General features: G+C 38.9%; 3 protein-coding genes across 5 annotated transcripts in view; all 3 read right to left on the bottom strand.

Moving 5' to 3' along the window:
* Positions 1 to 3,402: 3,402 nt before the first annotated feature.
* RB195_009136 (uncharacterized protein) lies at positions 3,403 to 37,520 on the bottom strand (the record flags this gene model as incomplete). 2 transcript variants are annotated; one of them, XM_064195983.1, is made up of 11 exons in its annotated part: positions 3,403 to 3,489; positions 4,368 to 4,481; positions 8,204 to 8,269; positions 12,113 to 12,244; positions 13,855 to 13,914; positions 16,637 to 16,781; positions 16,871 to 16,944; positions 17,004 to 17,062; positions 17,416 to 17,503; positions 18,902 to 19,045; positions 37,419 to 37,520. In XM_064195983.1, 11 exons carry the CDS (start codon positions 37,518 to 37,520, stop codon positions 3,403 to 3,405), a joined length of 1,071 nt encoding a protein of 356 aa, XP_064047128.1. The 2 variants fall into 2 exon arrangements, with proteins under 2 accessions (XP_064047128.1, XP_064047129.1); XM_064195984.1 differs by having other exon boundaries at positions 37,419 to 37,508.
* A 3,759-nt stretch (positions 37,521 to 41,279) lies between these two features.
* RB195_009135 (uncharacterized protein) lies at positions 41,280 to 46,175 on the bottom strand (the record flags this gene model as incomplete). Of its 2 annotated transcripts, none has more annotated exons than XM_064195981.1 (3): positions 41,280 to 41,504; positions 44,625 to 44,681; positions 46,089 to 46,175. In XM_064195981.1, 3 exons carry the CDS (start codon positions 46,173 to 46,175, stop codon positions 41,280 to 41,282), a joined length of 369 nt encoding a protein of 122 aa, XP_064047126.1. The 2 variants fall into 2 exon arrangements, with proteins under 2 accessions (XP_064047126.1, XP_064047127.1); XM_064195982.1 differs by having other exon boundaries at positions 46,089 to 46,160.
* A 10,188-nt stretch (positions 46,176 to 56,363) lies between these two features.
* Positions 56,364 to 60,928, bottom strand: part of RB195_009134 (uncharacterized protein) — a gene marked incomplete at both ends in the record, with an annotated part of 11,291 nt that continues 6,726 nt past the window's right edge. The window contains 7 exons of the mRNA XM_064195980.1: positions 56,364 to 56,642; positions 57,065 to 57,190; positions 57,263 to 57,366; positions 59,298 to 59,390; positions 59,447 to 59,585; positions 59,739 to 59,821; positions 60,911 to 60,928. The exon at positions 60,911 to 60,928 is cut by the window's right edge and continues 108 nt beyond it. Coding sequence (XP_064047125.1) covers positions 56,364 to 56,642; positions 57,065 to 57,190; positions 57,263 to 57,366; positions 59,298 to 59,390; positions 59,447 to 59,585; positions 59,739 to 59,821; positions 60,911 to 60,928 — 842 coding nt within the window. The remainder of the gene's footprint in view (positions 56,643 to 57,064; positions 57,191 to 57,262; positions 57,367 to 59,297; positions 59,391 to 59,446; positions 59,586 to 59,738; positions 59,822 to 60,910) is intronic.

Here is a 60,928-nt window from a genome sequence, read left to right as displayed (position 1 = left end):
CTATTACTATTCCCTTATTATTTTATTTCATTTTTTAATCCATTTATTTATATTTATATTCTAATTGACTACATAGAACTAAAATCCGAATTATCCTTAAATCCTTCGTGATTGAATTTGTCACAGTAATTTGATCAGAATCTATCATTTCATACTTGGAATATCGGAGAAAAAAAATATGTTTTCCATCTTTATAAAAAAAATATTTTCTTTATTCTAGTCTATTTTCAACAATAGTCCACAAATTTTACGTGCTTCTGGTGTTCGGCACATACCATCGATGTCATTCAAAAAATTGTCGCAATTATCCTCCGAAAAAATCCTAAAATAGTGGATTTAAATCCACAAGTACCACTGAACTCTTTCACCGCCGTCATCACCTCCGCCGTCCTCGTCATATTTTTAGTGTCAATGCACTTTTACTGTACATCATATGTAATTTTGATGGAAATTTTTAATGGAATTTTCGAGAAGTTCGCTCATTTCAATGTGAAACGTGGAAAAATTCTATTACCAGCGGTGAAACTGCGCCTATTGCGTCCACGCCCTCCATGAGCGTCGAAACCCATGGGTTTTTTTTTCGCTGGAAGAGGAAAAATAGTGTTTTGCTTTTCCCAGTTATAATAAGTCAAGAGGCTCTACTGGATATTGTTTTCATTCTGGAAAAAAATGATTCCGATTCGTCGTTGCGGTCTAGTTCAAGGAAATTAGAAATAGTTACGGACATTTAATTCAGAGAAAGTCTTGAAAGAAATAATTCAGAAGTTAGAAATACACCAAGCATAAATTCTTATCTTCTCAAAAAACAACGGAAATAGCCGAAAAGGCTTCTGGGAAAAAAGAAAGCTGCAATGAATTCTATGTTTTGTCACAATTTTTTTTTTCAATCGAAGAAATTCGCTAGAAAACGTGACTTTTATAAATGAATAAACAATAAAAGCATTAACAAAACAAATTTTGCTAAAAATAGCAATTAATTATGTGAAAATTGGAAACTTTTCCGGAAACCCATCCTATAATTTTCCGGAAATCCATCCAGTTGCTAGAAACAATTCCAAGTATATACACATTCAAAAGTATAATTTAACATTTATTGGCATTCCATGAGCAGAAGGAGGAAATGATAGAGACCCATTACAGGATAATTCCGTTCAGGATCATATACTCAGTATTCAGTGTTTCTTTTAGGATTTTACCAGAATTAGATATTCAGATAACAAGTAAGGACAGAAATTTTAAGATTTTTATGAGTATATTTCTTGAAATCGTTTTTTCTTTCACTTTGCAAGTTTTATACGAAAACTTAACGATAAAGTGGTTATTATGAATTGAGTAAGAAGGAGGTATAGAAACCCTCTGAGTTACTAGTTATGCTCAATTGACCACCAACACAAAAACCTGTTTATTTGTTTACTTGTTTGTTTGTTACTTAAAGTATCCACATGGACGTGTCGTAAGCAGACGGAGGAAAAGAGCGGATTTTCCAGTTTAACAGCTCCGCTTAAACTTTACAAAGCCATTTTTTCTTACAAATCTTAGATTTTTCGCCAGTTTTTTAGTTCCACTAAGGATCCAGACTTTATGGAATATCATTCGTGGAGGTAATAACCTCCTAAAAGCTATTGCGTAAACCTTAAAAGCACCGTAGAACGCCCGCTACTCATTAGTCGCCACCTGTTATGGAACGCTATTCACACAGATTGAGTAACAGTTCAACGACAGCTGTTTCGAAGGTCGACTTCTTCTTTCCATCACTCTACTTCTTTTCCCTCTCCTCTCTCTCTGTCGCTCCTTCTCGTCGTTTGATCCAGAAAACTTCTTCTGCCTTTGTTCTTCGCTGTAGTGTTACTTCATCGGCGTCGGCCCGCCGTCAACCGCAATTCAATGCACACTCGTAAATCATAGCGCCTTCTCTTTCATCCTGCTACTTTTTCCGTGCATGACCCTTCCCGGTTCCTTGTTTCTTTCGGAAAAATACGACCACCACATCGACAGCGAACTCTCTGCTGCTCTCTTTTTGATCATCGGCAAACTTTGTAGGGAACCGCATGAGGGACATTTTTTTTGTGTCGCCCGGTATCTCAGCTGGAATTCACGAAAACCACCGGAGAAAAAGTCACGAGAACCCCTTCCAGATACAGTACCTGTGGGCTCTTATCGATGAGTCCGGTTACAGTATGTGCGGAATACTAGTTGTGTGCGTGTATGTTATGCTTGTGTGTGTACATAGCGGTCACGGTATACAAGGTCGTCGGTGGTCGTCGCCGACGATGTGTGCGTGATGCCTACCAGCCTCACTCAGATTATCGCGCTATTCGCCAAAATCAAGGTTACTGTAACAACAGTCGGCTGTCTGCAAACAATCCGCACGAGCGGCGAGTGCATTTTGAACATTGTGTCACGCATGATTGCGTACTTGTCGATTTAATCGTTGCCGCCGAAGATTGCCTAACCAACGCATCACCGCAAGTCAATCGGTACAGGTGCGAAAAATTCGCACGAATTTCGATGAACTGGATCCAGGATCGTTTTAGGCCGAACATCATGCAGAGGCGGACGGAGGTGAAAATGAGGGAAATAGACGGAGAGGGGTTGCTCATTTCTTTTTTTTCCTTTTTTTCGCCAGAACTCTTCCTCAGTGAGCACCCGAGGTTTTACTATAACGTGAGACATTTTATGACGTGACCAATGTATCCAGGTATTCAAATATTCCGGGTATTCCGTTTTTGAATTATTTTTCTTCTTTGAATTCTTTCTCAGTGAGTTTACGACGTTGTCGTATGACTTGGAACATTTTATCACGAGAGCGATGTATCCAGCAATCCAGGAATCGTCAGGATTTTACAATGATCCGGGGTTCCTTGCACAAAATATGGATTCTTAAGGGTCAACTGACGTATTCAGTGGATTTGCGGCTTTGTAACTGAGGTGACTCACAAACCAGAGCCACGGTGATGCACCGGTGACTCACCGCTGATCTCTGGATTCCCTTCTTTCCATTTTCCTTTTCTCTTAAAGCCATAATTAGAGGGCTACTTTGCGAATCTGCCTGGTTCATTATGACTTTCCTTGCACGGATTCGTTTTTTTTTTCCGGAAGAAGTCCCAGAAAATGGACTAGGTTTTTATTTTAAAGAAAACAAATTGATGAATTTCTTCTGTAAAAGTAACCAGGAATTGTAGATGATCACGTGGACAAGATAATTTTTATTATCTATGAAAAAAAGAAGCTCTATTTTTTCTTATCGGGGCTTCGTGTTCATTTCTACAAAATGAAAGGCAAATGCTCAGAAAGAATCGATAAAAGCGTATAAATGACTACATATATGTAAGTGAATTCCGTTGTTGTTGTTGTTTTTGTTGTTGTTGTTGTTGTTGTTGTTGTTGTTGTTTGCATCCAGGATTAATTGATATAGGTGTGACTTCTGTTCCCCTTCACAATGCTGATCAGTGCATCCCTGTATGCGCCTTTTGCTTCTTCACGGATCACCTGAAACACATGTAGCCATAGGGCTCCAATCCTTGTGTATTTATTAATTCATTTAATAATTCCTACACTGGAATGCGTCAATTACAACCTTTGAGCCTGACCGCGGCAGATATTTTTTGTTTGGTTAAATATGTAATTTTTTTTACCATTTTTTTGACACCTCCTCTAGTTTTGGCTGCACTATTAGTCGACTCTAACGGAAAAATTCCGCTTCGGCGCATCGTGACTCCACATTTAATTTATTTCTAACCTTTTCTTTTTCTTCTATTTTTTAAAATTATATTTATTAAACAACTAATTAAATATAATTATAAAATGACCACTAAAATAAAAAACGGAATAATATAATTACTTTTTGAATTTTAATGGTCATTTGTAAGTTAATGCAAAAAATTATTAGTAATTTAGCACGTTCTTGTTTTGATTTAACTTAATTTTTTTATTCTTATTTAATTTATTGATTAACTTTGATGCGAGCTCTTGACAGGAATATGATCGATGAAGTGCTCGTTCAGAGGAGAACTGACATTTTAGTTTGGAGTTCTACTCGAGGAATTATAGAGTAAATGTATATTTCTTCCTGAAGAATACCCTAAGGTGTATTCAAATCTGTAAACGTGCTCTATCGATAATTGGATGGAATTGCAGCTCTGGAGAAGTCGAAGAGCGAAGTGAAATTTAAAAAAATTCCCCCAAGTAATTTAAAAAATAACTTTTAAACTGTGGAAATGGGATTAGGAGGAATTCATTTTAAGAAATTTCAAAAGAATTTCAAAAGCATTCGAATATGTTCGGTCACAGTGTTTCGTCAATCAAAGCGAGCACAAATCCAGGAATTCGCCGTGGAATTTCTCTTAGGATTTTTTTCTGTTGCTTACCTGTACAAGCGGTTTCCTGAACAACCTTTCGTATTCGACTTGTATAGCGGCCAAATCAATTTCAGCTCGAGACACGAGAACACGGATCAAATCCCTATCACGTGTACCAATTCCCTGAAACAAAAGATCTGAGGATTTCCCAGAGATGAATCCGGGCGAATTTAACGGCGGTGAACGTGCGCGCGGGGAATTTTCCCAGTGTGTGATTTTGGCGCGCTGGTCCGCTCATCATCATGTCCATCTGTTCCTTATCTACTTACTTCATCTGTGCTGATTGCGCAACGCCTCACCTGGATCCGCGCCGAGACAAAACATATGCAAACATGCGGAAATCGAGTAGGATCAGTGGGATACTGAGGTCTCTGTAGGTGACGTCATTAAGCACGGTCATTTCCCCCGAAAAATGACGAAGAATGAGGAAAAATCCGAGGGAAATTGTTTAGTTATTCAGTTTGGCAAGAGGGAAAAACTTTACCTACTCTGGCAGAATTTATAGGAACCTGAGATCTCGAGGTTAGGTGACGCTATTCACACTAGTCATTTCCCTCAAAAAATGAGGGAAATTACAAAGGAAATTACTTTGTTCGGGAGTAAAGGAAAATTTCACCTACTTTGGCAAAATTTATAGGAGTAAGAGGTCTCGAGGTGAGGTGGTGCTATTCACATTATTCATTTCCCTCAGAAAATGAGGAAATTGCTTAGTTCGGCAGTAAGGAGAAATTTTACCTAGTTTGGAAAAATTTTACCAAAACCTCCTGATTTAGTGCTGGATAAATTCCGGATGTAGTCCGTGTGACCTGCTCGCTATTCGAATTACCGCTCTTTTCAGGCAGAATGCCTTACTTTCTTTAATACTCCATTATTTCTTTCCCTGCTTTTTTTTGTTGACACTGATTTCTATTCTTTCTAGTTTTTTTTTCCCCGCAGTGCTCACGGATTTCTCGGATATCCAATCGTAGTACTTCTGGAATATATGTAGGCGCACGATCCCATGGTGAAGTTTCACTATGTAGAGCTAACGCAGTTCCTCTTTAGTTTGTGTGTGTGTTTTTTTTTTCTCGTTGGTGCGTGATCGTGTGGAAATTTCTGGAAGACTTACGGTATCCCCCCCCGTGCTAGTTTTCCACTATGTTTCTTGACCTTAATTGTTCAAACGTACCGTTGGAGCACCATTCGTTTTCAAACCACATACCATATACATTGTGACAGGATAATTAGCGCACCTGGACGGCCAAGACGATGACCAAGGCGACGTCTTCGTCACACAATCACAATAAGACGTTCAAAAATTCGTTCGATTCGTTCTCGATTCGCACTACTTTTACGGAACTTTTCTTTCTCAGAAGGAAAAAAGATTACGGTAGTGGAGAGAAATAAGTTTAAGGAGGAGTTATGTGGAGTTATGAGGGGACTTTTCTTCTTCGAAATAATATGATCGAAACTGCTCTGAGAATCACTTCGTTTTTCTTCTCTCCTATTATAATTAAATAATAAATTAACTAATTAGTAATATTAATTAAATTAAATAATAGTAAATTATAATTAAGTAATGCTATAATACCAATTATTAAACACAATAAAATATAATGCTAAATATCAAATAATATTAAATTATAGCTAAATAATGCTATAATGCTAGTAATAATAGTAAAATAGCAATGACTAAAGTGGTGTTAGCGAACTAAAATAAAGTTATAGTAGTAAAATATGTTGTAATAACCAAAAGGAAGAAATCCTTAGAAAATCCTCACGGATCTCGTTTTCCCCATCAGCATTTTGTCTCAAGAATTCATCACAAATGCATCTCATATATACTGCAACGGATCGTTCTAGAAGAACTGCCCCGAGGGCTTGTGTGCAGATCCTGGTGCCTATGCCCATGAAGCGTTATCACCACTCCGTCCCGTGACCCATGTTCGTGAACCACCACTTATCGCCGGCCGGCACTCAGCCATTTTTTATAGTTTCCCAGAAACGGAAAGTTTTTCTTGAACACAATTTTATTTCATCTCCAACCTTTTTTTTTGTTGATGTTTCATTTTTTTTAGAAGTGATTAATTCAGTTTGATCAGTGGAAATAAATTTAATTACTTGTTAAATTGATAAAGGTATTAATTTCAAAGGTTATTAGTATTAGAGTTATGTTGAGGAAAAATTAAGTATTACGGAAAATTTCAGGTGAAATTTATGTTAAATGCTAGAAAACTGTTTCCTTTCACTTAAAAATATTTTTCTATAGACGAAAAAAGATTTCAAGGTACATACATATGGTAGAAGTAAAATACAGTACGAGTGCTTGGATTTTTCAGAATTACTTAATGGCTTTGAAAAGAGATGAATTTAATGATTTCGAAGAATCCCCTAATACGGTACCAGATTGGTATTTGTTCGAATATCCTAGAAGATCGGCAAGGTCTATATTACAATAAGTTTGCGAGAAAATACGAAAACTTCAAAAATTCTAAACTGGAATGGGGCTCTTCGATAGAAACGAGTTGTTTAAGACAAGATCCTCGCAATTTATTCGAAACATCAGAGAAGAGGTTTTTCGTTCAATTTTTAATAATTCTTTGAAGTGGTCCTCATAGGAAGAGTCGCCTATAAAGATCGAAACGAAATTATTTTCTGAGAACGTGTTCAAAACAGTTATCATTATGAGTTCTTTGACAGGCTGCAAGTTGATTTCATGTTTAAAAAAAAGTTAGATATTTCCATAGTACCTTGATTTTCTCCAATCTTTTTCCTTGCTCATTATTTTTCCTCCATTTTTTTCACATTTTTCACAAGTTTTTTTTTAAGAAGTTTTGCAAGATGTTTTGTAAGAGTGGAAGTTTTTGTAAGATTTCTTGCAAAGAAATAAGAAATTTCATATTCTAGTTTATTGTAAAAATCTATCACTTTAAGTTATATAATTAAATAAGAGAATAATAACAATAAAAGTGAAGAATATTAATAATAAAAGTAGCAGTGATATAAATTCAGATTGAGCCCCCCGACTCAAAGTAGTCCCATATTATTGTCTGAACTTCAACAAGTTTTTTTTCTCTTTTATGGATTTTGCTACTCCAGAATTGTAATATATGCATTCTCAACTCATTTCTTAGCTTTCAGTTGATTTCTAGTCACACGACAAAGGAATTCTCCTCATTACAGTATACACGAGTCATATTTTTCTGCAGAACCGTGGATTATTTAAATTGAACGAGTTTTATCTTTCAAAATAACGTCCAGACTTTTGAAACGATGTCTTAGAATAGCCTTCACGTCTTTTTACTGACCATCCAGATTGCGACGGTTGACAAAATCACAAGTGGACTTAGCGGTTGATTGCTTGTGACTGCTGTCCGCCCACAACATAATCGTCTCAAGGCAACCCACTTGAACGTTCTCAGCTTTATATTGGTTTTATACGTTAGAAAAGAACAGTAGTTCAGTAGATTTTTCAAGTGGGTTTTTCTGTGTGACTAGACGGTTGCTGCTGACCAATTACCCATCTGCGATCGACGTCGTACGACACACAGCAACCCGCTCACTCGCTGAACGACAGCGACAAGGTCGCCGCGGCCTGCTGGCCGAGCGGGCTGGTTCGCTCGCTGACTGACTGGCCGGCCGTTCGATCCCGGCCGCCAGCGCGCGCCCACTGCCTCACTTTTTTCCTCGGCGAGCTGCGTGACAGACTATAATTACGTATTTCGAGGCGTCAGGAAATGCGAGGGTCAGCGGCAGGGATTCGCAATGTGGTGTGGAATAACTGACCGGGCAAAACAGTTGGGAATGGCTCGAAAAAATTTGCAAGGATCAATGAGTGGAAAAAAATTGTAAGGAAAGGCGCCTACCTTAGTGGCGTTATGAATCTGATGTGCGAAATATTTTGGCTTGCTTTGAGCGACCATCACGAGAGCCTGGAATGGAATTGATCAGTTATTTTCTATGGAATAATTTGAGAAATTCAACATTTCATGAATGATAAAAAAGGAAAAAGGAAAAGAACGAAAGGAAAAAAGTTGCAGGACATCCAAAATTCGGGGAAAAAAAGCTGTGGGATATTATTCTGCCCATCATGAATCCAAAGAATAAATTTTTTTCTTTTTATTTATCCTTTCCGAAAATTTCAATAGTGAAACTCTCTTGCATTAGAAAAATATTCCTCAGTATTGACGAAGCTCTCTCGATCAATTGATCGTAGTAAAAAAAAGTGGTTCCATTGTACCATTTTGCCGACGGGAACCAGGATTTGCAGGTTCCTGACTACTGTAGTACTTAGAAAACTTTCATTCGTTTGTTTGTTTGTTCATTTGAAAACACCCATCTATAAGTATGCCATAAAACAAAAACAAAACAGAGCAGAGCTCACTACATAGAATTTCGCAGAAGTTCAGCAAAGGCAGTATTTTTTAGTGGATTTTTTTCTAGATCTTCCATAAAAATCAGCTAACATTGTAGCATCACAGTTGACGAAATTATCTCGACTAAATGACTGTAACAAAAAAAGTGGTTTTATAGCACCATTTTGCCAATGAGATGTTAGATGCGCAGGCGTTTGGGGTACTGTGGTGTTCAAAAACTTTCGTAGACGCTTCACTAACACAATTTATATTAATTACCACTAATTAATTACTACAAGATTAATTTCACTATTTTTTAAAATTCAGCCTCTTAGAGACCTCTTAGAAATCTTCTCAGAAATCCTCTTAAGGCTGACCGCCTAGAAAAATACTTGTATACTAGTATCCGATTTTTTTTTATCGTTTCTTTTCAACCGTTGATGTTTCACCAGGAATATCCAATAGAATCGTGGCGTAATACGTTGACAAAGCTTTGCGTCAAACGTCAACATCCATGCGATATGTATAGGACAATTAGCCGTAATCATCTGTCACATATTTCCTACCAAAATGTAGCGACATCGACATGTCGCCGTACGTGGTGTGTTTTCCGTTTCGATGACGTCTGGGCAGCGCGTAGACGATGTCAGGATAACCTCCTACATCGACACCTTAAGTCCCCATCCATGTACGAATACCTGAGGGCCATACATCTTGGCCGCCTAGCCGGTAATCTGTTTGTGTTTACATCGCGCCGCGTGTCCTTCGCGTCACGTCCTCACCACCATCGAGTTTCTCGTTTTAATCCGTAGCTAAGCCGAAAATTGTATGCATGCATATGTTTTGCAGATTTCTTCTTGCGTCTCCTGTTTCCTACGTCGCGTCACGATGCGAAGATGAGCGAAAAAGAGGAGGCTGTTGAATGAGGGGGAAAAAATGTAACGGTGGGAACAGGTCTTCCCTAAGAAAGTTCCAAGAAACGCTACTATTTGTCCCTAGTTTTCCATTAGTTTCAGCTCACCTCCAAGCTGATCACACAGATCCTTGAACTCAGCTGAGAGCTCACCTGACCGAAGCTCAATGTTCTGGACCTTCTGAACGTCATCGTTAGCAAAATTTCACAAATTTTTAACGGAGGACCGCCAGAAGAACAGAGGATGATGTGAACGATGATAAGGTCCAAACGATGATCGACTTCATCCAAGTATTTTAAACAAGTGACAAGTTTAATTAGTTTAAGTAATGATATTTTAATAATACTTTTTAATAATATTAAAGGAAGCATATATTCTATATAGGAGCTAAAAAAAACAAAAAAGCTGGAAAAAGGGCAACTATAGGTGTTTTTTTTTCAGGAACCCACGAATGGATGACGTCAGAGCAAAGGCACTCTTGGATTAACGTCAGTTGACTAAGATTGAGAAAAAAAACTTTGCGATGGATCTCTAGAATACCATATTTCACGTTCATTGGTTCCTGAATGGAATCCTTGAAAACACAGGGATTTTATCACATCCGAGCGGTCAGAATAAAGAATTAGTAGAATTTGTGTGCATTTGCAGAATCCGATACTTTGAAGATTTTACATTTACCAATTCGTGGATATCACTATAATCCGTGATATCCACGAATTTTCATGCGAAGGTGCTAATCTTTTATCAAGACCCAATATTAAATGCTTTTCTTTCGCGTTTCAATGTTTCCTACATGGTCGTAATTGCGGAAATTATGTACTGTAGAAAAAAGAAGAAGAACAGAAAGAAAAAACGAACTGATGACGAACGTTCGTAGTCTGCATATTATGAGGAATTTTATTATCATTCTTCCGAATTAAAATAATCAGAAAAAAAACTCGAAGTCTAGATTGTGAATCATTTCATCCAAAGAAGTGATTTTCTTATCCACAAAGTGATTTTCTTATCGGGAACATCGTGAAAACTAAGGTTACGCTGCGAAAAACAAGAAAAGTTCCTGAATTGAATGCAAAGCTTTAAAATTTCATCGAGTTGAATCGAAAATTGAAAAAATTGAAGAAAATCTGAAAAGTAATTCTCACAAAAACAATTCCAGGGACGTCTAAGTTGCTATGGAGGGCATTTGCCGTTAGATCCTACCACACATTTGAAGGCAATGGTAAAAGACAAAAATATAACTTTATATTTTACCGAACTGATAGAAAATAAGCTAGGAATAAAAAATGTTAATAAATGTAAATAAATAGAATCAAAAATAAGAACTTAAAAACACATAAAAATGAATATATTGAAACAAATTAAAAAGTGAATCTCTTGAATTGAAGCACTCGTTCCTTTCGAAACACGTTCTACGACTGTACACTTAAATAATTCAAACACTAGCACCTCATTTTCCAGCAATCACTGACAAATGGGTGGATCTACCACGGGGACCATTTCTCGTACGATTTAGAGACCCAAAAAGAGCACATAACAGAATGTTTCCTTGAACATTACTGGACTTTTGATGTCTGGCTAAAAATTCGCCGTAACCGTGTTGCATTCCACTGTCGCGTGTCCGTATTAGGCACGCGACAGTGGAATGGTAAAAACGTGCAAAATCATGCTGGCAATGGTAAAAACGTGCAAAATCATGCTGAAATCACGTACGGTCACGAAAAAACATGACCGGAAATCATGTCACATCATGTAATTTGCACTTAATCACCTACGCAATATTGCACCATAAATCAAATAATTATAACTGGGCTTTGCTACCTTATTTTTGCTCACTTTCTTAGTCTTAGCAAGTTACAGTAATATTGATTAGAGTTCTTCTCATCTGGATTTTTCCTTACATCTTTTTGAAAGCGCAGTTTTCAAGCTCAAGGTAGGTAAATAAGTAAGTAATGAATTGTTACTCTTTTTGTATTGGAAGAAAGACATACGTGATTGGGAGGGGCAGAGTGCACGAAAGTTCCTGAAAAGTCTATCGACATCCCAAACTTATTGGCACGCAAAATCTCGTCCTCAACAATGACGAAAATGCAGTATATCGTCCCTGAGCAAAGTATGTAGCCAATTGTTGGTGGCTACGTTCCAGAGAGCTTCCCGAAATCTCCTGTATCAGGAGGCTCCCGGGGAAACACCGGGATCTATAGTCCTTAGATATCGTGAAGATGTCCGGATATCCCTCAGTTACACATATATATCTAAGAGTTAAGCTAAATCTATAGTCATTGTCGCTGAAATAGAACCACATTTTTAATGGTTACGCCGAGAAAAAAAAACATATTTTAAATCGTAACTGAAAATTTAACAATTCCCATTTCTTGGCCTTACAGCTACAAATAATTAGCCATGTAATAACAAATTGAATGGTACAACTTCCAAGAATCAGCTTTTTTTTTCAAGACGAGCTTGGATCACGTGGACAAAGAGCGAGAGGTAGCGGATCGATACTCACCAATAGCAGATCTCTTGTATTCCCACTGAAATCCTTCTCAATCGCTTTCTCAATAGGATACCCGGCAACGTTCTCGAACTCCGAGATCAAATAGCCGACATGATTTGAATTGGACGTTGCTAATACTTTGTACTGTAACGAAATTATTATTTATTTTATTATTTAATTTTATATTTTTCAATTTATTTCCTTCATTATTCTTCTTCATAATTGTCACAACCGAGAAAAAGTGAATTCCGGAAAATCTACAGAAAACAAAGAATCCTAATTAATCAATCTAATTCAAAGATAAGACTTTTAAAGAATCAATAAAAATTTTAAAATACACGATTTAATAAGTTCTAATCCAGTATTCAAAGCCTCCTTGAAAATGTTCCGTTCATTCAACAACATCCCTCCAAGATGAATATCTCAATGAATCTTTAGGACCGTCAAAAATCCACAGTTTCCCGCGCTGCGTCTCATTGTCTCGCGTGTCCGTGTAAAATGCACGTCGTCGGGGAATTTCTTTATCTCGTCACTTACAACTATATACAGTGATGACACCCGCTCTCTTTGTGTGAAGACGCAAAAATAAAAGAAACTATTAAAAAAAAGTGGCTTGCTGTCATCATAATTCTGTACGCAACGACCTACGCAATATTGCACCATAAATCAAAAGTTTTGATCGGACAGTATGATCAGGACCGAACGTGTTCAATCAGGTCAGCGTGATGCGATTTCGATTAGAGCTTTTTGCAGGGAATAGAGCACATGCACATCAAGCAGAGGGATATCGTGCGTTCCGGCAGATGCGTCGCGTCAGCCCGGTTGAACATGTTAGTGTGGATGTACTCATTTAAAGGCATCACCCCACTAATCTGTGGTGCTGCAGATTTCAGGTGGAGTATTCGTATAAGGGATGGGAGACTATGGAGAGGGGGTGATTCTGTCCACTTCTTTCTAATTGTCGTAAACAACGGCCCGGAAGATGCGGCGCGTGCACAAGGCTGGCGCACTCCAGTCGAACTCCCTGTAGAAAATAGTGCGCCAGAATGCCCGAAGCCGTATCTTCCGGGCCATTTTTTACGCCAACTAGCAAGAAATGAACGGAATCACTCTCCTCCCCATAATCTACTATGCCGTATACGAATACTCCACATGAAATCCGTACCACTTCAGATTCCTTCGTGGAATGATGCCTTTAAGACAGCAATTCTTATGATTCTCGTGGTATTATTACGGTATTCTCTCTTCATAGTTTGTGTCTTAGCTGACAAATTCCAGAAATTCTCTTCATTTCCATTCGTAAGGAGCAAAGAATTCACATAATTTTTCCAATTAAAAAAAATTGATAGCGATGAAGAATGATGGAGAATTAATTCAGAATGACTAAAAGCTCATCACATCGAGATTATCCAGGAAATAAGAAAAGAAAAATATGTCTCAGATAAGAGCATGTTGGAGGGAACAAAGTGTAAATAAAGCAAAGAAAAAAGTCTGCGTTGCGGCATACGCGTCGCGTCAGCCCAGGTGAACACGTGATGTACTTGTTTGAGTTATATGAGTTTGAAACCAGAAAGATTCCCATAAGGTATCATGTATCTTCAGGAATTATTTCTTATCAGAGTAACAACCAGAAATTCCCCCCCTGTTTGCGTTTGTCCGAAGCTCGAAATTGAAATGTAAATTGATTTTCCAATTTAGAAAATCGATAATTAGGAAGAATCACGAAGAAGTAATCCGAAAGTGTAAAAACTCACCGCATCGAGTTTGTCCATTTGTCCTCTCTTATCCGAACACCTTAAAATATTATGCGCCTCCTGAAAATACACATATTCTCCTTATTTGATTTTAAAGCAACAAAAACACAGACAAGGAGATTTGTGGGAAAAAGAAGTAGGAATTGGTAGGAAGAAATTCCCAGAATTGTCCTGTACAAAAATCCAGAGCTATCAAATCATAAAGAGTGACAATCAGAAGAGCGATTTCTGGCAGTTCGACAAGGACATGTGCCAATAATTTTTAGGCAATTAAGTTGTCAGCGGGGTAGGTTCTGGAGGAGCTCTTTCTGATCGACTCAGAGGTTGCACCGATCTTTGAGGCCGAAGGAAAAGCTTGATGTCATCAGATTAACAAAAACATAATGGTCATTGAAGGATATGAAACCTTTTTTTAAGAAATTTATAAGCACTTGTGTATCTGATCTCGGAAAAAAAATCCTAAAATCCTGGTGAAGAAAATAGCTAGTAGATGATCCGAGTTTACTTCTTTGGAAACAGCGAATCGAATCCTGTCGTTATCAAAATGAGGTTTTCATGAGAGTTGACAGTAATATCAAAGGAAGCAGACGATAGAGAACATCTAGATACGATCTAGATATTATTTATACTTTAAAAACGTGGAATTCTATGCATGAATCCTGGAAATTTTATTAAATGACCCATTTCTTTCGAAAAAGATGGATGTTTGCTAACTTTTTATTTGTTCGTAAGTGTTTATGTACTTTTTTAAATCTTTTCTTTATTTTTATTCTCTTTACTTTACCTTTACAAGATCTTCTTGAATTTTTTGAAGTTTAAAAAAGTTTAATATTTAATTATTTTATTATTGTTGTTTAACTAATTAATTATAATTATTCACATTTAGCATCTACGCACTTTTTAAAATCTTTTCTTTATTTTTACTTTCTTTTAATTTACATTTATAAGACCTTTAATTTTTTTTAAAATCCTCCCTTAATCTACTACACAAAGGATCGGCCTGTAAAAGGTTTTCCTCAGGTCGTAAAGGGATGCTCAGGATTTCTACGATTGTTCAAAAGCCGAAAGCTGATCTTCCACCACTACCTAATCTCAAAGATTTGATGTTGGGAAACTAACTAACTTTTTCTGGCTTTAAATACCCAGAAACGTAGAAATTGAGAAGTTGAATAGGTCCCAATACAGCCATTCTAAAAAATTTCTATTCAAACTTATTCTCTTTTTTTCCCAGAGTTACTTCGAAGACAACATTTACAGAGAAAATCCAAGAGAACTCTAAACTCATTGTTCTGTATTGTGACGTGAATTTAAAATTTAGTTCTGTTACATAAGAGGCGTCGAATATGTTCAACCGAGTGCGTGCGATTCAGCCCTGAATTAGGACAGCGAGAATTTAGAGAAGAGGAAATGCGTTGAAGGGAGAGGAGGAGCGTGAGTTACAGCGGATGCGTCGAGGTCACTTGGTTGAACAGATTCGGTGCCAGCTATAAAAATCCTGACTTGAACAGCAGCTAGTACGATCGAAAGGCATAACAGCAAAATCAATGCGGTCAAGTCCGCGTAACTAACCATGTCAGGAAAAAAAACGTTCTTTTGATGGTGAGAATAAAAATAAAAAATAATAGGTGAAAAATAATAAAATGAATAATATAGTATTTGACAATAAAAAAATATAAGAAATAATAATAGGATAATTATTATATTCTTACATATTTATATTTATAGATATTTTTTTTGAAAAAAAAACTGCATCGTTTAAGCCAATATAAAATCATTCTGTGGGAAATGTGTAGTGTAGCGGTTAGAGGTTCCGCTTCCTGCACGATCGATCGGAGGTTCGAATCCGCCCAAGTGCTCACCAAGCCTTTCATCCCTCCGGCGTCAAGAAATTGGTGCCAGAATTGTCTGGGAGGATAAAAACACTGACTTTACACATCGGCTAGCCACCGCAAGTCACTGTGTAGGCCAGTTACACATTCGTAAACCTCAAACGATTCTGAATTGAAGTGAACGTGGGGGCGCGGGTCTTAAGCGGATTGATTAACGCCAGAAACTTTATCCTACCATAGTTGTTGTAGATATAGATCATAGTAGTTCAAACGTCCTCATTTTTCCGCACTTCTGTTTATGTTTTCACTTAGTGTGGCTACAAGATTTTTAGACGGAACCATTGATTTGACCACGTTTCGCTTTTGATATCATCCATGTATCTAGCTTTAAAGAATCCAGTTAATATAAATGGAATCTTATGCTGTGGCTACTACAGGATGTGATTCCATGACTTGAGATTGAATTGTGAATCGAATAAGTCAAGCATCATCATAACATCGTCAAGCTATCGTAAGTGCCTTCAAGCTCAAAACCGCCTGGGATTCTGAACGGTATAAAAACATTAAGCATAGACTCCGACATGCTTTGAAAAATAAACTACGATTGGTGGACTTAAAGAACGTTAGAGCGGATCCCAGGACATGCTAAACGAGAGAGAGACAGCCAACGACTGATGGGCTGATGTGTTCGCTGAACGCTTGGAGCAGCTGAGAGCTGAGCTCAACTGGATACGGCTCAACGGCTTCGTCAACGTCACTCACGAAACTTGCGGTCATCTTTGATGACGATGACTACGAGAAAAAAAAACGATTGTAAAGGATTCTGCCACTATTGGTGACGACGATCAATGAGGCCGATCAATAAGCATTCAAGTGTCCAGTTGTAAGATAGCCATGATCGATAAAAGTGTACCGGTAGGCACGAACATGTAAGAAATTCCAACGAAACTCACCTGTACTGCTTTGTGATACTCGCCAATACTAGACTCATCCCGATTCCCCTGGATGAGAATCATCAGAAGACGTCGAAAATCACCGGACGTATCTGAGGAGACTGCATCTTCCAATGGTCGATCAAAGGTAGTGTAATAAGTGTTCCTAAAAAGAGAAACTTCTGCTACTTCGTCTTCTTCAGCGAAAAAAAAGAAAAGAAAAAAGGAGAAGAAAAAAGGAAGGTGAGCAGTTACCGTATTGCTTGAATTTCTTCATTTGTTCGGGATGCAAGAATTTCGATTAGGACACCTTCGTTAGTTCCCAAACCCTGGAACTCTTCGTATTTCTTATTTCGTATTTTTTACAATTTAATCGAAGAATTCTTACTTTTACTGCTCTGTGTAGATCCATAACGTCCCGTTTTGTTGGCGTTTGCATAAGTGCAACTAAATGGAAAAGAATTTCGCAAAATGTTTCAATTATTTCCCATAATTTTTCATCATTTCTATATTCCTATTAATTTTTCCGAATCAGTATAAGTATAGTTTAATTATCCAACAAATGGAAATGAATAACAAAGAAAATAAGAAAAAAAATGTGAGAAGAAAATATGACAATTTTTTGTAGATTTGAACTGTAGATGGAGGAAATAAGGGGAAATAATTGAGTAAATAGCAAATACAGATGGATACGGTAAGGAAAGGTCGAAAGCGGATTAATTAACGCCAGACACTTTATCGTTTTATTTTTTAAGGAAAGGTCTTTTATGAAATGTCCCTTTTCAAACCGAAAAACTCACTGATCACATCCTCAAGATCTCCAGAAAGTTCCCGTTTGAGCTCAGTTTCGAGATCTCTTCCGTAGCGGACTTTGTATGGGGTGCGTAGCTGGAATAATTCAATGAAATAACTGAACTTGGAATAGATACAATCAGTTTCTTTAAGAAATAAACTTCGTCAATATAATATCTGATTCCTGCGAATGAAAGAAGGAGAAATCTCCGAAGATTCTAATTATAGTTGGAAAGGAGTACCGAAAAAAATTAGGCCATAAGTGATATGAATAAATAATGAATAATAACAATAGTGATATGAATAGTGAATAATATATGACTATTACAAATGAAAAAAGTCGAAATCCCGAAGATTTCACTCACAGTTAAAAAGGAGTATCGAAGAATTTTCGCTGAAGCAGTAAGTTCAAAATTTTTTATCGCCATCAAAAATGTATGTTAACTTGTTCTGATATTTGACTTATTTGACTGTATTTAACACTGGTGCAAATAAATACATTAATAAACATTAAAAAAATGCATTTGAATAGTAAGGTGTAGGTGCTGATAGAAGTAAAGTGTTGAGGCAGATTCTGTTCAGAAAAGTACAGACAAAAAAGTGTCCTCCAAGTTCCGGATGAGAAAGAAAGGTGTTGTCTGAAATAAGAACACACACGATTGTATGTAGATATAGAAAATACTAAATAAATAGATATAGAAAACACTAAATAAATAGATAAATATTGACAATATCAAATAAATAGATGGATGTAGAGAGCATTAAAAAATTGCAATGGTTTGTAACAAAGGTGAATTTGGACTAAGGAATGAGTCCAGTGCATACATTAATTCGGAGGTTTGCGAAGAATTCGGAAATCCTCCAATACTATGTAGCATGATAGAAAAAATAGACCACTGGTCGAAAATTTCTGGAGATGCTGGGAGGAAAAGGACGTGTGATTTTTAGCAGCAACGATTCTGGTCATTTTAGAAGTTTTCATCTCTTCCTTGACATTATAGAATATTTTATCTACTGATGGTTTTTGAGGCAATTTTTGTGAGTTTATTGGGATTCGAACGAGTGGGCTGCTATTTTTCAGAGAATACTCTTTCTCTTGTTCTAGTAATAATATTCTCATAGCACAGAAAAAAATTGCAGAGCACTTTCTCCTCTTCTATTTTTCTTGCAAATTACATTTAAAGAAGCTCAACTAGTTAGGAACTTTATGTGAATGTTGCCTTTGAAGAACTTCTACCAAACTTCTCAAATAAACTAGCCGCGAATTTTTAAAAAGATGAAATAGTCAAAATCAACTCTATCTTAAAAATAATATGTGAGCTCAAAAGCGAGTCTGAACGCTCGTAATCAGCTTTGAACACTTCGTAGTCAGCTTTGAACAGAAGAAGAGAGAAAATTATTACTACAACGCTTCATTCATGTATTCATTCATTCATGTATTCATTCATTCATTCATTCCTATTCATTCACTCCTACCAAAGAGAAACCGTTTACCATTTGACGTTGAGCATTGTTGCATCGAACAAGAATATCGATCACACGTTGTTTGTCCGTTCCATATCCACGCATCGCCCGATCCAATGACTCAGCCGCTCGTTGTTCATCGAACGACGCCGACGGATGGATTGTCGCCTGCATCTGAAAACAGCAGCAGTATCATTTGGTAATTAGTTAACAAAGTATCTGCAGTCAGTAGTCATCAGGAATTGAGTGACGAGGAGAATTTTTGCTAAAAAGAAAAAGAAAGGGAAATTTCTATAAATAGCAGTTGAAAGAAGTTGTGATGAGAACCGTTTCAAATAGTTTTAAACTTAAAACTTTAGAGAATTTAAAAATATTTTTCAGAGTCTGGAATTCCGCTCTACCATCGTCTAAGATATAGTTTGCGTCAAATATGTTCAACCGAGTGACCGCGACGCATGTGCTGCTGCGCACGGTCATCTTCTGCTAGCATACACTGACTCTTTCTTCCGCCGTACGCTAATTGAAGGCACATCGCGTTCTGCGTTCAATCGGTCAAACATTTACAGCGGCTATAGAAAATATAAATAATTTATGCAAATTCAAGATGGAAACGTTAAAAAAAAACTAGCGTTAGAGCAAGGTTTAGTCAACTGTTTCGCTAGTAGCGCAGCAACAAAAAATGTCCAAAGTGGAACTATTAATGGTGTGTAAGTGGTAAGGCTTAGAAAGAGTTTTTTTTTTAAAATGATTTTCGTAGATAGAGAGGATAAAACATTTTTGCAGAGGTAATACCGAGTGCACTCGCTAGCGCTATTTCTACACGAAGATAGCAGAATAGAGTGCTTGTGAATTAAAAATCGCAAATATCAGAGTTTTTTGTGATAAAGAAGAAAGGTGAAAATGTAAAAAAAGTAAGGAAAAAAAAGCAAGTGAAAAAAGAAGATAAATAATAATAAATTGAATAAAGGACAACGAAATTGTAATTAACATAGTACTATTGCTATAAGTAACGAATCAAATTCAGTCCAATTACAAAATAAACTCAGAAAGTTCTATATACATATAAATATGGATAAAAATCAATAAAAAATAAAAAAGAGATCCTTCAAAAATGAGTCGCTTATACTACGCTCTGATACCAAGGAAAAGTGAAGTTCTATCAACTTGGAGTATTTTAAATATTATTAATCATAAAAATATAAATATATTACAAATATTAATAATATAGCATTCAATGAGGAACGGAGAACTCGATTCCCAAAGTGAATGGTTTGCTTTGCTAACCATTACAGCATACAAGCAGAACAGGAACGTTTCTAGGCCGCGCTCCGCTGGTTTTTAATATATTGACAAGCGCACGCTATTAATTTTTAATTTTTCTGCGATTCATGTGAGCAGAGCGTTATTTTTACTGCTCTCTCGCTTTTCGATCGTCTGTGAGCCGTTCGGGGTTCCCAATGGCTTCATTTTTTTTTTAAACAGCTCTTTCTTCCTTTGTTTCTGTAGTGAGTCTAGCAATTGACATTTGTGTTAGGAGGGCAACATTCACGTGACTAACGCACTAACACGTCATTAACAGAAATACATTTTCCATTTTTATTCCTTTTTTTTGAAATCTTTGGTCATTTTTATAGGGAGAATATCTTTTTTTGGGTGTAATATAACGCATGTACGTAATTACGTATTATCTCATAGTTCTACGTCTATCTATGGGTCTTAATGTCCCCAATGCATTAGAGTTTCTTGGAAACTTCTGAAGTTGGATTCTTTGAATTGGGAATTATTGTCCGAAGCTAGTTCTTAGGAACTACAGCAAAAAAAAAACAATTCCTAAAAATTCCTGAACAATCCTGATTTTAGGTTACCCGACGAAGCAACCGTTTACACGCATAGGACTGGTGTAATAAAAGCGCACAAGGTGGATTGGTGGATAAATCACCCGACGAAGCAATTCTTTACGCCCGTGTGAGCGTTGAATACCACTTTAGCGTTCTCACTCCAGTACTCCCATAGTTGTTAAGAGATGGGTTGTTGGATAAAATGAGGCATTATTTCACAGGATAAAAATTTCAGCAAATGCAACCTTTAAACTCATTCACTGGTTCAAATCCAGAAAAGTCGACGTAGATACATTAAAGGCATCACCCCACGAATCTGAGGTGGTGCAGATTTCAGGTGGAGTATTCGTATACAGGATTGGAGACTACGGAGAGAGGGGTGATTCCGTCCATTTCCTCCTAATTGCCGTAAAAAACAGCCCGGAAGATACGGGTTCATTCGTTTTGGCGCACTATTTTCTACAAGAGGTTCGATTGGAGCGCGCCAGTCTTGTGCGGCGCCGCATCTTCCGGGCCGTTTTTTTACGGCAATTAGCAAGAAATGGACGGAATCACCTCCTTCTCCGTAGTCTCCCATCCCGTATACGAATACTCCACCTGAAATCTGCACCACCTCAGATTCGTGGGGTGATGCCTTTAAATCGGATGCCACATCCTAAGGAGAGTTGGTGCAGGACAAGGTTTGCATCATGATTTTCATACTGTATCGTTCAATTTAAGATGCGCGGCAAAACCTGTTTCTGGAAGATAAGCACCTTTTCAAATTGTCATAGGTTCATTTTGATTTTAGATTGCACCATAATTTGGTATTTCGAACCCTTAAAGGCATCACCCCACGAATCTGAGGTGTTGCAGATTTCCGGTGGAGTATTCGCATACGGGATGGGAGACTATGGAGAGGGGGGTGGTTCCGTCTATTTCTTCCTAATTGAAGGAAAAAACGGCCCGGCAGATGCGGCTTCAGGCGTTTTGGCGCACTATTTTCTACAAGGGGTTTGATTGGAGCGCGTCAGCCTTGTGCGGCACCGCATCTTCCCGGCCGTTTTTTACGGCAATTAGGAAGAAATGGACGGAATCACCTACCTCTCCGTAGTCTCCCATCCCGTATACGAATACTCCACCTGAAATCTGCACCACCTCAGATTCGTGGGGTGATGCCTTTAATCAGGGAATTTGCCGAACTTTGATACTTCTTACTACTTATTTGCAAAAAAAAATCCAAACAATTTTCTCGTGTTTTTTCTCCGTGAATTTTATCAGATACAACAACAGTTCTACATTTCAATTCGCTCATTTACCTAACGGTATACAGGTGATTTCTTGAGAATAATTACTAATTAATGTTCTGTAGATGGCGTGCACTGTCAATGTCCATTTGTTAAATAAAAACTGTATATGCCACACAAATTCATCTTGGAATGAATTCAACCAAACAGTCGCGACGCGTCTGCCGCAACGCATGCCTTTCTGCTCGGTGCGCTCTACAGCCTCTCCCAAATCGAGTACGCATCGCTCGATTGGAAAAAGGCACTACAGATTCCATTGTGGGATATTGGAAGTCTAGGTTAACTTTTTTCTTCGAAAAAAAAACTGCATTCTTCAAACAATTATAAAATCATTCTGTAGGAAAGGTGTAGTGTAGCGGGTAGAGGTTCCGCTGCCAATGCACGATCGATCGGAAGTTCGAATCCGCGCTAGTGCTCACCAAGCCTTTCATCCCTCCGGGGTCGATAAATTGGTACCAGACTTGTCCGGGAGGATAAAAGCACTGACTTGGCAACATCGGCTGGTCACCGCAAGTCATTGTACAGGCCACGTTCGTAAACCTCAAACGATTTTGAATTGAAGTGAACGTGACGGCGCTGGTCCCAAGCGGATTGATTAACGCACTTTATCCTTTATCCTTTATCTGTAGGAGAATGATTAAACACAACTATCACTTCATGTAATTATATAATAAGTTGTATCTCTATATTTAAAATCATTCGCTTTTACCTAGTAATAAAATATTATCGTTTTTATAATTCGCTACCTCTGCTAAAATGTGATTGAACTAGTTTTTTAGTTGAAGGCATCATCCCACAAATCTGGGGTGATGCGGGTTTCAGGTGGGTTATGCCTATTTCTTCCTGCCTATTTCTTCCTGACTGCTGTAGAAAACGGCCCGGAAGATGCGGCGTATGCACAAGGCTGGAGCGCTCCACTCGAACTTATTGTAGAAAGTAGTGCGCCGGAACGCTCGAAGTCGTATCTTCCGGGCCGTTTTTTTACGGCAGTTAGGAAGAAATGGACGGAATCACCCTTCTCCCCATAATCTACGACTGCGTATAGGCGTCTATCTGAAACCTATCTGAAACCCGCACCACCCCCACAGCGTTTAAATTGAAAAATGAGAAGGCATTTCTTGGCATACGCAGAAAATCAAGGAACCTGGACCAGTTTCAGGATCCTGATAAAAACCTGAGGTTATCGAAACGTCAGGCCATGAATAAAAATGCAATAGAAAATCGTTTACAAGAAAAGAAAATAAAGCATGGATGCTAGAGGTTCATAATGCCCTGAGGTTTGAAGAAGAGAAGAGTTGAAGGTTGTTGGACAAGTCTTGCCAGACCACGGCTCATTGCGATTGCAACCAACGAAGTTCCCACAGCGAGTCCGCAGTCGCTTACGTAATTACACCACAGGTCAGCTTGTTTGGACCCAACTGAGGTCTGAGTTGAGAAAGTTCGGACGAGAATCAATAGAAATGATCGAAAGGTAGTTCATTTCAATGACAACGAAAATTTGCAACCTTCTCCCGCATAACAAGAGCCGTAAATCATAAATATCCTCATAAAACATCAATGATCACGACTAGTTTTCATGTGCACACGCGTGGACCGAGAAAAACGATGAATAGTTTGGTAGCAAAGTGGCGATCGTTACAGTTTTAACATTCTATCAAGGATTCTGCTATGGAATTTAAATAAGGAAAATGAAACGAGAGAAGAAACGGAAAATCGAGTAAATCGATGGGATTTAAAAAAAAAAACACACACACAGAAGTGTTGGAGCTTGGGGTGCAACGTGTTCTTCAGACGTTCCCGAACGTCCAAAAATCATAAAACAAGGTGAACAATAATAGTAAACAAATTAAAGTTCATCAAATAAGGCTCTAGAACAAAGCAGTAGCCAGGATTTGTCATCCGTAAAGAAATCGGACGCGTTTTTTTCCGCGTAGCAACCGCGAATGAATAGCAATTGCTATTGCTTACGTAATAGCGCCGAATATGTTCCACCAATAGAGTACCATATGCCTCCATTCAGGGCAAAGCAGGGTAGAAAATTGCGTGTTAATCGGGCAAAGATTCGGAGTTGCGGCGGACGCGTTGCGGTCGCGTGGGTGAACACATTCGTCGCCGACTATAAACGCAATTCGTTTGGATAATTCGAATCGAAATTGAGAATTTGAAATTAGATAGGAAAAACTCCAAATCTGTTCAAAGTGGATGTAGAAACATTTAAAAAAACCGTACATATTTTACATATTTCCAACCATTTATAAAAATGATGCGATGAGTGAGTGTAGACTCAAACAAGAATGGTACAATTTTTCGCTTTCTGCTTAGATTAATCCGAATCTTAAGAGCTAATCCCAGTGGAACAGTTTCCCCCGTTCTTGCTTTTCTCATGTCTTTTAACAGACGGAACCGAATGAAAAACAACAACACTATAGAAAGTCCGCAATTGCGAAGCCAAGGAGGACACTGTGTTACGGTAGTGTATGGGAAAAAACTGTCATCTCTTAACAACAACTGCTTTCTTCTGACTGTGAACAGTAAACACAGTAAATCAATTTTTTTCGGAAAAGAGATAGGAGCAAAGATGATCCTGTACCACTTCCTGTTCCATGCGGGAACAGCACTATATATCAATGAATGTATAACGAAGCGAAGCGTTTCCTTACTAAAGTTTTTCCAAGGAAATGTGCACTTATAGACTGTAATATTAACATCCGGAACAGTTCAGCGTGGAAAAAGCGGAATTTACTGACAATTATTTCTAATTGAATACGTTCCACTTGAATCTGTACAGCCATTTCTGGAAAAACGAAACGGTTTCATGAAAATTAAAATGAATACGGAAGAAAAAGGTGGCGCCATAGAGCATGGAAAACGACATTGATCGTCTAATCGACTTTTCTCTAATGTCTAATGTGAAATGCTGGCTTTTAAGCACACATAAGAAGATACGGTAATTCTATTAGTGAGAATATTTAAAGGAAAAAGGAACTAATTGGACAAAAGCTTCTAATCAATCGATATCGAGTTCGGTAGAAATAAGGAACAATGCGAGAGAGAGAGAGAAGAAAAGAAAAGAAGACATGCATTAGGAAAGGAAAAGTGTGGTTTTTCCCTGGAAAAACTGACAGCTTTAAAGTGCTTTCGATGATTCATCGAATGTGTCATTTCTATTTACCCATGTCACTGTAACCTTGGATAGTTTCTTTTCTTCGGAAAAGATGTTACCTCTGGTTCTCGAGAGACGTGAGGAACCCGAAGTTCTTCTGTGTTACAAAGCGATTTCTTTTGTTTATACGGCTAATTATTGTCATTGAGCGTTTCAGCGAACGTAATGCTTAATGACAATAGTTTTCTGATCCCAAAACTTTTTTCTTTTTAGGATTAGAATATCCGTAATGTAAATGTAATGTTGAGAATCTCTCTGGAGAAAATGTAAATATAAAATGAAAATATATAAATTAAAGCAAGCAAGTAGAAAGTATATAAATTATATAAATATATGTATATACAAAAATATTGAATAGATATATAAATTATAAACTGATTCCTTCTTGTACAGCCAAAGATGCCGACACTTATGTGTGACCAGGCGACCGCAACGCGACCCAGACACGCCGGTCGCAGCCACGCCGTCTCCAACCCGAAAATCTGACCCGAACCATCTTTACATGTATAGTTTTTTTGTATTTCATAGTATTTCTCTACTCCAGCGCCAGCAAAAACCTTTACGCGTGCGTAAGTCGCGATTATCGATTGAATGCAGCTAAGAGTAGTCAGAAGTGTCTCCCTGTGTCAAATCGATACAGGGACTAACGGTCCGCACATGGACAGATTGTTGTTCGTTATCCTGCGGTTTTTTTTAAATAATCCAAAGTCATATTTTCTTTTTTTTTAAAGAGTTCGGATAATCCCTCAAGAAAAGACTAGCATCGTCAATATTTCCTAGTGAAATTTTAAAAAAAACCAGGAAAGTCTCTAGATTTTTCCGGCGGTTATTCATTGGTTTATAGAGCGTCATTAAGCGATCTACTACCCTATTAGCCAAGCTACTTTGACCGAGAGAAATAGAAACGTATCGATCTGCCACACTATCCTAATCGACTTTTGTGAGAACACCTAAAAAAAGTAAAAATTAAAATATAGAAAGTCCTATTTAGAAGAAAAAGAAATGAAATAAATATATACTTACAGATGATAGTGAAGATGAATAAAGTGTAAAAAAGAAAAATTTCTATTCCAATCTATTTATAACTATTTCAATCCATTTACAATTCCGTAGAGCATGGGCGTACTGTAACCTCGGGAAATAAAAAATGCAGAAAAAATGTGAGATTTCCTGCCACCTCAAGTCTGAATAAAAAAGCACACAAATGAGGTAAAAAGAAATATACCTTGCTACCACATGACATGATGTCCAATCTTTATTAATTTTATTTTATTTTCATTTTTTTAAACTTTAAAATCGAAAGAATTAAAAAAAATTGAGAGGACAGAAATTTAAAAACAAATGATTTTTATCCTTAATTAAAGCTAACTTCTTCTGGAAGTTTTCGACATAAAAATAGTAACAAAATATAAAAATAAAATAAATAATAAAATAGATAAAATAAATAGATAAATAAAATAAATAAATAATAGTAAATATAAACAATAAATAGAAATAAAATAAAAATGCAGAGGGATTTGAGACGAAAGGATTGTATATGAACGAAAAAATATAACAGATAGGTGTGATATAAATAATTAGATAAATTGAGAATAAAAGAGTATTTTCACTCTAAAACTGCATAATTTAGGAGCGATAAGGAGTATTTTTCAAATTTTTTTTTCAAATTTTTGAATTAGTTACAATTAAAAGTAATAATTTAGGAGTAATAAGTCATTCGATTTGGAAGACGTTGGACTTGGATTTGGAACACAGCGGCGGTTCACATGAGGAAACATATAAATAATAAACAAATAATTAATAAATAAATAACATAAATCAAATTCGTCATGCCGAAGTTTCACGAAGAGAGGACTTGAAGATTGTGAGGACGGAGCGGCCGTCGCAGAAGACGTCATGCATAGGAAAAAAAAAACAAGTGCATCACAATGAATCAATCTTTAACAGCGAAGAGTGTGAATGTAAGAATCGAAAAATCGTTCGAATATATTCGCATCATTCAACGAATGTGTTCGTAAAAGAGCGAAACGCAGGCACAGCCATTGTCACACATACATCGCCCATCAATTCCTCTGTTCTTTTGCAAATATTGTTTTCCTGAACCTGTCATTTCGAACGATACGGGCACACGTTGTTGCAGAAAACTCGTCCATTCCTCGTCTCGTGTCAACGAGGCGATGATTTGTGGGTGTGAAAAAACTGTTTTGTTTGTGAATTTCGCATCGAATTTGCATTCTATGAGTCGTCGTCAAGTTTTGAAATCTCAATAACAATCGAATCAAAAGTTTTTTCTCCCTGCTTTCAGCGATTATTCTCTGAGACCGTCATTACAAGTTCACTCAGAGTTCAAATAAAGTAATGGAGGGTTGGATCACGTCCGAATGTCTAATTCAGAGAAAAAAAGAAAAAGATATGTCATTTCCTGGTGCACGAATGATAAATGCAAAGACAAAAGAAAATATAAAAAATACGGAAAAATTATGAAAATAAAAAATGGGCCAGAATAAACAAATTAATTTAATAAACAAAAGTGCGCTGAATGATGAATAGCTGAATGACTTTCTACTGTTGCCTGCCAAGACTGGAAAGACTGCCGGAAGGACCGGAGTAAAGTATACAGAAAGAACAATAACGTCAAGTAAAAGTAGTAAGACAGTTTCCAGGAATTCTTCTCGGATCACCCGAAACGATTGCGAATGCTTTAATAGGCTCAGTAATAACTTTTAACCACTAAATCTTTTTTGTATAAATTGGGTAAATTTATGTCGAAAAAAAGAAAAACATGAAGTTATTAACTTGACAATTGATACTTAAGATTACTTTGAAGTACTCGAAAGTCAGATTTAAAGAGGAGACAGCTAACTTCCCAAAAGGTCTGTACACCCTAAAAAAATGGAAGTAGAGTTTTTTCTCGTTATCCTGGGACCAAGTTAAGCACCTCGAAGTGCAAGACGTCCAGTGTAGGTGTCTGTCGGAACCACAACGAAGCACTATGTAGAGACCGTAAATTTTCGATTGGATTTACATTAATTGTAATTAATATCAACCAATTATTAGAGGTCCCTGCTCCTAAGGTTGGCATACGGCTATGGATTGAACAGTTTGATGGAAATCGTTGAGATCGTTGACACTTTGTCGTCTTATGCAAGTTTTTTTTTTAATTTAAAAAAGAAATTGTTCATGTTTACTAGTGGTGTGCCTCGAGATTTTTTTTTTGATAAGAACTTTATCAGCCCGACGTTTCGCCTTCAGAAGCCCAAACAGAGATTCATTGGACAATCTCACGTCTGTTTTTCAAGTGCTCAGCAATTGTCGCCACCATACAGCATAAAGAAGAGTCAAAACGACATGAAGCACGTTGGAGTTACGTAAGCGGCTGCGCTCGAAGCGGTTAGGATGGAGTGAGGACCCCTACTACCAGTTCGCGATGGTCCCACCTCGATTCCGTTACGTTACGCTACCATCGCGCCGCTTCGAGCGCAACCGCGTACGCAACTGCACCGTGATTCCTGTCGTTTTGACTCGACTATGTATTGTCGGCGGTGATCCACATACAGCAACACCCATTCGCTGGTATACTGAGTGACAAGTGCCTGCCACCAGCAGCAGCACATGCGGTGGAAGAATACGCTAGTCTACCAATGTTTATGGGTTCCGTTTTCATTAAAGGCATCACCCCACGAATCTGGAGTAGTACGGATTTCCGCTGGAGTGTTCGTGTACGGGATCGTAGATTATTGAGAGAAGGGTGATTCCGTCCATTTCTTCCTAATTGCCGTAGAAAACGGCCCAGAAGATACGGCTTCGAGCGTTCCGGCGCACTCTTTTCTACAAGGAGTTGGATTGGAGCGCGCCAGCCTTGTGCACGTGCGCTTCTTCCGGGCCGTTTTCTACGGCAATTAGAAAGTAATGAACGGAATTACACCCCTCTCCATAATCTCCTATCCCGTGTACAAATACTCCACCTGAAATCCGCACTACCTCAGATTCGTGGTATGCTGCCTTTAAAATGTTTTAAAAAAAAACGGATGAAAACTATTCTCAGTAACATAAAATGCAACGATTCCCTCTCCGGCCTTCTGTTCCGTGATTTCACACCCTCTCCGCATGTGTGGTTGGACTTAACAATGAATCATCACCGCACAATACCAGTTAATTACTGCAATAACTTTTTAAGAACATTCTTCAGTGAAAATGTTCATAGAGCACCTCCGCAAAGAGCGCCTTGATGGGGATTGTGTCATCGAATCTTTCAATGTCACTTCGCTCTACACCAACGTCTCCATCGATGCTGCACTACAAACAACATCAGAGCTGCTTCTCGAACACCAGGGGACTCTTAACATGTATGGTTTTGCGATACAGCAAATAATGATGCTGCTGAGCGAATGTTTGAGATGTTCCGTATTTCGCTGGTCTGGGCAATACTATAGGCAGATTAGAGGCTTGGCCATGGGACAAAGACTTGCGCCTACATTAGCCGTTGCTTTCATGTCTAAAGTGGAAAAACCCCTACTGGAACGCAAACCTTTATTGTACTGCCGATACATAGATGATTGTTGCATTGTATGTCCAACACAAGCTGAAATGGACTCTTGCTTCGATCTCTTAAATAAACAATCCCAGTACATAAAGTTCACGAGGGAAAAACCTAAAGACAACTGGCTGCCGTTTCTCAATGTCCAGGTTCATTTGTGTAGGGGAAATTGGAAAACAAAATGGTATCGAAAACCAAGTTGTAAAAACATTCTGATTCACTACCAATCGGCGCACCCCTGGAGAACCAAAAAGTCAGTCATTGAAAATATGTTTAAGACAGCGGCAACGGTTTCATCTGAAGCTCAAGGGCGCATTGCCTCCATAAACATGGCTAACAGCATTGCTCAGTCCAATGGGTACCTAGCAAAGGTCTCTCATTCACATAGGAGCCATGCAACTGAGCGGCGGTGCCACAGAGTAGAACAAGCAACAAAGATCCCTTTCTGCCTTCCTTTTATTTCGGATGACATGAGCAATGCAGTGCAAGCAAGCTTACGACAGGCGGGTTTGCAAGACTTAGTCAGAGTAGTGGACCACCTGTAAACCTGAAGCAGCAGCTAGTCCGCAATCGCGCATATGACAGACTTTGTGAGACACCGAATTGCATCGTTTGTCCAAACGGGAGGCAGGGTGATTGCGTGGTATCGGGGATTATCTACCTAATCACCTGTCAGTTATGTGGGGCTGAGTACATTGGCGAAACAGGAAGATCACTATGTATCCGCGTCAAGGAGCACCTAGACGGGCTCGTAAAATCAAAAACATCATCCCTTTTAGGTGCTCATCGCAGACAGTGTCATGACAACACCCCTTTCAAGATAGCTGTCACTATCTTGGCACGCGAATCAGACGTTCTACCGCGAAAAACATTGGAAGCGTTTTATATCACGGCCAAAAGTCCGATCATGAATCGTAAAGAAGAATGCATCGCTGTGACCAACGAGCTGGCGCCATATCAGGACCTTTGCGGGTTTTGACCTACGGGGTCAGAGGCGGGGGCATCGTTACTAGTTAATACTAGCGGCGCAACTCTCACAACTGGTGGTCCGCTAACATCACGATTTCGCGGCTATCAAGGTGAGCGCTGGTCTGCTTTTCTGACGTTGCTTTTAAGTAATCTGTTTGCTGAATGATATCTTGTGGGATGACGAGGCGTTTGAGAGAGTAGATTACACGTGTCTTTGATTTTTCCAGGCTCTGAAGAAGGCGACGACGCCGAAACGTTAGCCAGAATAAAGATCAATAACAATCTTGGTTCAGCTTAAGAAAGTAGTGCACAATCAAAATTCTTCAGTGATTGTCAAGTGAAAGGAGACACTTGAGTAATTGCAGTAGAACACAGAAAAAACATCTAGAATGAACAAAAAACTTTTTAGAAGAAGGAATTTTTTGAAAGATCAATTCTGAATACACATTGTAAGAGAAGAAGCGGAACGATCCGTACCATTTCAATTTTTAGCCTCTATTCTTATTTTTAGAATTTTACTCCACCCGATTGTTCGTGAAACATCCACGATCTATGCACGTATCCAAAATCCTTTATCCAACTGGATAAACGCGCTCTGGGGGAATAATGAAGATGCGCAGGAATTCTTCTGCGAATAAAAAAAAAACTTAAAAAAAAATTCTTTTCAATGCACCAAGTCCGTCACGTCAGCAAATCAACCATCAAATAATGGCGCGCTTGGGAAAGGAAGTCAGTATATTTATTGTGAGGAGGATAAATCTGATGGTTTCACTTTCAAAAGATTTCCCCCCTCAAATACAATTATATTGAATATGGGCTCGGTATCCATTTCAGAAGGATCTCTTAAAGGTGGCATACCACGAATCTGAAGTGGTGAGGGAATCCGCGGGAGAAGCAGAGACGGAGTTGTAGATGGGGGGATCAAGGGTGGTTCTCTCCCTCTCCCTGATCGTCCTAAATAACGACGTGTGAACCGTTTTAGTTTCAGAAGTGCGAAAGTTCGACTTTCTTTGAATCTTGGCATAAAGATTGCAACTTGTTGATAGTCGAATTTAAGCAACAGCCAAGATTGCTAACAAAAGCAGAGATGGAGCAGAGCGGAGCGATTGCGCCACGCGGATATCCGCTAACATCACGGCAACGCGGCTACTGAGGCTCTGACGAAGGCGACAACGCCGAAACGTTAGCCGTAATAAATTTCGTTTTAGTTCCTATGCGAAACGTTAGAACGCTTCTCTATGTATGCGTTCTGATCCGCTCAGCAACCTATTCATAGGATTCTCTTGAATAGGCAGCCGAGGAGGATCCTCTGACTTTCGACCGCTGCGCAGATGGATGCGGCGCGTGTACTGGCGCGGAGCGCTGCAACTGAAATCGTCGTGAAAAAACGGAGTCTTTAACGCCGTTTTTTTTTTAAACTACGATTAGGGAGAGATGAGCAAAACCCCCTGATCCCGGAATCCACGACCCCGTACAGAGTTTGTCCATCGGAAATCCATACCATATATGGATTTGAGGATTGATGCCTTTAAAATCGCACTATTATTATTTATGTGTTCTAGGTGGTGATCTACTGTGGAGAACCGATCGGTCAAGTAAATATCTTGATCATCCAACACAATCATAATAACAATTTATCTCCAGACTCCGGAAGAATGAAGGGTTTAGTTGACATTGCGCGGTTCCGAACAACTGATCGTGCAGTCACAGCCGAACCTCTTACCGAAGGTGCTGTACTTGCTCAGTTCCACGTTTGCTTCGAAAGTGGAGAACACGTACCATTTACTTATTCTTACAGTGATTCATCGATACATTACTCTCACTGCCGCACCCCTTTACGCATACTACATAAAAATGACCGTAAATACAGAGTACAGTAACATAATAACTTGAATAGTGTAGGTAAAAATATACATAGTCAAATGATATCATGGCATCAAATCATTCAACTGTTCTCTTCTCCCAATTCTCCCATTTCTCGGTCTTTTTTTCCACCTGGTGACAACAGAAAATGCGTACAAAGAGCCCCGCAATAACAATTAGATAAGATTTATATTTTCTTGTTCCCCAACGAGGTTCTGGTAAAACTTTATTTATGACCTGACGTTTCGACAACGTCTTTCGTCTTTATCAAAAGGCCTGAAAATTGTTCGAGGCTTTTTTTGCCTTGCTACCCATAACCCATCAATCTCCTCCTTTCTCTGTGGCGAGTCTCCGTGTCGTTCTAGGTTCATTACGAAGAAACTCTGAGAATTTAATAAAATTCTTCACAAGAAGAAGTTTAGGGTGTGTCCCGTGCAGAAGATTATGGAAGTTTACACGTTATTATGTTTGACAACCAGTTGATTCATGACTCAGCGCTTTTTTTTCCGACTCCTCGAAATCGTGTCATATAAATGCGAGCAAAAGTTCGAAAGATTTAAAAATTCTGCTGGGAAAAAGCGCAACGAATTTTATGTCAGTTCAGGTCAGCTACAAAACGAAGGATTGCGAGCTGATCTTGTATTTACCTATCGATTTTAGAATTTTTTCTGAAAGATGTCTGCAAATTTTGCAATCGCTAAGAAGCTTAGCGATACGCTGCTACTCAGCGAACAATTTCGTCAGTCACGAACGGGAGGAAAAAAGAAAGTAAGGTGGAAAATTGGAGAGAAAATAACCAGGGATTCAAGTAAAATAAAACTGCGTGGATCATCAACACAGTTCTTTTCTCTGTTAGAAAACATATAAGTCCATCTATGAATAATTAGAAGAAGAAAAATTCGCGATCAATCGAAGTAATCAATATTCATAGATGAACTTATATGTCCTTTGCCTCATCCAGAAAAAAAGAACCAAAATTCTACCAAGTTAAAATGACTGGAAGTGATGTTTACGAGCAGAAACGTACTACATGTGCTATGTCCCAATGACAAAGAGATGGAATCGGGAAATTCTCGTCTGTGTTGAGTCAGGCGACGGCGACGGCGGAAATACGCCCGTTGTTCGCCACTATGATCGAAATTATTTGCTTGGCATACGGTAGATTTTTCATGTACTCAATTTTAGCTCATAAAACTTGAATTGATACTAGTTAAATTACCATATACCTTGAAAATATGGGGTCTAGATTCGAAAATTTACGACCAAACTACTCAAATAAACTGGTGAATCTGAATTTTTCCCTAAATTTATTGTTATTGTGCAAGTTCTGGATTTTTTTTCTAAACTTCACCTAGTCCCTAGATCTAGTATTAGCGACATTTTTGTCCCATAGAAAAAAATAAAGAATTCAGCATTTTCATTGGCGATCTATTACAAAATAATTATTGTGATCGCTGTAAAATCACCACCATAACGTCTTACTTGCTTATTAGGACGATTATAAATAAATCTGGTATTCTATACCCCTTTTATTTTTCAAATTGAGGTAAACACCACTAAAAAAAACAACAAAAAAAAGAAACAAAAAAAAACAAAATCTGCTTGTTTCTCATTTCTCATAATCCTCATTGTTGTTATTGCGAAAACCTGCTATTTCTGCGCTCCGCAATAGGAATATCAGGAATAACGCGAAAAATGTGCATTCAGCAATGAATTCCATAACTTTACTGGAACTTTTATAATAGCAGAACGTTCTCACAACCTCGTTTTATCTGTTTCGCACTTAAAAACTCCATTAAGAGGTCCTTGCCCATCCCAATTTCGACTGACCTTCAGTTCAGCTCCCGATTCAGAATTCACCTATCCGTGACTCAATATACTCTTCCGGTGCGATTGTAAGAAAACTGAATCATAAATAAAATGTCAAAACGCAATGTCATATGTAAATACGAAGAAAAAATCCAGAAATAGTTTCTTTTTGTTCTTTTTGACGATGACTCTTTGTTAGTGAAGGAAATAGAGTCAAATAAACAGTGTGGATGGGGATTAGGAGTATCACGGATACTGAAAGTGAAGCTTAAAAACAGCGTTTCATAGGATATTGACAATCTGGAATCTTTGAATCTCTTAAAGGTTTCTTCGTAATTGCCGTAAAAAACGGCCCAAAAGATGCGGCGCGTGCACAAGGCTGGCCTCCTTGTAGAAAATAGTGCACCAGAACGCCCGAAGACGTATCTTCCGGGCCGTTTTTTTACGGCAGTTAGGAAGAAATGGACGCGATCACCCTTCTCCCCATAATCTCCCATCCCGTATACGAATACTCCACCGGAAATCCGTACCACCTCAGATTCGTTGGGTGATGGCTTTAACGAATAGCTGGGAGCGAAGTTCACGGATATGAACGTGAACGCCTTAATCCTCCTAATAATCCAAAAATCACAAAAAGAAAGGCGAAATATGAAGTGTGAAAGTTTTAGTGAGTTTCATGTGTCCCACGTCCTCAATGATGCAACTGGTTATGGGGAACAGAACGAGTGGATTCCACAATGCATCTATAGCAGTTTTTTTTTTGAGTTTTTCTCGCTTAATAAGTGTCACCGTTGGGGAAATGCAGCTCACACAACAAAGTGTCACATGTCGTTTTCTGGGAAACTGGATCGCATTCTAAAATGAAAACCAGGAAATCTTTCGATGCTTAAATTTCTAAAAGAAAAGAACGAAAAATAACGGATAAAGGATAAAGTCACTGGCGTATCAATCCACTTGGGATGCGCCAACGCGTTTTACTGGAATTCGTAATCGATGAGGTTTTGGAACGCGTGTTGACCCAAACAATGACTAGCGGGGGCCAGCCGATGATCAAGTCAGTGTTTTTATCCTCCCAGACACGTCTGGTACCAATTTATCGACCCCGGAGGGATGAAAGGCTTGGTAAACGCTAGGGCGGATTCGAACCCTCGAGCGTGTGGCTACAACGGACCTCTAACCGACTGCGCCACACCCACCACGGACGAAAAATGGGTGTTGTGAAGATCGAAACATAATTTTACAGAAGATTCAACTACTTTAAATTTTCGTTATTCACTGAGAGGAGCGAAGCGAGCACAATAAAAAGTCTCAAGTCCGGCTTCGGTGAACTACCCTACCTCTGCCTACCGGTAGGATCCCAAAATCGTCAATTTTGTGATGACGGTGTTTATAAGGTCTACAAATTGAAGTGCTCTTTTTTTATTTTCTATTTATTTGATCCCTTAAGCGAGGCTCTATTAAAACAAAGTTATAAAAGACGCAAATTATAAATCAATGAAAATACAGAGAAAGCGAGAAAAAAAGTGCAACTAATGGAGATTCGAAATAGACTTTTTACACTTACTCGCCGAATTTTAATCGTTAAAAATTTTTTCTTTGTGGTACTTTATCCGAAATTAGATATAGATCAAGAATCCGTCTTTTGTTTTGCTACAAAGAATCAGATATTTGATTGATGGGGGATGATCTCATGAGAATTACTTTCACTGTTTTCTAAAAGTCATTTCGGTTATTTTTATCCTATCACAGAAGTTAATTAGTTTTTTTATTTATTTAATTTATTATTGTTTATTTTATTTAATTATTAGTAATTGTTATTATCTTGACGGAATAATAGCTGGTTTAACAGCAGAATTTAAAAAATTTCAGAAGATTTCAGAATGAATTGTCCTCTACATAGAAACAAAAAAAAAGAGGAAATGCAAAATTTCATGCTTATTCTCTTTTTTTTTGTCTATTCAATAATCTTTCCATTGAAATAATGTCTATTTATCGTGCAATAAATAAAAACTAATAGTTCGACGATGGAATTTTTATTTGAAAATCAATTTTTATAAACGATCGATTTGGAGGATCCGACAGAAAAGTGCACTTTCAATGACTGCTTTAATCCGCAGCCATGCAATGAGGGCGAATAAAAGAGAGTGGTAGAAGTATCACGTGGAAGATATAATGGATCAAATTACGGTAGAATCAGAAAATGTAGGGAAAAATGAGCAAATTTCCGTGCAATATTTACGTTTTTGCTGCTAATGGAATACTTAATGCTTTCTTCCTGTCATTACTGGATCAGCCAAATCAATATCAATGAAGTAAAGATAAAAGAAATTCCTCTAAACAATTCCCTATCGAATTTTTCTAAATCTCTTCTCTAACACTTCGCTCCAATCAAACATCAAACCATTGGAAGCGTTTAAAATTGACCTTGACCTTTGGACTTCGCGAAAAAATGTTGGTCTAGGACTAGTCCTAAATCGAGAACGGCATCCGTCCAGTTCGTCCAGAAAAAAATCCATAAGAAAGAAATTATGTGCGCCACAGTGTTCAATGTCTCTGTTTGGTTACATTCAATCGTTAGCGCCGCCCAAAAACCAAATAATGCGAGGATTGCGTTGAGTTGTTCGTTTTTCGCGCTCCTAATCATTCCTGAGATTTCCTGCAATTTCAGGAAAACCGAACACGTTCGAAATTTTGTAAATTCAAAATCCCAATTGATTCTATTGAGTAAGGAACAATTTTCTGGAAAATTTTACGGAAATTCAATGAGAAAAGAGCATACTTAGGAGGTTCTTGAGACATTTGGCAGCAATTCCAATTTTTAAAGCTAAAGATCCCATAAAAAGATAAATTTCTTAGGAATCGAACTTCTCTTGGTAAAAAAGTCAAAAATAGAAAATATTGAAAAAAACGGCGATAAGGTAATTCAGCTGAGCTGTTATTTTCTGCAGAAAATAATCCCATAATTAATTAACCATCAACCAATCAGCAACGATCACATTAGCTGTTAATCGAGAATTTCCTGAGAAATTTTTAAAAATTTCAAAAATATTCGTTTCATTTGTAAAATTCCTCGAAACAATACCTGTGATGATTTACGTGATGGTGGACGTTTCGGGAATTGATAGTCAGGAAATGTAACCCCACGTACACCGGACGTCCTCCAACGATCCATAGTATGGTACATGGTCGATGTAGCGTTGATGAAAGGCGTGAGCAAAGCAGATGGGGCAAAGTTTTATGGTTGGATGACTTTCTGACTTGTACCGTTTTTTTTTTCTTTGCGGAACGCTTTAGAATAGGATTGTTGGGCAGGGGGTGTAATGGAAAACTGGTTTCGTTTGAATTGCCAAAAAATCCCGAAGTGTTCCCGAAGGAAGATTGCTTTCGAAAGAGAGAGTGTTACTGTTGACATAGGAGATGAAACAAAAGGAGATTTTCTATGCAAAACTATTCATTAAAACGGGATATTCGGATGTGAAATTGTTCGTTGACGAGGAAAAAAACGCTAGAAACGAACATGAAACACGAGAAGAGTTTCTAGAGTGGAAGAATTGAATGATGAATTTAAGCGGATCTCCGGATCCGGATCTGGATTTGAGCGCAGATGACGGGGAGGTGAATTCTGGCCTGAATCGGCACAAAAATACACACCACATACATACATATATATGACGGAGAAATCAATGATTAACCACCATTTCGTCACTCTGAATTTGTCCTCGCTCTCCACCTCACATTCACTACATACAGCGATACTCACTCATAGGAAACCAGTTTCACATAGCACCAGCAGCTCAACCGATCACACAGAAACAGAAACTACTTCCACCCGCGCACCCGGAGAAGCGTGCACTTCCTTGCTACTGGTTTTCCGAAGAAGGGCGCCACGGGACCTTGCCGTGTAAATCCAAGAAAAGCTTGGATTCTTCCTTTGGTGCGAGAACGTACGCGATGGTTCCATCGATCCTTTTCAAGTGATCCATCGACTCATGAGATTAAATATCCAACCAAACAAGATAAGATAGACAATGAATCACTGGATCAATAATGCGAAAATCGAATGGGAATCGAATAATTCAAAATTTCACCACTCTAAGCGTCTGCAATTCGTGGTAAATAACGCAAAACTAAACCCAACTAATAATAAACTAATAAATAAAAATAAAATATTTCTATGTAATAATAACAATAAACAATAATAATATAATATAATATGAATAAAGTAAAAAGTGCAACTTCTCACAGTTCCTATCAAAAAAAAAAAGATTGCTTTGAATTTGGTTAGGAAAGTGGTTACTGGGGGAGAACTCGTACAAAAACTCGTACAGTGGGACAAATATGTAATGTTATGACTGTTGACTATTTTATTCCCAGGAATCGAAACGAATGAACAGTATAAAATGGGATGGGCGTGGCCCAGCACATAATCCCAGCGCTCCTAAGAATGTTTGCTCGGGGAATTTTTCCAAATACGGTCTCAGCGTCAAATTATGCGTTCGATTGGCGTGTTTACGGGAAGAGACACAATGCCCTTGTTTTTCGTGTAGTTCGATAAATATCGGGACAATAGGGCGAAATTCTTGTGATTGGGACAATTTTAGGATTAGAATTTCGGAGACTTCCCTCTCACAGTTACGACTTTTCATAGCCTGCTCATCGATTAGTTTCGATTTTTTTCTTCTCTGGGAAAATTTGCCCTTATAAGCTCTGATGACTCAATGCTTAATGGTTAGATGGCCAGCGATGTATTTCTTTTCAATATTTTTCCATGTGCGCCGTGAAGTTCTGAGTTTCTTTCGGTTTTCGGGACCAGTTTTCGGGAAATGCCTCATATTCCATTAGCACTCACACACACACCTCCACATCTATGCTTGTTGTCACATTAGTTCAGGTTGACTGATTAAAAGTGAGCACATTCGCGGACACGTTCTCAAATCTAATGGGATGTGTTTTTTTTTCTGTTCTCAGACGAGAATCGAATATAACAGTGTAGGAGTTATAAAAGTAAAAGTAGAACTTCACACATTGAAGGATGGGAGAACAAATTCTGCAAGCAAAATGCACACTAAAGTTGAAAATAACGTAAAGGGAAGTCTACGGCAATACAAAAAGTTTCTCAGGGTTTTTTAAAATACAAAAATTCAAACTAAACTGAACCCAAATTTTTCAGCTTTTCAAGCTTTTCAAGCTTTCCAGGCTTTTTTTTTCGAATATGAATGCAACTTTTCTTTGAAAAACTCGGTAAAAGCGGTAAAAATCTAGAAATTTGTAGCTGCAGGCCACGACATCGAAATATTTTCCCAAAATGATGATTTTATGTCTTCTGCATTAGAAAGATATCCAACTTCCCAAACAGAACATGTTCCAATTCCTCTCTAGAGTAATTGATGGTATTTATCATACTATAATCCGAAAAATTTATAGTAAAAAAGACGTCACTTTCCTCCATTCCATGTTTTGTTTATTTTTATTTTTATTTTTATCTTCTTTTCAGCACAATTCCCTAAATTTTCTGCTTGTTCTGGATGTAGTTGTGTAACTTTGAGCAGAACAAGTGGATAGATTGACGTAAGTAGGTGAATTAACGTATAGGTAAGAACAAGTGGATAGATTATATTGATTGATTTCATTGATTTGTAAGGGAAAGAATGAATGAGAAATGTAAACAGAATGTATTCTCTCATAGTCCTGAAAAACAAAACCGTAATACTGTTCCGTGATCCGATTTATCCGCACTATGCAGATCTATTATCCACGTTCTCATTTTTCATAATGTGTGCACCACATCCCCATCGTATTAGTGCAAACACAATGACATACATTCATTCGTTTGTTTGCACAAATATTTCTGCTAACAGTCTGCACCATTCACGTGAATTTTGTATTTCATAATGTTTACAACTATTTCGATATTTCCTACGACTTTGGATTAGTCATGGAAGGTCCATCGAGTTCTTCAAAGTCATCGCACAAATTTTGACTTACTGACTTGACTTGTAAGGCGAATGGATTTACTGCTGTACGCATTCGCGCGAGCTTTATTGTCTTCCTACATATCCGAACCCATTCTGTTCGATCCTCAGCTAGAGCTCAGAAAAATTCTATCCATCCGTCGCTATTCCATATTCTGCGAAAAGTTACCTCTCGACTAAACAGCGCCAAGTGTCCTCAAATCTTCTTCCTTTACAACCTCCGTCCAAAACTTTGTTTAACAATCAGGAGGCGCCTTTTCCAGTTTGTGTCCGGGAGCATCCTCAGAACAACGTGAACGAGACGATTAGATGGTCTCCTTAGAATGTAATCAAAGAAGCAAAGACAATTTTCTGTGACTATTTCAGAAGGACGGGCAGGATGCTGATATCTTCCACGTTTAATCCGCGGTACACCATATCTACTTTCGAGTAAAGTTCTTCGTAATACCACACCATCAACCAAAAGTGGCCTAACAGTCATCCAATCAGCTTCTCTTCCATGCAATCAGATCAATCCTCTCCATCACCATAGACGGTGCTTCCCAAGTCTCCGATCCGTACATCATGATAGAGCGAATTGCGGATAGGTAAACTCACATTTCTCCCATTTTGACTTCGTTGGTGATGGGAATCGACCACATTTCGTTAAGGAATTAAAGGCGTCGCCCCACGAAACTGAGGTGGTACTGATTTCAGGTGGAGAGTTCCTATACGGGGTCGTAGATTATGGAGAGGTGGATGATTCCGTCCATTCCTTCCTAATTACCGTAAAAAACGGCCCGAAAGATACGGCTTCGGACGTTCCGGCGCCCTATTTCCTACAAGAAGTTTGACTGGAGCGCGCCAGCCTTTGTGCATGCGCCGCATCTTCCGGGCCTTTAAATGCAGAAATGGCCTTACCGCATCTTCGCTAAATATCTCTCTCGTAGCTGCCTCGGTTCTCAGCATGTAACCCAAATAACAGAGCTCGTCTACAAGTTCAATGGGTTGTCCGTAGACTCTGATCCCGGCCGAGGATTTAGAAGAGACCCACATCTTGCATTCATCAGGAAGTAGACGTAGTCCGTGTCTCCATGTTGAAGTTTCGTACTACTTTCCGCGGACATAACAGCGTCGTCGGCGTACTCGAGATCAGTCAAAGAGCACACTGATGGTGCTAAGACGATGTCAGCAGGACAATGATCGACTGTTCTTCGCTTGATATCATCGATGGCAGAGTTGAACGGGAACGGTCTTTCTATAGCTCCTTTTCTTACTCACGTTTCCACTTTAAACGGTGCTGTATATCTGGCTGGGGTTCGAACTGCAGCAGTTGTTCTTCCATTGATTTCGTTAATTAAGCGTACTAATTTTCCTGGAATTTTATCGTCTCGTCTCGGATGCTTTCTTTGCGATGTTTAACCAGCCGTTGCAGAATGATCCGCTTCAAAACCTTGTACAATAGCAGCAGTGATATTCCTCGGTAATTCCTCTGTTCCGTGACGGACAACCTTTTGTGGAAAGAAATTTTGATAGCGTATTCCGACCGCTCGGGAATCCTCTTTTTTTAATCCGCAACGAACGGATGATTTTCGTCGATGCACAAGTCCTAAAAGCAGGAAGAGACTTCAGCAAATCTGCCCTAATTTCATCACCTCTGCCAAATTCTCCGCTCTCCATTTTTTGGATACAGACCAGAACCTCCAACTCCGTATAGAATGTCGGTCGTTGGGGGTCATGTCGGAGTTCGGGGACAGACGATGTTCTTTGGTGCAGCAAGGGGTTGAAATGTTCCCTTTAGTGGGGAGGAGATGCCTCCCCGACAGCGACTTCGTCGGCAGTGCTGAGGACAGACAATCACGTCTCCATGCTGCCGCTATACTGTCTTAGCAAAGTACAGGCTTTTTTGGGTTCTTGCCCTCCCCCATCTTTTCAAAATCTTTCTTTCTGAGTGTTCAACCGTTCCCATGACCACGTTTCAGCTCACGACACAACTTCTTTCTCAAACGGTTCTTCTTGCTGAGATCACTAGTCGTGCAGGTGACACATCCAGAATTGCACGTCTACACATCCAGAATTGCACGTCTATCTAGTCTTCGCAGACGTACTAAATACGTAATCTGCGCAGACATAAAACGAACTACTTCCTTGACGTCTAAACAGCGAGGATTTTCTTCGCAGCATCCTTTGCAGACTTAGTGAAAGAACCAGCGTCCATTCGGCATTTTTCAGACGTGCCACGTCTGCGAGCTTATGTTAAACACCCATGACTCCTTTCCTAAAACCGCACCATAAACCGAGAAGAAGTAGGGGGTGAAGTAAGTAAAGGGAAGTAGGGTGGAGTCAAATACGATGTCCCGGACAGCTCTAGATTTCCGGATATCCATTTTATGAGTGCATCAGAGTTGCCGCATGCACAAGACTGGTTGTTATATGCATGCGGCGGTCCTAGTTGCACTAAACGCGATAAGGCATCGAGTTTATGCCTAGGGAGCATATGAGCTACATAGTTCGCACTGTTATGGGGTGCAAGATTACCAGACATTGCAAGCAGTTGTTGTTGTCTAGCACTTGCCAGAGTCAATTCCCTTATGAGTTAAAGTTAGCGTAGACGGAAATGGAATCTCTGGCAACAAATGTCACACGAATAATTCCTCTAATTCCTGGGAAGATTCACTCTTTTTCATTATAAAGTGAACGTGCTAACCCTTGAGATTCCTCGGTTTTGTTACAGCCATAATTTAATGCAAGAATTAGTTTTAAAATGTCATTGAAAATACTCGTTGATGAGTACCGGTAAAAAACTTGGTTTTGGATTTTTTCAACAATCCATAAAGGTCGGTACGCAATTTGCAGGCATCACATCAGTAAAAACTTGATTCTTTCCTTAGAGGTTCAGAAGTCAAATAGATCAGGAGCACCAGAGTGATCAATCCACCCGACGTTGCAACTGTCTCTAACGTCTAAACTGATCGGGCTGGTGTTCTTGACATATGTGACTTCTGGATTTGTACAAGGATTTCATGTTTTCGCTGCAAAATTTACGAATTATGTACATCAATCAATCTGATCAATGAAACGATATTATCGTTTTGTAGGGCAGCACTCAATTGCTGATGTGTTTGCCGACATCTCGTTCATTCGCTCGATGCCTCTTAACGCGCACATCTACCAAGTTAGCTTAATGACCAGCTACTTAGCTTTTAATTAGCTAATTAATTTTTAGTTACTTGCCTGATTATTTTAATTATTTTTCGCTAGGAGAAAAGCCCAGAAAAACGTGCTGAATTTGTTCGAGTTTGTGGATTTGTCAATGAAAAATTTGTGGATCCGCCCTGCTTATTTCTTCTTTGAAATAAAAATCTCATTCGTTTAGCTGCAATCATTTTAAAAATGTTCGAAAAAGAATCATGTGGACTCAAAAGAAATAGCATTTATTTTTTTAATTATTCTTTTTTTTCGAGAAAATTTAAAACTTTAAACAAATCCTTCATTTTGGGTGAAATAATGTCTTATTCAGTGATGTATGTGTAACCAGAAAAAGAATCTTGCGTGGTTGGAATAATCCATGGTACTGACTGATACTTTGACACTGTACAGGTCGGCAAACCATTGCTAGTCGTTAAGTAGCTAGTCTAGAAGCTGCACAACCCTTCATAAACTTCATACGATTCTGAATCGAAGCCGAACGCTTCCAGGGCATCCCATCCGGATTGATCAATGCCAAGCGCTCCATTAATATTTGTATTGTTGACGGTCCCGAGGACCTAACATCCACGAGACTGTCAACATCGGCTCGGCTGATGTCATCACAGTGCGGATGTACCGGCTGTGTTCTCAACTGGATATGACTCAACGATCTGAACCTCGCAAAATGCATTTTTAAACTTGAGCCCGGTTTCCCTAAAGATGCCAAGTGATAACCTACAAGAAATATTTTTACTGCAGATAAGAAAAAATGAAGGAACGACTTCGTTGAGAGGGAAACTCTAAAAAAGTCAAGAGCTAATCAAGTGTCTTTGATTGACGTCAGTTAAAAAAATGTATAAATGAATAACTGGAAATGAAATAAAATTAATAAATGAGTAAATAAATAATAAGAGACGGATAATTCAAGCTCAAGAATAATGATAGTGATATCTTTAATGATGTGATGTCTTTATAAACATAATTCGAACTTTTTAAAATTCGTTCTAGTTTTTAAACTTCTATTTACTGCTTGATATGAACTCGACTTCAAGGAACTGAGCTCACGAGGGGAAAAAAACCACGAAGCGTTACACTCTGAAATCCTCGGAAGCATCGGATTATGATCAGGTCCTATTTGGTTAACTCACATTCGATTCCTGCTGACCGTCCACATTGAAACCACTACCACCAGTGACACGCAATGCCTGCAATGGAAAAAATTAAGCGTATAAAATTCTGAACAATACATACCAGAGTTCTTAACCCATGAGTTCGTCAACTGGAACATTTGCTCTGCACTTCTGCTCTTTACAACCCCTACCGTCTACTGGCCATATCGATTGACGCGGCCATTGTTATACGAGCAGTTGAGGAACAATAGATATGGGGACAGCTCTGGTGCGGACCGCACTTCACCGAAAAAGTTTTTTTTTTTGAGTTCTGCCATAAAAATAGTCGGGTCAAAACGATTGATGTACGGTGCAGCTGCGTAAGCGGCTGCGCTCAAAGCTGTGCGGTAGTGGCGCGGTTACTATCGATTGGGAACTCCTAATTCATTCGTCATTCGTCGTGGCAGTTCGTGTTGGTCCTACGTCGATACCGATCGCTACGTCTACCGCGCCGCTTCGAGCGCAGCCACTTACGTAACTGCGCGGTGCTTCATGTCGTTTTGACTCGACTACAATCCAGTTTTGATGGTGAAATTAAAAGAAGTAGTGAAATAATAAAACAAAAACGACGCTTAAAGGGAGTACTTCTTGTGAAAGACAACCAAATCCTGGAAAAGAAGAATTGAAGCTCTACCAGAAAGATGGAAAGGATTACAGAAGTTAAAAATGAGCATATCCTGAACCTAAAACTTTTGTCCAACCTAATTTTACAAAATAGAGGATGTTACAAATACTACATTATTTGTAGGACAATCAAATAACTCAATCAACAACAAACATTCGTGCATAGGGAGGCAATTCGGTTTTGAAAACGAGGATGATCCATGATTTAACGGGTATCTACATCTGAATATTAGGGATGTCTGTGGTGTAACGGCATACACAGCTCGGCTGTAGTATCTGTCATTCTTCAATACCGACCTTTTTTTTTTCTTTTACGCAGAGGTGCACTCTGAAGCACTCAAACGCAAACTCAATTTTAATCTATTTCATCTGAATATCGAATCATAACTGACTCCGAAAATTTATGGAATCATTCTGCACCCGTAACGAGATACAAAATAGCCGCTGATTCGAAAACTCTGTCGAATGCGCTTTCACGCTATCTTTAGTCTTCATTGAAAACATAAATTTTCCTGAAACATAATTTTACCTGAAATCTCTATTTCGCATTTTAACATTTTCAGTTAGGTCTAAATAGGTTGAGTTCCGCTATGTCGAAAATTTACAATATTTTCTGTATTTTCGCGACTGAGCTAAATTTTGTAAAATTAGGCTAACGTCTACAGTTGTGGGTGTTTAGGAGTGCTTTGAAATCGAGCAAAAAAGAGCGCTCCTCATATATTTTATTTTATTTTTTTATATTTATCCTTTATATTATATTATATATATATTATTTTGATTTGCCTGTACAACAGCTTTCTATCAGAACACAGTACATACCTGATAGTCTGGATACAGATCATCAATTTGCCTGGACGATTCCATATAGACAGAACCTTGCGTTCTGGTCATCTCCCAATGCATCATTTTGGATTTCTTCGAGGAACAACACTAAGAGTTACAATTCTGGAAAACTATTCGAAAAATATAAGTGCAAGCGATGAAAAAGCGAAAGAAATCCTAAGGAACAATTTTCGAAAAATATACGTGAAGCAAACGCTTTGGTTCTACAGGAAAACGACGATTCGCCGAGTGCTCAACGCGTTCTGGCGGCAGATCGCTGGATCGTCGAAAAAGTCTCCGTCGATAGTCCTGTTCGGCTCGGAATTTCCTCGAGATTTGTTTGAGTTGACGTGAAGCAACTGAGATCCTCCAAGTGGTGGATCAATCAAATGGAATTTTTAGCTTCCACAGGAGCTCACGGAATTCAAAGAGTGGTTCCAAAATTAGTATTAGTGAATTGTAAACATTACAATCCGTTTTTCGTATTTTCGTGAAGGAGCTTTTCACGAACTCTGATCCGATCAAATCAAAACATACACGAAATTGAAGTCGAGGAAAAGACTATCTTTTTTGCGTAGAATAAGGAAAACTCCAATATTGGAACAGTGTTTGTTGTGTGTCAAGAGCCTGAACAAAAGTATTGCGATGTTTTTCCTGATTTTCTTGGGAAAAATATGAGGTCACGTATCTTGTGTTGACATAGGTGTTCTCAACAAAATCTTTCCGGCCAAAATCACTCCAATGCAATCGATTCGACGTGCCGTCGTTGGATTTCTAGAACTTTCGAAGAATTAATTCGAGCGTACAAGACGTTAGAAATCCTTGTTCCGATGGAATACAAAAAAGTGCTATTATATTTGCTCAACTCAGCTTACTATAACTACATAGGTTCTTGTAGTAATTTCAAACTTCTCAGACGTAAATGTAAGCGATCCATCTGAAGAAAGATTTTTTTTATTCTGAAATGCGCCACACTGTTGTCTAAAAATCCAAGGATATGGTCCACAAGTCAAAATTACCACCAGGATCGATTGAGAGCTAAACAAAAAAAAAGAACTGTCATCAACAACGAATATGATGTTGGAGGTCATCACCTCCGCCTAATAACTGTCCTTTCCTAATTTCTCTCCTTTTTCTCGAATTCCCAACAAATTTCACATGCACACCTTTTCGGAAGTTTAGAATCAAAAACAAAAATATCACAAAATATGCTATTGATTTTTGCATGGTCTCTGCTGAACATACTTATTTCTTCACCCAATAAAATTAGAGATACACTTTAATTTAAAAAAAAAAGTGGAAAAATGGCCAAAACCTTTATCTGGAGTGGCAGTTCAACCTGCATATACCGCGCCGAGCTCTCCTCACATTACTTTCACACTATATTTCCTACACAATACCCTCCCTACCCGAAAAACATCACCTTTCAGTCATTATGGATATATCCTGCTTACTGGTGCGCAGAAAGCGGAATTTTCGAATCGAACGTCTTGCGAAGCTATTGTTCACAAAGATGATAAAGTTGCTTCCTATCCATTTTTTTTTCTGTGTCATTTTCATTCATTTTCATCTTTATTCATGCTTTCTTATATCGGCGGAATTGTTCGGGAAGCAACAGACGCCAGAAGCGCGAGACAGGGACTGCGACAAGACGAACACGCCCAACAACCCCTCGGAAATAGCAGAATCGTCTCGTGATTGCAGTTGAAGTGTTGAATTTGCTCCACGTCTACACAACCCATGGGATCTGCCGAACTTCGAATTTTCTAGATCAAAAAGCAAGCCTATTCCAGGTGGTCTTCTCACACAACACCGTCAAATTCAATGCAAAGCAAAGTGCCTACTGTCATCCAGTTGACGTAGCAAAGAGCTAAGATTTTAATCCTTATTTATTCCAAATGAGCTGCGGAGAATGGAGGAGTGCACTGTGTCGAAGTGAATTCAGCATCACAATGGGTCGGATGAGTCAGAAGGAAGTAATTAATAGTTCTAGTAGCGCCAAAACTGTGAAAAATTTCCGATCAAAATTTTGGTGTGTTTGTTTGTTTGTTTGTTTGTTTGTTTGTTTGTTTCAAAAGACGATTACCGTTGTTTCATTTGAAATAGTTTCGGAGGAAACATAAAAGGAATTATGTACAAGTAGCGAAATTGTAGTCGAGTAACGTCATGATCCATCGCTGGAGGCGGTTATCGCAGCTATCAAAAAATAGGCTGAAATCAAACTACGTAAAGAGTAGATTCGATTTAACCGCTTTTTTGATGCGATAAAATAAGATTCAAGGCAAACAAGAAGGTCTTTTGTAGACAGTATCCTTTTGACTACTAAAATTCAACTAAGTGCGAAAATAATACCGTCTCTTGATGTTACAAACGTCCTGCGAAAGTTGGCGAGACCGAAGAATGTACATATCTGGCTGTGGATTTTTTTTTGCTCGATTTACATATTTTCAATCGCTTTGATTTTTGTTGGAGAGTTGGAACGTACTCGATTCCGATTTGAAGTAGAGAGCATTTTTCTAACAAAGGCGGTTTTCCTGCATTCTATGGAAGAGGGTTTTGATGCGAGTATTACGTTCCTCGACGGTTCTCTCATTAATGAATGTGCCTTCAAGGTTAGGCAACGTCCGGTGGAACAAATAGAAGATTCGATAGGTCAAAGTCTGAAACATCACAATTCCAGGAATTCGCTACGAACGATAAGCGTACGCATCATCAGCCCCCGAGCTTACATCTATTGCGGCTGGATAGGCCCTTCGGTCCCTTTGGTTTGAGCTAGGAGATACACTTTTTTAGTGACGCTGCCTTGTGTCACTCAGTTATCTTATCTGTGTCGCGTTGGACGAATCCATTCTTAGTCCACCCGGGATCTCCAAGCGTTCCCCTTAGAGAAATAGATGGGAATGAGCGTGTTGCCAGACAATACACCGTCGATCTTCTATGAGATGCGACAAAAAGAGACATATGGGATATTGCGGTTATTCCCGGAAATAATTGTTGCGTTCTTCTTCATTGTGACCTTTATCACAATTTTGATACATTTAACTCCTGTGGCTAACTAGAAGTACAGCGTGCGTGATGAGAGCACATTCTGAGCGTTGGAGGTGAACTTTTTGCAGATGTGTTCTTCCGTAAGCTGTCGGAAAGTTGTTCATGTTCTCCTATTCTGTTGAGTCCCTGTAGTGACACTGTGCTCCTTGCAGTTCCGTTTTCTCGGCTATACGTCTATTTCAAAAGTTTTTTTCGAATCGAGGGACCGAATTTTTGTGACTCGGCATTGAAGCTTTATGGATCTATAGCAATGAAATGGTAGCAAGAGTCCCGCGCCGACCCTAACAGCTGCGCTCCACCGCACCGCTGCAAGCGCAACTGCTTACCACTGGTTACAACTACAACTACAACTGCGCAACTGCACCATGGTTCATGTCGTTTTGACTCGACTATGCACGATAGAGATGTAATAGCACTTGCGAAATGAAAACAAGCCCAAGTAACCGATTACCGCAGGATTATGGTAAAGTTGGCTCCTCAAATAGAAGTAGGTGCAGTGCAGGGAAACCCAAACATAGTTTTTAATTGACTTCCTTGAGCTGTAGCCAGGATTGGTATTGATCGTCTTTATTAGACAACGGCTAATGTTTTGGCGTTACCGCCTTCGTCAGAGCCGGAAAAGTTCAAAGCCATCAGTGATTTATCCCCTCAAGCGCCTCATCACCCTACCGAAAGCATCCAAACGGTAGGCAAACTCAAACAGCAACACATTGGCTAGTAATTACCTCATTAGCTAGACTTGTTAACGCAGCAGACCACCACGTACCACAGCTACGAGTCAAAAGGGTTTTATATAGGGACCTGACCGTAGATCAAAACCCGCATAGGTCTTGATATGGGTGTAACTCGTTTGTAATAGCAATGCACTCATCCTTCTTGTTCATTTTTTGACTTTTGGCGGTTATCCAAAAGCCTCTATTGTTCTGCGTGTTGTGATCTCGAACTCGTAGGATAATATACGAACTTATACCTCTACTAAAAAAACCAAACAATTCGCCACTATATTTCGACTCTAAACTACTATCGGAACAACTTGCATGCCTCTTTGTCCGAGGGAAAAAAGGATCTCCAGCAAAACATCTCTTCAAATCATAGAGAGCGGATTTCCGAAAGACGTCATTCTATCCTAAGCTATTATTAGAGAAATACTATCGGATACAACCAAACACATTATTGTTTTTGAAATCATTTATTGATAAATTAACCAGCAACATTTTGTAATTCCTGGAACGCTTTTATACAAGCTCGGTCCATTCGAAAGGGATTAGTATTTTTCGTCTGTCCTATTCGCCGTCCTGTTTATTTGCTGTGATTACCCTGAATCCAGCTCCAATAAAAAATGGAGTGTACCAGTTTTTCCTACCAGAGTTCTTCCTAGTTAAAGGCAGCATACTATGAATCTGACGTCGTATGAATCTTTCATGGCAAGTTTTCCACACGGTGCCGTTCGCCTCTCCGTGCTCGTGGTAAAAACGCCAAGGGACCTCCTTTAGTTCCAACGAGATGCGTTAGAACGCAATTCTATGTACACGTTCCGTTCCCCTCAGCAGTCTATTGGTTAGTTTAACTTTAGTAGGGTGTTGAGGAGACCTTATTAATCCTCGAGGGATCGCTCGTTGATGCGGTGCAGGGAAGGGTGGCGCGTTCCATTTTAAGCTGTTTTTAAGTTTTTTTTTTTAAGTTTTTTTTTTAAATTAAAAATGGCGGCTTCAGTGCCCTTTCTTATAGCGACTACGGAGAGATGAGGCGAACCCCCTGATTTTTTGCTATCTAAGACCTTGTATAGAATCTTCACATGGAAAATCCATACCACGTCAGATTCGTGATACGTTGCCTTTAAACACATTTCTGTTGTCTCTTGTGTCTGCAGGCGCTGGGAACTATTTATATTACATATTTTGTATTTCGCATCTTGTTTTAGCTTGTGTTTCATTTCTTTCATCCGTGGACCAAATAGTCAAGCGTTTCATTTTTTTTTTTGATAGCAACAGAAATAGATCGGCCTTTGTGATCATAATGTGGCACGAGATGATTATAAGTATTTATTGGAAAGCAACGTCAGCTCTTTATGATGAAAGCACAACTACACGTCGCGAACGGCGATATCGACGGGTCTCTTACAATCCCTACAAATCGGTTTCCAATTTGTTTTTCCTTCTATATCATCATGGTGTCTTGATATCCACATAATCTGAAAGAGGGATTGAGCAAGCAATTATCGGAAAATATTGATTTTAAACTGCTGATGTTGGAGTAATGTGAAATTGTAATTATATGCAATGTGTATACATATTTTGCACGTAGTTATTTGATGTTTTTTTTTTTTTGAGTTTTGTTTTATGACTCATTGTTATTTGCTGATGTTTCGTACTCCATGTATAGTGAGGTCGATTTAGTGATGTGGGGTTCGCGCGCAAAGAGCATAATAGGCCAGATCTTACGTCTATGTGAGGCGACCCCTTGCGTACTTGAAAGGTAGTTCGCCAGTTGGCCGTGTGAGCCGAGCAAGTATAAGAAGAGGTTCCTCTCCTAGAATAAGGGAGAGAAATGAGCGGTTCGGGGCAGCGAACATCGACTAGTTATCGAGCCGCTGCTGATTGTGGTGAAGGTCACGTGCAATTTGGAAAATAGCCAACACAATACTACCAGACAAGTATTGACATAGGAAAGCTGCACGACTCCACATCGCCAATCGATAACTTGAGCCTCATATGTGGTCAAGTATTATTTGTTACTACTCAGTAAACTCAAGCATGTATTTCAAATCTATTGCCTTATTTTACCTCGGGGTTCATCAGAAGTTTCTTGAACATGCTCTTAATCTCACGAGTTATTCCTGTCTTGTTATTACTGATTATTCGGATAAAGAAATAGTAATCGGATGTTGGCTCTGACGGTTTATACCGTGCATATCTTCTTGTGTGTACCGTTACTTAGCGTCGCCGTAGGCTATGTAACCCCAGACTAATAATCTACTTCCACGCTGGCAGCTGCGCCGGGCAACGTCGTGAGCAGCGCCCTCGCTTGTCAATGAGGTGACACTTATTGGTTTTGAAGATATGGAGCATTACTAATAAATCTTGAGAGGGGAGATCCTTCCGGTTAGTACGGTCATGATACCACTCTAACTACCGTCAAGTAATCATCATATCAACCTTCTGGAACTATTTGGCTATCTTCTTAAATTTACATTTTGCATTTACATTAAGGTGCTCTTTGCGCGGACATGTCTTTGCCGTTTATATTTATAAGAATGGGAACTTGGAACGTGATGCGTGCACACTTACAATTTACAGAGCTGTTAATTTTCATTTGCTCTGATTAAGAGATTCATCAGCATGCATCCGATTCTTATAAATTTTAAAACACTAGGTTTCTGCTATATCTTTAAAATCTGTTTACCAATTGTATGCGAAACGGATTTTAAACAAACAAGTTGAAATATGCAGAAATGCGGATAGAGTGAAATGTGTGAAGTAATAATTGTGATACAACCATTTCAAGGTAGAAGCATATTGTACTATTACTGACTACCGGGCGGATTATTGTTACAGTTCCAAAACATGAGGTCGCAGCAGCAGCGTTGCGAAATCTATCCTGAGGTCACAAGACGTGCATATAGCTTAAACATCGTTCCTAGAAAAGACTAACAGCAGAAGTTATTGTGGTCTTGCACTGTGCAGGCTCTTAAGTACTTTATTTGTTATTTAGTTTCTCCTTTCTTGTTTCTGTAAATTCTAACAATACAATATGTGTGGACTCAAGAGGGAGGATGTCCTCACAGCAGCCAGAATATTTTTATGATTAGCAAGAAGCGAAGGTACACAATGGACAGTATTCAAGTGTGTACCGTTGCCCTCAGAGTCAACACGGTCGAATTAATATTCCTTTATCCGAATAACCGGTAACAATATTAACTCGTGAGATTAAGAGCTCGTCGAGGATCTACTGGTAACTCCTGAGATTAGATGAGGCGAAAGTGATAATACACAGAGGTTAAATGAGGACTAACAATAAACACGAGTGTAACTATAAGAGTTCGTTGTCGACTGGTGGTGCGCGGTGTTGCGGCCTCCCTATGCGACCACTAGCTGGTCCAAATCTGGTAACTCCTGGCTACTTTCGAAATGATGCGCGTGACTTCCACTCCCAATCGCCTAACAAATAACTATGAGTACTACTAGGCATAACATAACAACAAAGAACTAGGTACCAAATATACACAATGTACATATTGCATTTCATAGCACTCGAACATTTCGCGTATTCCTTGACCCTTTTTAGTTTTACTTACTTCATTTTCCCTTATCTTTCTTTCCCTATTGACTACTTTTTGTAGATTATGAGACACGATTCCGGAGAAGGATTAATGGTGCATCCTGACGAGCTAAGAAAGAACTTTGATTGTGCTCATCTACCGTGGTATTGATGAGTAATTCAGCTACAATTTTGTAATCTTATGTTATTTCGCTTATCAATGTCAGCTGCATTTTTTGTGAAGGGTTGTTGGAGCTGAAACGTTGGGTTTAGCAGCCGAAGTACTATTAATGCACTTCATTTTGACTATTTGCTGCTTAACCTGGGAGAGGAGTAGAAAACTCAGTGGGTCCTTGCATTCATTTAAAATAGATTCATTTAAAGTCTCAGGGTATCGGTTTCTTAAAAGTCCACAAAATGGTTCGCTCAAGACACTCACCTATCATTGTAGTGAAAAGTACATAATCGCTCTAGAATTCTTCAATCTAGACAAAGGTAACTCAGTTGACCTGCAAATATGCGAAGTTTCTTCGGAAAGAGAGGTGAAAGGAGTAGTAGCACGCTATCGTTAGCGGTACTCTCTTAACTTTGTCTTTGACCGTGTAGCAGCAGAATTTAGAACTGCTCATGTTCCATCCCCTTTCATCTCGAGTAAAAAAAGGTCTCCCTCCCTGATAGAGCGTGAAAAGAAGATTCTTTTGGTATATAGCACTTACCTGCTCGTCTCAAATAGGGTAGAAAAAGAAGCATAAAACTCAAAAATTTCAATCTCTTCTTTAAGCTACATTTTTCCAATTTAGCCGTCACAGTGAAAAGGAGAAGCTTACACTGGATCGGGGAAAGGAGACTGTGTCGAGTCAGCGGACCTAGGTCCGTTGGGTTCAGCCCATGCATGGAAAAGATGTGGGCACATCTTCCCACTTTGCCACACCCATCCCATCTAACGTTATTAGTATCACAGATCAATTGCCCAAAAGTCAGAAAAGATGAAGTTTTGGCGTGTCAGTTCGCTTTGGATGCGCCAACGCTTCAATTCAGAATCGTTTGAGGTTTACGTACGCATAATTGTGCTGTACAATGACTTGCGGTGCCTGGCCGATGTGTTAAGTCAGTGATTTTGTCCTTCAGGACAAGTTTGGTACCAATTTATCGAGTCATTGGCGATGAATGGCGCGGTTGGACCTAGGGCGGATTCGAACCATTGATCGCACAGTCACAATCGCACCTCTTACCGACTGCGCTATACACGTCCAATAATTAATTAGTGCAGAATTTCTACATGTACAGTTCCCTTAAAATAATTCTGCAAATGCGCCGTGATTTTTATTCCCCAAGGGCCGATGCGCAGATCACTTTCTTCATCTGCGGAAGCGATAATATTCCACTTTTGATAATAGTTTTGAAGTCGCTTTTGATTGGCGCAATCAAAAACGACAAAGTACAGCATGGTTAATGCCCAAAACTGGACTTACAATATGTAAGGAGTATTATGCGTTCCAGATGTTAGTGTATTACCATTAAATGCGTTTGTGGCACGCCATCCTATTCCTATTTTCACTCGTTTCACTTTCATTTCCTCCCGCAGTACTCATTTATGGGATCCGTGAATTTTCCAAGAGACATTGATGGGATCGAGACTGTTGAGTCGTATACAACTGAGCAAGGAAGCGTTCCGTGACAGCTTCTGCTTGTTCTCGACACCGGTTCTCACATCAAGTAATGTCCCTGACCTTAAACGCTATCGGTGTGCCTCGAAGGCGTTTTGCACCTTAAGAGATTCAATTTAGAGTTTTCGTAGTCCTTGTATGTCTAACTCTTCTTTCTTTTCATCGTAAACCGATCTATACGCCCACCGCTAGATATCATCCATATCTAGGTCGTAAAAATTTCTTAATTTGGAAAAGAGGAGACCATTCTTAATTATGAGCAGTTAAACTTTACAAGAAATCGTTCAGAAACTCTGTAGATAAAAAAAAACCAAAACGCTTCAGAACATCTTTATTATATGAATGTAAATGGGCATAACACGTTAGGGTAGTAAATATTAATAGTAAATTTTGAAGGCTCAAAATTAGCGACGAGTTGTTTTTTTTTGGATCTCACAGAGCACAAGTTGGCTAAGAACACAGTTTCCTAGAATGCGGAAAAGAAAAACGAGACGTTGCACAGGATTGCTGTAGACACCACCATCAACGTAGAACCAAATAAATCTTGCTAAGTTGATGTGCCCTCCTACACTCGTCTGCTGGAGCGGTCATCGGTTCATGCACCCGCTCTCCAATATCGAGGTAGCCGGTGCACTCAACCCAACTGCCATTAAACAAACATCCAACACAGCAAAAACTGGCCGCCACGCACCGGTAAGCATAAAAACCAGATCAAATCGAGCCAAAGGAAGCGAGAGGACAGAAAACACACGCATACAGGAAAGAAGAAAGGACGACAGGACGCCATAATGTCAGCAATACGCCAGCAAAAGGCGCACGCCCGCTGTATATTCTATACAATCGCCAGCAAATATGATATTTGTGCAGAACGGGACGCTGAACTGCAGTTGTCCCCAATGCTCACCCGGTAAACACAACAAACCAACTCTGGATTCCGAATACACAAAATTGAGTGAAATACTGGAATATATAACGAATACAAAAAAAAAGTTCGGCGAAAAGATCGCCAAAGCAAAGAAGACAAAGAAAATGGGACAGAAAATGGTCTTATATGGAAAAGAAAAGGACATACACAAACACACGCACACAAGAAACTAAACTCATGCACCGATGAACCGGGCGCGCCTACAACGACTTATCTCAACTAGAAGGAATTAAAATAGTAAAAAAAAAACAAAAAAAAAAGAATAAGGAATAAGGGCTACAACAACATATTAGAAATAATGTAAATGAAAAGGAATAGAATTCACGTTTCTGTGCAGTCAGAGGAGACGAGGTCCACGCCCAGTGTAACACATTTTCACTTAGTCTGTTCGGTCAGCTTACGCTCCAACTCTTCCAAACTCATCGGTCGAACAGATGGTGGCGGCATTCGTGCTCCGTGAGCAACACTCTGAGACCCGCCTTGGAAAGAACTGCTGCTGTCTGACGAAGCGCCGGTGAACTGAGAAGGCTGGACGCCAGCAGCAGCAAGCAGTTTCTCCAGAGGACTTTGGATGGGACCAGATAGGTCAGCTCCAGCACCAAACGATGAAGAGCTTCCGAAGTTGTGCGAGTTGCGGTCAGCTGTATTTGGAATCTAAAACGACTGCGAATCACTTTTTTTTTCCTCTTAGTGTTCGAAGATTTTCAAGAGCAGGTCTTTTTTTCAAATTTTAATTCCAAAAGGTTCGTAACACTAGTTTTCTCAACCAGAAAATGGCAACGATAAAAACCTTTTTACGAATACCCCAGTTGGATACCTTCAACTCTTCTAATGCTTTTGCCGTATATATCCGTTCTATAGAATGCACTTTGTACAGGCGTGCTCCACTTCAGAGGTTAAAAATTACTAGCATAACTCATATGTGGAAGCAGATAAACAAATATACAATAAATAAAATAAATAATTAAATATACAATAAAGTTCTATTTCACTATTTCATTCGTTCAAATTCAATAAAGACTTTTAGACGGCTCTGTAAGCTGCTCTTTCTTGACTTATCCAACTAAAAAATATACCTGCATCCCAGCTGCAGCAGCGACTGCCTGTTGATGACCGTGCTGTAATTGCATGAGCTTTGCAAGAGCAGCCTGCTGCTGCTGTTTGATACGAAGTTGTTGCTGAACATGCGCTAACTGCTGCACCTAAAATTTTCACGAATGACAGCGATTGGGCGCATAGGAAATCCAAACTCAAAACAAAAAGCAGGAATCTACCTGCGCCATTTGCATGAGCATTTGAGCCTGAACTTGCGCGTTCGGAGGAACAGCGCTGTTACTATTTGGTGGTGGAGGGCGCCATGCTGCCATAGGTAGACCGCCTAAATAGTTTTTTTTTTTCATTAAAGTAAACGTTAATATTATAGGTATTAATGCTACTCGACTGACAAAAAATATGGCTAAAAACCAACGAATGGGAATTTAAAGAAAAAGTGATAAGGTGCACAGCGTTGATCATTTCCTTTAGAATGCATGTATGACTTCAATTCAGAATTTTTGAGCTTTGTGAATTTTTGAGCGTGGAGCAACCTATACCGTGAACAGTTGGCCAACCGATATATGAACAAGCGTATAGAATTCGCATCCGCGCGAAAGTCGGACAGCAATCATCGCTTTCCATATAAACACAAGCGCAACATAGAACTAAATGCAGCTCTTGAAATTGTTCACATCAAACTGTTAAAAGGAATGAAAGAGCAAACGTAGGCGAAGCAAACGCAAATAAGTCAAAATAATTGAAAAGGATAAACAAATCCACATAAAGCCAAATGTAATATGTTTCGAAATATGGAATAATATGTAGTTTGCAAGTCCACAACAATTTGTGACGCCAAAAGTCTTCGGAGGTTATATTCCAACTTTCGCGCGAGTGCGAAGTCCGTAGTTCTCCGATATATACATATACATATATATATATATATATATATATATTATATATATATATATATATATATATATATATATATATATATATATATATATATATATATATATATATATATATATATATATAGGACAAGTGTTTTATCCCCCTAGACAATTCTGGTGCCAATTTTTCGACATAGGAGGGATGAAGGGCTTGGGTGTATCTAGAGCGGTCTTGAACCACCGACCGCTCAGTCGCGTCTGAACCTTTTACCGACTACCCTGCACTCACTCCAAAATGAGGTTTACGATTAAGGACGCAATTGATGACCTCGTTAAATCAGGAATCTTGAATTTTCATGTAAAAGCAGGCTTCACATGAAAATATTGTACTGAAACGCATTACACTAGGCTTGACGGCTATTATGCAAAATAGGATAGGGAACGATCAACTGGATACCAGCCACTGCCTTCTTTCATCAAAAGCTGCACAGTCGCATGAAGAAACCAATCTACTGATTAATAGTAAGGCTGCCAAAGTAGCATGGCTCTGTCTAACCTTTTCTCCTTGTTAAAATCACGAAGATATGTATTCTTGAAATAAACGCGTGAAAACTGCAGGGGTAAATGTAGAGTGGACACAAGAGGTGGACACTGTTCCCATTCTTTTCGTAACATATAAAATCCCCTACATAAACGTAGGTGCAACAAAAGCTCAACATTAAATGGATCAGTTAGTCGTCTATGGCTGCTAAATTTAAGAAATGGTCGTCAAAACAAAACATGAAGATATGACAAAAAGAACGCAAGAAAACACTGTTTCCTTGCCTGAGGCACAGTTCGACTGAGGACAGTTTCCGGATTCCGATAATGCAGTAGGTTCTGACTTTTCTTTTCATTATTAGCAATCATTTCATGAAGGGGTTGGTATAGCGCAGCCGGTTAGAGGTACCGTTGTCTGAACGATTGGGGGTTCGAATCCGCCATAGCGCTCACCAAGCCTTTCATCGCTCCGAGGTCGAGAAATTGATACCAGACTTGTCTGGGAGGACAAAAGCACCGACTTGGGGCATCGGCTAGCCCCTGGAAGTCATTGTATAGGCCAGTTACACGTTCGTAAACCTCCAGTGAATCTGAATTGAAGTGAACGCAGTGGCATATCCCAAGCGGATTGATTAACGCCAGACTTTTTATCCTTTATCCTTATCCTTTATCTCTATGATACTTTTGAGTTGAAGAATCGCATGAACAAACAGACCCTTCTTCCTCACAACATTTCGAACCATCTTATAAGCAAGGATAAAAAGAGGTGCACATATTAAATAAAATATCGACGAATCTATCACGTAATGAAAACAGCTGAAGAAATAGAGCATTTGCTGCAAACCTTGCATAGCATTCATCATAGCTGCGTATTGATGTTGCATATGCATTTTCTTCAGCATATCTGCGTTGTTTCGAGCAGCAGCTTCCAGGGGATCTATATAAAGTGCAAATCATCAATATGGCTACACAAAAATGCGGAGTTTATTTTACCAGTGTCACTGAGATGGGTAGGACTTCCATCCTGCTCCGAGCGTGCTCCACGATGAGATGCCTCATCTGGTTGTGATGTACTCGCCTTGTTCATCTGACGTTGCACTGATGACGGAATCATCTGAGTAGGAGGACGCACCTGCAAAAGAGAACTTTTCCGTTTTTAGTAGTCAAACTACTCAACTTCGAAAACGTTAGTTGGAAAATAGAAGGAAAAGACAATACCTGAAAACCACAATAACACATGTAAAAAAATCGAATTTTTAAAGGATCAAAGGGGAGGAAAAGTTACCTTTCCCAGTTTTCCCTGTGCTGCGGCGGCAGCAACAAGCTGCTGTTGCTGAAGACGTAGAAGGCTCGCTCGAATCTGTTCATCTGTTAAAAAAGAATAATGAACGGTGTCAGTAAATTCTGTACTTTAGGAGAAATAATGCGTCAAATTCTCAAAGTAAACAAAGACGGCAAAATGACACATTTGTGAGTGATCAAGAATCATCAAAACTTGCCAACAAAACAAGTTAAATCTAATAACCAAATTTAGAAATTCCTGAACTCAAAAGTTGGTGTCGATCTGAAAGATATTCAACACCAATGACAACTAAGTGTGAGTCATCTTCATTCTTTATGAGATATGAAAAGTTTTAAGATCTTTCTTAATTATTTTTTAAAGGTTTGAAAAAACGGCACATAGAGGTTGAGATCACAAAAAGTGCGCCGAAAAGGATCGTACCATCATTTCAACAGAGCTACTAAGACGACTAACTATCAACACTACCTAGATCATACAGAGTTGACCCAATGGCGGAATATTGCAACTAATCGCTGCATATACTATCGGTTATGCTAACGGAAAAGGAAGCGAAACATAACTCTTGAAAAAAGAAATTTTTCTCAGCAGGTGTTTTGTGTCTCACGCAAATAACACATAAATCCATTAACATAAAGTCAAACCAACGCTGCTCCAACGTAATCGCTGGGATTTTAGACAGCTGTTTAGTCAATTTTTTTTAATAGCATTCACAAATATTACTGCTTTTGGCAAATTTATGCTGAATAAAATGCGGTAGAAAGCCAAAGACGCGATATTCCGAGGCGGTGCTCCAACCCTCTTCACTTTTTGACGGTTGGCGAAGGGATACTGATCACTTGAGCTGCACCACGTCAGCCAGACCTCTTTGCCTGAAGAAGGTACTGCTTCCTGCTATTGCACCTATGTAGAAAACCCTCCGATAGGTAGTAGTTATCTTTTTTCATCTTAAAACTTGATTTCAGCGTAAATCCATGAAAAAGTCTTATAATAGTGTGATGTTTGTTAGCTTTAAAAATGTCTTGAAATGAGAAAAAAAAACTATTTGTAACATTTCGCAATGAAAAATCAAAATCTAAACCTCAAAAAAGATATGCAACTTGTCAAGCACGACAACATTCCAGTTCTAATATGTTAAACCGATATTAGAAACTCACGCATTTGCGCGGGAGGAA

This window comes from Necator americanus, chromosome III, assembly GCF_031761385.1.
Source record: "Necator americanus strain Aroian chromosome III, whole genome shotgun sequence".
In the NCBI taxonomy this organism is placed as follows: domain Eukaryota; kingdom Metazoa; phylum Nematoda; class Chromadorea; order Rhabditida; family Ancylostomatidae; genus Necator; species Necator americanus.
The sequence above is the reverse complement of the archived record's forward strand: the minus strand, read 5'-3'. Positions and strand labels throughout refer to the sequence as shown.